At 37.6% G+C, this 72089-nt stretch overlaps 1 protein-coding gene across 1 annotated transcript; it reads right to left on the minus strand.

Moving 5' to 3' along the window:
• Positions 1–53550: 53550 nt before the first annotated feature.
• On the minus strand, positions 53551–54333 carry LOC127131138 (uncharacterized). Its single transcript, XM_051060075.1, has one exon. The coding sequence runs from the start codon at positions 54331–54333 to the stop codon at positions 53551–53553; it is 783 nt and encodes a 260-aa protein (XP_050916032.1).
• Positions 54334–72089: the final 17756 nt, after the last annotated feature.

Raw genomic sequence — 72089 nt, forward strand, 5'->3', positions numbered from 1 at the left:
AATATCTTTCTTTCCCCCGCAGGAGTCTATCCTTGATATGTTCATCTTAACCGATGACGGGTTTTCTTCTCTTTATGGTATTCTATCCAGTAACTGATAGATGTGATCCCTATTTTATCCCCTTTTCAGAGTCTATCCTTGATATGTTCATCTTAACCAGTGACGGATATTCTCATCCTTGGTCTTCTAGCCAGTAACCGGTAGTTGTAAATCTTGCTTTGTCCCCTCGCAGAGTTTATCCTTAATATGTTCATCCTAACCGGTGGCGGATTTTCTCTCCGACGGATTTCTATCCAGATTTCGATAGATGTAATTCCTCCCTTTTTGTTCAGTTGGTATATCCTTGATATGTTCATCCTAACCGATGACGGGTATCCTTCTTGACATTTCCCAGGCAAGTCCATCCTTGATATATTCATCTTAATCGATGACGAATTTTCTTCCCTGTTGAGTTTATCCTTGATATGTTCATCCTAACCGGTGACGGATACTCTCATCTTTGGTCTTCTGCCCAGTAACTGGTAGTTGTAAATCCTATTTTCTGCAGTTTTCCCCAGCAAGGTTATTCTTACCCAGTAACCGGTAATGAATTTTCTTTCCCGGTGGTCCTCAACGAGTCATCCTTGATATGTTCATCTTAACCGATGACGAATGTTTCTCTCTGTCAGATCTTTATTATCTCCTTACCCAATAACAGGTAGTAGATAATAGATTTCTGCTCCTCCTGTGTTGAAGTTTATTTCTTCCCCAGTAGAGTTGAGTGCGTTTTTCCTTAGTGAAATCACTTTCCCCTACACGAGTCGAGTACCTCAGTTTTACCCTGATGTATTCGTATCCCCTACAGATGTTGTTATTTCTCCGGCTGAGTCTTTCCATTTTGTGGAATCCCTCTAGTTCCTCAGTAGTTTTCATTTGTAGCCTGGCCTACGTATAACTCCTTTTATCCCCCTAGAGTCTCTGTCCCTCCCAGCGAGGTTTCCTCACGGAATGCATTATGCTCCAGCGGATTTTCGGTCTCTCTGATTTCTTTTTCCTTTGTGGCAATATTTCCCCATAGAGCATTAGCTTTTGCATTCACATCATATGCATCATGAAGTCTCTTAGGAACCAAAATTTGTTTCTCTATGTTGTTATTTAAGCCCATTCTACTGAGTCGAGCCGAAGATTTTAACCTTCACCTCTTCAGTTAGAATGCCCTTAAATAGGGGCAGCTGTAAGACCCCAATTTTGACCCTAAGATCCCTCATGCAAATTACATTATAAGCATTAGCATTGGGATCATACCTTGGCATCCTCCTTACCCCTCTTTCATTGGGTTTGTTTTGGGAGAGATCACCAAGTATTATGTGTTTGTATCATACTTGTATTTTATCATTTTTGCTAACCAAAATACAAAAATATGTCTTTGCATTTGCCTAACCCTTTTGTAGGAAGGGCATGATCTCATTGATTCATCAAGTTCACATCTAGGGTTTAAGACCCTAATGAACAAAAAGCACAACCAAGTATTGATTCAATAATGGTTATGAGCACCATATATCAGTCCCAATGATCTCTACATGTTATATTGATCAAGTTTTCATCAAGAGTTTGAGGGTGATTTGCCTTGGAAACCCTAGTTTGACTAGGTATCTTGAGTAACTTCTCCAACAAGCTATATCACCAATTGATCAAATTCTTCAAGGGACACTTCAAATTTCATAATCTTATACATATATGATCTACCATGAGCCAATAATGTCAAGATAATTGGAATTTAGCAAGTTGGTTGATGGTGGTTGGCCAGATGAATTCATCTGATCAAAACCGGGTCTCCCTAGACCCTATCTCCTACAATTTTCACCATATGAAAATGATTCCAAGATAAAACTTTCTCTAAATGACATTACAAACAACTTTCATGTTGAGACCTAGATCTAGGTTTGCTTGGAAAATCATTTTGTTTGTTGAAACATTATAGGTCATTTTGTCTAAACCCTAATTTGAAAGTCAACTTCCCAAGGCCATAACTTGCACAATTTTTATGAGATGAAATATTTCCAAGTTGGAAAATCAAATTCAATGTGTCTACATTAACTTTGATGTTTTGAGTGGGAGCTAATTCAACTTTTTTGAGCCTGTGATATGCGGCTACATTATAGGTCACTTTTGACCTATACCATTGATCAAGTGATTTTTCCAAACTTCAAAAATGCATAACTCTATCATTTAAAATCCAAATGACATGAAATTGGTGACCATTTTGAAGGTCTTTGATAGAGCTACAACTTTTATGAAGACATTGTTTTCATTTGAAGCTCGTATAAAAAGTTAAGCAAGGTGGAATATTGAGACATATGGCTTGACACTTAGAAAATTTTTGATATGTCAAAAATTTCCAAACTTCCACCTCAAATTTCTCCAAGTTCCAAGCTCCAAATAAAAAAGTGTTGAACGTGAAAGTTGTTCCTCTTGATCTCACCTCCAAAGAGCTCAAATTCATTCATTTTGGATGAGAAATGCATAGGTTGCACATGGCTTTAACAGGGTGACATCACTTATCAAAGGTCAAACTTCAAGCATCAATGTCCAGTTGCCTTGCAATCCAAGCTTACTTTAGAGCATCTGATCTTCAATTATGGACCTCAAGCAATCATTTCATGGGCCTATGCGTGCCCATGCACACTTGCATCATCATTTTCCAAAATTGGAAAGTGAAAGAGAGTGTGCAATTATCAACCAATTCAGCTATAAATAGAGCTTCAATTGCTCAGAAATGCACACACAATCGCACCAACTTTGATCCCCCATTTGAAACACTCAATTCTCAAAGGACAAGCCTGATAAATTCTCTTGAATTTGAGCTTGAATCTCCACTGTTTTGGAATTCAATTCTCCAGGAATCCATAGCTTTTTAACCATTCAATCCTCTTCCTGCAAGCAAGTGGAGTGAGTCCAAGCACAAACAAGATCAAGATCAAGAGAATCCAGACCTCCATTGAAGGTATTTTTCAGAAATTTTAAACTCTTCGATTCTCTCAAATTCTTGCTTAATTCTATTGATTCTTTGGTTGTCTGAAGTCCTACCAATGTAGGCAAGAAGATTGAGTTGCTTTGAGGTCAAATCGAAGCAACTCAATTCATGTACCTCAAATTTCAATTTCATATCTCTCTCAATCTATTTGGAATTGGAGTGAATGGAGGTCATATTCGAGCTCAGTGCCATTTTTTCTTCAAGATCATGTCCTTGCTTTTCATTATGGTGATGGTTCATGGTGGACCAGTCCGGTGAGGTCCACCGAAGAAGATGACCGGAGCTCTGGCTCCGGCGATGACTTGGCTAGCATCTGAACCACATGATTTGTCCCTCACGTTTTAATCTTGAGCGTGGGTGTTGATTACCACATTTGCCACGCGCTGACTAAGATCCATGGTGGAATGCGCGCTTTGGACCATCTGATCTGCCACCTCAATTAATGAGGGAGATCTGATGGTCCACGTAATTTAGATTTTTTGGAAAAAAAAATTTAATTCAATTTTCTTCAATAATTCATATTAAATTCAATATTGATCCAAAAAATATGGGACTTTCACCAAAAAATTTCAAATATTTTTCTCTTTCATATTTTTAATTAAAATTATTTTTTGGATCATTATTAATATTTTTCATGAATTAATTGATTTTGCATTTGTTTTTAATTGTTTAAAAATATTTTTAAATGTCCAAAAATTATGAAATTTTTTCTCCAAGGTCCTTTAATCTTGTTTGACCTATGATAAATCTCATGGCCATTTCTTTGGTGTTTTGATGAGATATTAGGAATTGGACAAACATATTTGATTTAAATGCACTATTTTATTATTTTTAATTGAATTAATGCCAATTTAATTTTGCTGACCATTTGTATTGACTTGTTTGAGTTTGCTTATTGTTGTTGGGCCTTGTTTAAGGTTGATTTGACTTTGTCAAGTTAATATAATTGGATTTAGGGGATTGATGAAATGTACATTCCATCTCCCAAAATGAATGAATGATATTAATTTGGTAAAAGTCCTCCTTTGACCAATTTGTGATCTCATTCATCCCCTTCCCACTTCATCTTATTCCTCTTCTTAATCCATTCATTCCATTTGGCCTATGACATCTCAAAGTCCTAATTCTAGTTGATTAAAAGATTGACATGAGTATGGATGAGATTAGGCCACACCTTTTGCATATTCTTTTTTTGTGTGTGGTATGTTTTATGAGCATAGTCCATTATACTATGACTCTAACATGCATTAACACCAAAATTCTATTGCCCGACCTCAAATAGTTGTGACTTTTACCTAAGTCCAATTACGATTGCTTAACATAGCGCTAAATTTGTGACATAAAAGGAATTAGCATTCTAGTTAGTGAGATTGTAAGTCTCCCCTCTTTCATGGTATTGTGTGGAAACTTGGCCTTCTTTCCTTCCTTTGGAAGATGTTTTGGCTCAAGGATCCATGCTTGTGATAAGTGGGTTGAGTGTTCTCCAAAGAATATCTTGAAAAGCAAAAGCAAAGCAAAACTAACCTCTAACCTACTAAGTATTAACTTTCAATTTCAAGCTTTTACTTTAATGCAATTTACTTTTAGCACTTTACTTCATTTTGCCATTGTTCATATCATTCTAATTGTTTATGTGTAATACCCCAAAATTTACCCTTCATTTTTCCTGGAAGCATACACTTTACACCTCATGCATGCATTCATTTTTAGGTCATTTAGCATTTGCATTTCATCATGGCAATCGGAATCGGATCCAAGAAGCTTGAACATCATCCAGGACACTTTGTGGGCTCTATTTAGATGATCAGTCAACACAAGGGAAAGACTTGAGTTACTTCCAACAGAGGTCGATTCGTCAGTTAATCTTGATGGAGCAAAGGTTTGTTCATGAGCTGTCATGCTCGCTAGGCGAAGCCCACGTGTTTTGAAAAAAAAACGGAAAACGAAAAAAATAAAATAAAATAAAATAAAAATAAATAAATAAATAAAAGAAAAATCTTGGACTTGGACCTCTCTCATTTGAGCCCACAGGTCCACAAAAATCAGGTTATAAATTCAGAGTTTCAGTGAAACAAAAGGCCATTCTATTCCTATTACCATGCCTGGGAAAAAGATAGTGAGAGAAGAACCCTGGGGAAAAAGATAGTGAGAGAAGAGCTAACAGAGTTCAGAGCAACCTTCAGGAAACTCTGAAAGGTTCATTCTGACTCACACACTTTTAGCTCAAGCAAACCCTAACATTGGTTTGCAAATCCAACCGTGCCATTTGATTTCAACTGATCTCTCCAATCAGCTTGGAAGGATCCCTGGGTTTCCCATTCCTCTAATTGTTGTTACTTCGAATCTTTATCCGCGAGGTACTTTTACATTTTTCCCGCATTTTACTACTTTCCTAGCTGGAAGACCTCGATAGGAGGCAATATTTTTGTGTGTTTATTTTTTACAGGTTCCTTCGTCAAGGACTTCCTTTTTGCATGAGCATCCCAAACCCTAACCCTTCATTGATTTTTCTTCTCCTAAACACACGTTTACTCCTTCTACTACAGGCGAGTAAGTCTCCAAAGGTCGAGCATCCGGTAGATTGCGTAGTAACGTCGTTCGTCCAAAACCCAATCCATAACCCCGTAGTTAGCCGAACTACGACTTGCTCTGATTCTCATTCCAGATGAGATACGTAGGCATAAGACGCGATGTCTTAGCGAGCACACATCACCCCAACCCATAGGTCAGCCGAGCTACGAAGACTCTGATTCTCATATTCATATGAGATACGTATGCAGTGGATGCGACATCCGCGCGAGTCATTTTCATTTAACCCTTTTTTTAGTAAACAACACAAGATAAACTCACACCCTTTAGACAAGAACTACAAAAGTGGATCTCGTAGAGTATTACGGATGCGTAGGGGTGCTAATACCTTCCCTTCGCATAACCGACTCCCGAACCCAAGATTTGGTTGCGAGACCTTGTCTTTTCCTTTCCTCTTTTCAGGTTTACTTTGAGCGTTTCCTTTCCCTCCTTTGGGATAAATAACGCACGGTGGCGACTCTTCTGTCATTTTCTTTCGCCGGTTGTTTTTTTCGCACACTGTATTTTTCAGGTTGCGACAGCTGGCGACTCTGCTAGAGACCGAACCCAGAATCTCTGCTTTCCCTAAGCGAGTCCCTCCTAGCTTTTGTAGTTTGTTTGTTTATTGGGTGTTAATGCTTTTGTACAGTTATTTATTTACCTGCTTTACCTTATTGCATTGTGTACATATCATTGTTGTATCTGTTGGCTGGCTATGGCTACTTGGTGATCTTTGTGAGATGAGTTCTATACCCGAACTCGAGTGCACTTAGGATAGGAGAATGACATAGTCTTGTCGACTTGTGTGGAGTTATTCCTTAGCAAGTTGACTTGAAAGCCCATTCACTTGGTGGAGGTCATGTTGAGATCAATAATGTCACACAAGTAAGTTGTGGTTAGACATTACTTTTTCCAATATAGACCTTAGAAGCCGAGGACCTTAGTTTACCAAACCCATCTTGGCCTATTCTAGGACGTAGTGCGAAAGTCGTTCAAGTGTAAGATTTGATACGATTGTTACGCGATACTACACTCATAAGAGTCTCTCTTGAGAATATTTTTGGAATACGAGTAGTCGTTCCTCCGATAATATCCGAAAGATGGGATTATGACTATGGGAACCTTTTGTAGAACATGTTTGGCAGGTTTAAACCTTAGAACACTCCTTTTGGGTGGTTCTTAACTTAAACTCCATGCTCGTGACTTGCAATAAACCCTTGATTCATGGTTGATCCGATCAGGTATCCTTAATATCAATGAAACTTGGGTGTTTATAAGGTGTAAACCATAATCCACCAAAATGGGTGGTTGATATTAAGGATAACATGATCCATCCCATGACCTTTGTTTAGTGTGCTCTTAATTTCTCTCCAGACAGTGCAACCTGACAGATGTTCAAGCAGATACAGTGATCCTGATTCCCATGCCACTGCACTGCATTCACATCATTTTGAATCACATCATTTTGTATTCATAATCATTCACACATGTTTATCCATTTCTGTGGGGTTTATATCTTCTACTTGATTCTAGTCGGAATTTTCTTGGTTCTCATCAACGGCTTAGTCTTTTTTTTTACATCATTTATCTATTGAGAGATTGGAATCAAGGGGGTAGAATACCTTTGGAATTGATAAACATGTCATTGCATTTACATATTCATTAGCATGTCTTGCATAACAGGTACCGCCACAGTGCTCTCAGTTTGTTTGGTGTTCCATTATCAGGATAGCTGACCCAGGCATTCACCGGTACGGTACCCGCAGAAACCAACAGAGAGTAATGGAAAGCCTACAGGCAAAGTTCGCCGAGATGAAAATCCGCATGAATCAATTCATGGATGTGGTTCAAGGGGTGGCTCAGGGACAACAAGAGTTCAGGCAGATGATACAGAGGAATCCCCCTACTCAACCAGAGACGGTGACTGATCCTCCAGCTGGAGAGGCTAATGGACCCAATGGACCGGGGCCTATCCCAATCCTACATGTCAGCTCCGGTCAACAGCCCGTTCATGATGATCAGGACGATCAGTTCCCCCTGCTGCCGGAAGACTTTGATATGGGTCATGGTGTGGACCCCATGTTTAGAAGATTGGAAGAGAGGTTGAAGGCAGTGGAAGGACAAAATCCTCTGGGAGTAGATGTTGCTGACTTAGGGCTGGTCCCAGGTGTGAGAGTGCCACCGAAATTCAAGGTCCCGATATTTGACAAATACAATGGCAACTCTTGCCCGAAGACCCATGTGCAAGCCTATTTCCGTAAAATGGTTGCATACTCCGATGACGAAAAGTTGCTTATGTACTTTTTCCAGGACAGCCAAGCTGGGGCATCCCTGGAATGGTATATGAGGCTGGACAGAGCCCACATCCGTTGCTGGAGGGATTTAGCTGAGGCTTTCCTGAAACAGTATCAGTATAATGCAGACATCGCTCCGGACAGAACTCAACTTCAAAATCTGTCTCTTAAAAACAATGAGTGCTTCAGAGAATACGCTCAACGCTGGAGAGAAACAGCTTCCCGTGTTCAACCTCCTATGTTGGAGAAGGAAATGGCTAACATGTTCATGAACACTCTGCCAGGACCTTATTTGGAGCGCCTGGTGGGTTGCAATGCCTCCAATTTTGCTGATATAGTCTCTACCGGAGAGAGGGTGGAGAATTACCTGAGGACATACGAGACCTAGAGTGGAGGTGGATCCTCATCAGGGGTGAAGAAGCCGTTCATTCAGGGACAGAAGAGGAGAGAAGGGGATGCAAGTGCCATATCTTCTTATCAGAACAGGGATAACCGGAGGAATAACTTTCAGAACTATCATCAGCAACCGTATGTTGCGGTTGCGACCATTCCAGCTGCAGTACCACTACAACAACAACAACCACAACGTCAACCAGCTCAGTACCAATTACAACAACCGAGTAACAGACCCGCCTATCAACCGAGGCCAAGGACGATGGACTGGCGTTTCGACACTCTTCCAATGTCGTATGCTCAGTTGCTTTCTAGTCTTCAACAACTACAACTTGTGCAGTTGCGCACTCTGGCTCCTCCCGTTGGTAGGCTTCCGGTGGGTTATGACGCCAACGCTAGGTGTAACTTCCACTCTGGGGCACCTGGCCACAATATTGAGAACTGTAAAGCTTTTAAGCACCTAGTTCAGGACCTCATTGATTCAAAGGCCATTAACTTTGCACCAGCTCCTAATGTCGTCAACAATCCCATGCCCCAGCATGGTGGAGCTAACGTTAACATGGTTGAAGGAGAAATCAAATTAGTCTCCGCGGTCAACAATGAAGATGGGGATAGTGATTGCGACATCGATAACTAGGTGCGTCCAAGGATCCCGGGTGAAGTTCTCAACAATTGGTCTTCTGAGGAGATTGTCCAAGCCACTTGTCTGGAGGAGTAATTTTCTTTGTTTATTCTTGCATATCCAAGTCTTACGTTCCGCCAGGGCATAATGACTCATTGTAGGGCTCATCTATGTGACACTTGCATTTTTTATCATAAATAAAGGACGTCTTTTTGCATTCAAATATTTTGTTTCCTGTCTTTCTATTTTTGCAGTTTTTCAAAAAAAAATGGCAATGTTTTGTTTAGTTTCCACTTTATTTTTTTCACACTCATAAGCACATATCATCACTCATGCAGATGCACATCACCGAATCTTATTGATAACGGTTCTGCTATGGCTCGCTTCGACTTCGAAAATCCAATCTTTCAAGCTGAAGAAGAGGGTGATGAAGACTGTGAACTCCCTGAAGAACTTACCAGGTTATTAAAACAAGAGGAAAGGGTCATTCAACCGCATCAAGAGTCTGTTGAAGTGATTAATCTCGGCACCGAGGATGCCAAGAGAGAAATCAAGATAGGGGTTGCTTTGGAAGACAATATGAAGAAGGGGTTGATTGAATTGCTGCAAGAGTATGTTGACATCTTCGCTTGGTCTTATCAGGACATGCCAGGGCTTGACACAAAAATCGTGGTACATCGCTTGCCGCTCAAAGAAGGTTGTCCTCCGGTCAAGCAGAAGCTCAGAAGAACAAGACCAAAGATGGCTGTCAAGATAAAGGAAGAAGTGCAAAAACAGTTGGATGCAGGGTTTCTAGCAGTCACAAATTATCCGCCATGGGTTGCAAATATCGTTCCGGTACCTAAGAAGGATGAAAAGGTACGGATGTGTGTTTACTACCGGGATCGGAACAGGGCTAGTCCTAAAGATGATTTCCCCTTACCTCACATTGACGTTTTGGTGGATAACACGGCTCAGTTCTCGGTATTCTCCTTCATGGATGGCTTTTCTGGCTATAATCAAATTAAGATGGCACCAGAAGACATGGAGAAGACAACATGCATAACCCCATGGGGCACCTTCTGCTACAAGGTGATGCTGTTTGGTCTGAAAAATGCCGGAGCAACATATCAGCGAGCGATGGTGACTCTGTTCCATGATATGATTCATCATGAAATCAAGGTTTATGTTGATGATATGATTTCCAAATCTCAGACAGAAGAAGAACATTTGGTGAATTTGCAGAAACTGTTTGAGCGTTTGAGGAAATTCAAGCTGAGGCTTAATCCGAACAAGTGTACTTTTAGGGTGAGATCTGGAAAACTACTGGGTTTTGTTGTTAGCGGAAAAGGGATTGAGGTGGATCCGGCCAAAGTGAAAGCGATACAGGAAATTCCTGAGCCAAGAACAGAGAAACAATTATGTGGTTTCTTAGGGAGGTTGAACTACATTGCAAGGTTCATCTCTCACCTAACAGCCACGTGTGAGCCAATATTCAAATTGTTGAGAAAAGATCAGGCTATCAGGTGGAATGATGATTGTCAAAGGGAGTTCGAGAAGATAAAAGAGTATTTGCAGAATCCTCTTATCCTTGTGCCTCCGGTCCCAAGGAGACCGCTGATTATGTATTTGACAGTACTGGACAATTCCATGGGTTGTGTTCTCGGTCAACACGACGAGATAGGTCGGAAAGAGCATGCCATCTACTACCTGAGTAAGAAATTCACCGATTGCGAGTCGAGATACTTAATGCTTGAAAAAACATGTTGTGCACTTGCATGGGCTGCGAAGCGATTGAGACAAGACATGATGTCTCACACAACCTTACTGATCTCCAAAATGGATCCAGTCAAGTATATATTTGAGAAGCCAACTCTCACCGGAAGAGTTGCTCATTGGCAAATGGTACTGACAGAGTACGACATCCAGTATACTTCCCAGAAAGCCATCAAGGGGAGTATTCTGTCAAACTATCTTGCTCAACAGCCGGTTGAAGATTATGAGCCGATGAAGTTTGATTTTCCAGATGAAGACATCATGTTCCTCAAGATGAAAGACTGTGAAGACCCAGTTGTTGAAGAGGGACATGATCCAGACGAAAAGTGGACTTTAATGTTTGATGGGGCCGTCAATACCAGAGGAAGTGGAATTGGTGCTGTCATTACAACTCCGAAAGGTGCCCACATGCCTTTCACCGCTCGTCTGACTTTCGAGTGCACCAATAATGAAGCTGAGTATGAAGCCTGCATCTTGGGTATTAAGCAAGCCATTGATTTGAGAATCAAGACTTTGGACATCTTCGGAGATTCAACTCTGGTAATCAATCAAGTGAATGGTGATTGGAACACTCTCCAGCCTACTCTGGTCCCCTACAGAGATTACACGAGAAGACTGTTGACTTTCTTCACAACAGTAAAGCTGTACCATATACCTCGTGATGAGAACCAGATGGCAGATGCTCTTGCTACTCTATCCTCAATGATCAACGTGATTCGGTGGAACCACGCTCCCAGGATCGATGTGATGCGCCTCGATAGGGCCGCGTATGTGTTTGCTGCTGAACTGGTAGTTGATGACAAGCCCTGGTATCACGACATCAAGTGCTTTCTGAAGAATAAAGAGTACCCTGCAGGGGCGTCCAACAATGATAGAAAGACTTTGAGAAGATTGGCCGGCAGTTTCTTCTTGAACAAAGACGATGTTCTGTATAAGAGGAACTTCGATATGGTTTTGCTCAGATGCGTGGACAGACACGAAGCAGACATGTTAATGCAGGAAGTTCATGAAGGCTCCTTTGGTACTCATGCCGGCGGACATGCAATGGCTAAGAAATTGTTGAGAGAAGGTTATTACTGGATGACCATGGAATCTGATTGTTTCGAATATGCTCGGAAGTGCCATAAATGCCAGATTTATGCTGATAAGGTGCATGGGCCGCCGAATCCTTTGAATGTGATGTCTTCGTCGTGGCCTTTCGCTATGTGGGGCATCGATATGATTGGAAATATTGAGCCGACCGCTTCCAATGGGCATCGCTTCATCCTTGTTACCATCAACTATTTCACCAAGTGGGTCGAAGCAGTGTCATTTGCGAAGGTCACCAGACATGTGGTTGCCCTATTCATTAAGAAAGAAATCATTTGTCGCTATGGGATTCCCGAAAGAATCATTACTGATAATGGTTCTAATCTCAACAACAAAATGATGAAGGAGTTGTGCCAGAACTTCAACATTCAGCATCACAATTCTTCCCCTTACCGCCCTAAGATGAACGGTGCTGTTGAAGCGGCAAATAAGAACATAAAGAAGATTGTGCAGAAGATGATCGTTACATACAGAGATTGGCATGAGATGCTACCCTTCGCCTTGCATGGGTACCGTACTTCAGTACGTACATCGACCGGGGCAACCCCCTACTCCCTTGTGTATGGTATGGAAGCAGTCCTACCTGTTGAAGTGGAGATTCCTTCTCTAAGAGTCCTGTTGGATGTCAAGTTAGACGAAGCTGAATGGATTCTGACAAGGTTTAATGAGTTGAGTCTTATCAAAGAGAAGCGAATGGCAGCCATTTGTCATGGGCAGTTGTATCAAAGTCGGATGAAGAGAGCCTTTGATTAGAAAGTGCGTCCTTGATGCTTCCAGGTCGGAGATTTGGTGTTGAAAAGGATCCTTCCTCCTCAGACAGATCACAGGGGCAAGTGGACTCCTAACTATGATGGACTGTATATTGTCACCAAGGTTTTTGATGGTGGGGCCTTAATGCTTGCAACGATGGATGGTGAAAACTTCACTTCCCCAGTGAACTCAGACGCAGTTAAAAAATACTTCGCATGAAATAGACCCACTGGACAATAAAAAGAGTAGTCCAGGCAAAAATGGGCATCCCGGCGAACCAAGAAAATAAAAAAGGTTCGGGCAAAAATTAGGGATTAAAAGTGAAAAGATTGTACACCCGGTAAGTTGAAAACCTGAAAAGGCAACTTAGGCAAAAATGGGTATCCCGGTGGATTGAAAACCCGAAAAGGGCGATCCAGGCAAAAGTTAGGGATTAAGCGAATGACTGCGTTCTGAGTAGTTCTGAATCTCATCTCGTGTCAATGACTGGAAAATTTTGAAGGATAGGAAACAGTCCAATCACTCTTTCAGAAAGCTGATCATCTGGAGGATCTTGAAGACGAGCAAGTCATAGCAGAATTGGAACCCAATAGAAATCCATTTCACATTGCCATTAGATTAATGTCTGTTTTTATCTATTGTGCGATTACCTCTTTCCAGGGATTGCTTCGTGATGTAAATGCCTATTCAGAGGCCATTCAATCAATAAAATCATGTTATTCAGTATATCTCTGTTTTCATTTTCATTTTACTGTTTTGTTTGCAAAAATGACGTCCGATTTTTTGATAAACATTGCATCATGACACATAAGAGCTTTACAGGTACATGCTTAATAAACATTTAAAATTGCTGTAAATTTTAAGTGCTTTGGATCGTCTATTCAGAACAGGTACCCTCGGGGCATTTCCTCAAAATCCCCTGCAGATGATCGTGAATGTTTTCCCCAATGAAGTCGCCAATAGACGAATTCAATATCTTATCCCTGCAGAGCTGATCAGAGCGTTGGATTCTTCAATCCCAGCAGGTTCTCACCACTGTACCTCCCCCCCCCCCAAGCGGTGGTTTCAGATTATACACTCCCCAGTAAAGTTGATAGTGTCAGACTATATACCCCTAGTGGAGTTGACAGTGTCAGATTGTATCTTCCTAGTAGAAGCGGCTGCTCCTCAGAGTTCGAGGCTAGATCGATAATCCCAATGCCAGATCCATGGTTTCTTTCCTTGAAGCAGAACCTCGGTACCGTATCGGTGTTTGCTTCCCCTACTGAGTTATCTCTCGCAGATCGTGGTTGCCAGAACACCTATCGCTTTCCCCAACAGCAGGTTTTCAGTGTCGTTCTCTCCCTAGTCAGAATCTCGGTATTTCGTCATTTCTAGAACACCGTGTGACGGGTCATTTCCCCACAGAATTCTTTGCGCTGTGCATCTCCAGCAGCCTTGCCAGGGTCTAAAAGATGGTGATCATTTCCCCAGCAGATCCCCTTGCCTCGGCTTGGCATTCTACCCAGCATTTTGCATCCCTGCATGTAGGATCATATTGCATTGCATCCTCCCAAATCGCGTAGCATTTCCATTTTCATGGAGCATTACGCCATTGAAAAATTCAAACATACGCATGTAAGCATAAAACATTCTCGGTATCCCAAGTGATAAGCCAGAAGTTGTTTCCAGTACTCAGACTGAAGATTGTTCATGACTTACCTTTGTTATCCCCAGCAAGTGTCATTGGCCCATGCGCCGCCTCTATTATCGTTCCCTATTTCTGCCGATGCTGACAGGCATGAAGTTTCCGGTATTCAGACCGAAGTGGCGTTCAGGCCAGTTTTCCGATGGTCAGATCGAAGAAGTTTCTGACGTTCGGGTCGATGCAACTTGTGGCGTTCAGGCCAGTTTTCCGATGTTCAGATCGAAGAAGTTTCTGACGTTTAGGTCTATGCAACTTGTGGCGTTCAGGCCAGTTTTCCGATGTTCAGATCGAAGAAGTTTTCGACGTTCAGGTCGATGCAACTTGTGGCGCTCAGGCCAGTTTTCCGATGTTCAGATAAAAGAAGTTTCCGACGTTCAGGTCGATGCAACTTGTGGCGTTCAGGCCAGTTTTCCAATGTTCAGATCGAAGAAGTTTCCGACGTTCAGGCCGATGCAACTTATGGCATTCAGGCCAATTTTCAGATGTTCAGATCGAAGAAGTTTCCGACGTTCCGGTCGACGCAACTTGTGGCATTCAGGCCAGCCTCTCGGTGTTCAGACCGATATTAATAATCTCATATCTCCCGATGTTCAGATCGAAGTCATTTCCAGTATTCAGACTGATGAGCGGCATTCAGGCCATGGTTATTTCTGTGTTACCATTTATTTTGGTATCTAGGTTAACATTCTTTTTCGGTATTCAGACTGACTCTCACCGTACCAGACGGATTCTTCTTTCAAGACCACCTCTTTGCCGATTCTGACAGGCATTGTTACTTCACTTCACTTCAGTGCAAATTTTCGGGCTTTTATTGTATTCAATCCCTTGATGCCTCGAAAGCACGAAAGTCGCTGCTATCTTCTTTCCAGGTCTCCAGTTGATTGAATAGGGGCAGCTGTAATACCCCAAAATTTACCCTTCATTTTTCCTGGAAGCATACAATTTACACCTAATGCATGCATTCATTTTTAGGTCATTTAGCATTTGCATTTCATCATGTCAATTGGAATCGGATCCAAGAAGCTTGAACATCATCCAGGACACTTTGTGGGCTCTATTTAGATGATCAGTCAACACAAGGGAAAGACTTGAGTTACTTCCAACAGGGGTCTATTCGTCAGTCAAAACGTTAATCTTGAAGGAGCAAAGGTTTGTTCATGAGATGTCATGCTTGCTAGGCGAAGCCCACGTGTTTTGAAAAAAAAAAATAATAAATAAATAAAATAAATAAATAAATAAAAAATAATAAATAAATAAATAAATAAATAAAAGAAAAATCTTGGACTTGGACCTCTCTCATTTGAGCCCACAGGTCCACAAAAATCAGGTTATAAATTCAGAGTTTCGGTGAAACAAAAGGCCATTCTATTCCTATTACCCTGTCTGGGAAAAAGATAGTGAGAGAAGAACCCTGGGGAAAAAGATAGTGAGAGAAGAGCTAACAGAGTTCAGAGCAACCTCCAGGCAACTCTGAAAGGTTCATTCTGACTCACACACTTTCAGCTCAAGCAAACCCTAATATTGGTTTGCAAATCCAGCCGTGTCATTTGATTTCAACCGATCTCTCCAATCAGCTTGGAAGAATCCCTGGGTTTCCCATTCCTCTAATTGCTGTTACTTCGGATCTTTATCCGCGTGGTACTTTTACGTTTTTCCCACATTTTACTGCTTTCCTAGCTGGAAGACCTCGGTATGAGGAAATGTTTTTGTGTGTTTATTTTTTTACAGGTTCCTTCGTCAAGGACTGCCTTTTTGCATGAGCATCCCAAACCCTAACCTTTTATTGATTTTTCTTCTCCTAAACACACGTTTACTCCTTCTACTACAGGCGAGTAAGTCTCCAAAGGTCGAGCATCCGGTAGATTGCGTAGTAACGTCGTTCGTCCAAAACCCAATCCATAACCCCGTAGTTAGTCGAACTACGGCTTGCTCTGATTCTCATTCCAGATGAGATACGTAGGCATAAGACGCGATGACTTAGCGAGCACACATCCCCCTAACCCATAGGTCAGCCGAGCTACGAAGACTCTGATTCTCATATTCATATGAGTTACGTATGCAGTGGATGCGACATCCGCGCGAGTCATTTGCATTTAACCCTTTTTTTTAGTAAACAACACAAGATAAACTCACACCCTTTAGACAAGAACTACAAAAGTGGATCCCGTAGAGTACTACGGATGCGTAGGGGTGCTAATACCTTCCCTTCGCATAACCGACTCCCGAACCCAAGATTTGGTTGCGAGACCTTGTCTTTTCCTTTCCTCTTTTCAGGTTTACTTTGATCTTGGACAAATGGACTTAGAATCTAGGAAACCTCCTTAAGCTAAAGGACTTGGCCAATGTAAATTTGTGAAGAACCAAATGCTTGCAATTTGAAATTCATCTGATGCATCTTTGAAGACCTCTCTAGGATTCATCTGCAACATAATCATTGTGAAGCTGTTATTTTGAACCTGTGACTTATGGAATTCATCTGTTACATGGGTTATTTTTGAAGAAGATCATGGAATGGATAAGCTTGGATGAGGCCATCTTTATTTGATGCCTTGCTCTTCAAGATAATATAATTGTGCATTTATGCGTTGCTTGATTCTAAAAGTCCAAGAGAATTCTGGGTTTCTATTAACATTTTTGTCTATTGGATTGCTACCCATTTGGTCAGATCTTTTCAACTCTAAACTTTTAAATTTTGCACATAGGGTAGTCTCTTCATCTTCTCCCAATTTCTTTAATTTCAAAATCTTTCCCTCCATTTTCAAAATCTTTCCCTCCATTTTCAAAATCTTCTTTGTGTGCACTATTTTTGTTCTAAACTTTGACCACTTTTACAAAAAACAATAGAAACTTTGGCCTTATGCCATTGCATCTTCAAACTTCTTTTATTAAATCAAATTTGTAAATAAATTTAACAATACTTGACTTAAACTTTCAAAAATCTAAAAAGAACTAACTCATTCAAATCATTTTATGCTTTTATGCCTTTCAAACTCAAATTTTTGTTAAAATCAATGCATCCATTTTGAAATTTATAGCACAAACTACGAGGTTTTGATCCCTCATTTTCATGTTGGTACGTAGGTACAAGACCGAAGGTCTTGTCAAACACAAAAATATAATTAATGAATTCTCTTCTTTTCCCCCCATTCTATTTGTTTGTAAACATCACTTTGTACAAAATACATATGCACACAAAAAGGGCTCCCTAGGAGTACCTAGGACACTTTGGATGCTAACACCTTCCCTCTGTGTAACCAATCCCCTTACCTGTGATCTCTAACTTTTATTAGTTTTTATTTGAAAACTTCTTACTTTTTGGGTTTTGTTCGTACTTTTTCCCTTTTCCCTTGGAAACAATAAAAGCGTGGTGGTGACTCTTGTTAATTGATCTCTAGCTTGTCAATAGCTTGATGATCATGAATTTTCCGCTACACCGGGCCATAGAATTTTGGTGTTAATGCATGTTAGAGACATAATATAATGGACTATGCTCATGAAACATACCACACACAAAAATAATATGCAAAAGAGGTGACCTAATCTCATCCATACTCATGTTGATTTTTCAATCAGGTAGCCTTAGGGCTTTGAGATATCAAAGGCCAAATGAGATGAGTGCATAAAGAATGGGAATGAGATGAAGAGGGGGGAGGGGGGGAATAGATAAAAATTCAAATTGGTCAAAGGAGGAATTTTACCAAATTAATATCATTCATCCATTTTGGGAGATGGAATGTACATTCCATCAATCCCCTAAATCCAATGATATTAACTTGACAAAGTCAAATCAATCTTGACCAAGGCCCAACAACAAGAGTCAAACTCAAACAAGTCATCACAATTGGTCAACACAATTAATTGGCATTTATTCAAATTAAAAGACTAAAATAATACATTTAAATTAAATATGGTTTGTCAAATTCCTAAAACCTCATCAAAACACCAAAGAAATGGCCATAAGATTTATCATAGGTCAAACAAAGTCAAAGAACCTTGGAGAAAAAAATTCAGAAATTTTAAAGGCTTAAAAGTATTTTTAAATAATTAAAAATAATCACAAAATCAATTAAATCATGAAAAATATTAATAATGATCCAAAAAATAATTTTAATTCAGAATATGAAAGAGGAAATTATTTGAAATTTTTTGGTGAAACTCTCATATTTTTTGGATCAATATTAAAATTAATATGAATTAATGAAAATAAAAGGAATAAAAGAAAATCACAAAATAACAAAAAAACGTGGACCACTTGATCTCCCTCATTAATTGAGGTGGCAGATCAAGTGGTCATCAGCGCGCGTTCCACAATGGACATTAGTCAATACGTTGCAGGGATGGTATTTAGAACCAACGCATGAGATTAAAACATTTGAAAAGGATCTTATGGTTGGAGACGTGCCAACACACGGCCAGAGCTGTAACTCCAGTCTTCTTCTCCGGTGGAGTTCACCGGACTGGTCCACCTTCAACCATCACCAAAATAAAAAAGGAGGACATGATCTGAAAGAAAAAATGGCGTAGAGCACGAATCTGACCTCAATTTCAACTAAGTAGAATTGAGTGAGAATCGAAGAGATGAAGTTTTCAGAAAATTACCTTCAATGCTATGCAGTTCTTGATGTTGCTTGCTCCAAACACAATCTGATCACACTTGAGAAGCTAGCAGGAAGTGATTAGAGAGGCTGCAAGGCTTTGGATCCTGGAGTTCTTGAATCTCCAACCGTTGAGATTCAAACTCAAATTTCAAATTGATATTTCTCAGGTTTTATTTTAGAATGAGAGGGTTTCAATGGGGGGCAAAGCTGGTGTGCAAAGTGTTATTCAAATGAGCTCATAAGCCTTCTATTTATAGCCAAAGGGAATGATATTTGCACACTTCAAAAATTTGTCCAAAATTGGAAATGTTGATGGCACGAGTGCATGGGCATGCACATGCCCATGATGCAATGCAATAAGGTTCAAAATGATTCCAATTGAGGTCTGAATGAAGCTTGGATAGCAAGGCATTGTGAACTGAAATTTGTGCAATTGATTCTTTCCAATGATGCAGACATGTTAAAGTCATGCGTAGACCTAGCAAACCTCATCCAAAATGCATGAACTTAGGTTCTTTGGAAAGCTTGGATCAAGGGGAACAAATTTGATGTTCAACACCTTTTAATTTGAAGCTTGGAACATGGAGAATTTTGAGGTGGAAGTTTGGAAATTTCAACATGTTGAAATTTTTTCTAAGTGTCAAGCCATATATCTCAATATTCCACCTTACTTAACTTTTTATGTGAGCTTTAAATGAGAAAGGTGTCTTCATAAAATTTATATACCTTTAAAAGAACTTCAAAATGGTAACCAATTTCATGTCATTTGGATTTATAATGATAGAGTTATGCATTTTTGAAGTTTGGAAAACTCACTTGTTCAATGGTATAGGTCAAAAACGACCTATAATGTAACCTCATATCACATGCTCATAAAAGTTGAATTTGATTTCACTCCAAACATAAAATTTGAAGTAGACATCTTGAATTTGATTGGGAAACTTGTAAATCTTTCATCTCATAAAAATTGAGCAAGTTATGTCCTTGGGAAGTTGACTTTCAAATTAGGGTTTAGACAAAATGACCTATAATGTTTCAACATAGAAAATGATTTTCCAAGCAAAACTAGCTCTAGGTCTCAACATGAAAGTTGTTTGTGATGTCATCTAGATTAACGTTTCTCTTGGAATCATTTTCATATGGTGAAAATTGTAGGAGATAAGGTCTAGGGAGACCTAGTTTTGATTAGATGAATTCATCTGGCCAACGACCATCAACCAACTTGCTAACCTTCAATTCTCTTGACTTTATTGGTTCATGGTGGATCATATATGCATAATATGATGAACTTTGAAGTGTCCCTTGAGAAATTTGATCAATTGGTGAGATAGCTTGTTGGAGAAGTTACTCAAGATACCCAGTCAAACTAGGGTTTCCAAGGCAAATCACCTTCAAACTCTTGAAGAAAACTTGATCCATATAACATTTAGGAATCAATGAAACTCATATATGATGCTCATAAACCTTCTTGGATAAATTCAAGGTTGTGCTCTTTGTCATTAGGGTCTCAAACCCTAGATATGAACGTGATAGATCTATGGAGATCATGCCCTACCTACAAAGGAGTTAGGAAAATGCAAAGACATATTTTTGTATTTTGGTTAGTAAATGATGATATGCAAGTATGATGCAATCGCATAGTACTTGGTGACCTCTCCCAAAACAAACCCAATGAAAGAGGGGTAAGGAGGATGCCAAGGTATGATCCCAATGCTAATGCTTATGATGAAATTGCATGAGGGATCTTAGGGTCAAAATTGGGGTCTTACAGTCCTTTATTTTAATGAACTTTAATTTTTAAGTTCTACTCATTTGCCATTATTCATACCATTCTAATTGTTTATGTTAATGTCATTTTCCCTTTGTCCATTTGGACCATATTGTGTGATATATCTTGCTTGTGTATATTTTGTTTGTTTGTGTGGTCTTGGACCATTAATATACATAATAAGAACAAAAACCCTAAAAAAACTTTTGTGTGGATTGTTGACTTGATCTTGGATAAATTGGACTTAAAATTTAGGCAACCTCCCATGCTAAAGGACTTAGCCAATGCCAACTTTTGTGAAACCAAGTGATTGCAATTTGAAACTTCATTTGATACATCATTCAAGATCCCTTTGAGTTCATCTACAACATGATCATTGTGGAGCTGTAATTTTGAACCTATGACTTATGGAATTCATCTGTTACATGGGCTTATTTAAAGAAGATCATGGAGTGGCTAAAGATTGGATGTGGCTATCTTTATTTGATGCCTTGCTCTTCAAGTTAATATTGTATGCATTGTTTGTTGCTTGATTCTAATATCCAAGGGAATTTGGGGTTTCTATATGGCATTCTTTCCTATTGGATAGCTATCCACTGGTCAGGTATTTTCAAATCTTAACTTTTAATTTTGTGCATAGGATTAGTCTCTTCGTCTCCTCCCCATTTCTTTAATTTCAAAATCTCTCCCCCCTTTTTAAAAATCTTCTTTGATTGAACTAGTTTTGTTCTAAATTTTGACCATTTTGCAAAAGATAGAAACTTTGGCCTTATGCCATTGCATTTTTAAACTTCTTTTCTTAATCAAACTTGCAAATAGACTTAACTATACTTGACCTAAACTTTCAAAAGCCAAAAAAGGAACTAACTCATTCAAACCATTTTCAGGCCTTTGTGCCTTTCAAACTTAATTTTGTTAAAAGCAATGCATCCACTTTGAAATTTATATCACAAACTACGAGGTTTTTATTCCTCATTTTTATGTTTGTACGTAGGCACAAGTCCGAAGGTCTTGTCAAACACAAAAATATAATCAATGAATTATTTTCTCATCCCCTCACTCTATTTGTTTATAAACATCATATTTGTACAAAATACATATGCACACAAAAAAGGCTCCCCAAGAGTACCTAGGACACTTTGGGTGCTAACACCTTCCCTCTGTGTAACCAACCCCCTTACCTGTAATCTCTGGCATTTTATTAGTTTTGATTTGAAACCTTCTTACTTTTGGGTTGTGTTCGTACTTTTCCCTTTTCCCTTGGAAACAATAAAAGTGCGGTGGCGACTCTTGTTATTTGATGTCTAGCTTATCCATAGCTTGATGATCATGAATTTACCGCTACATCTCTAAACATAATATATGGGTCCCCATGTTCTTCCTTTATCATTTTGATCAAGAATTTATCAAGAATTTGAAGCTTGTTTGCCTTGGAAGCCATAATTCATCTGGGTATCTTGTGTGACTTCCTCAGCAATTTTTTTCTTCAACATTTGATAAAATATACCAAGGAATACTTAATTATACATCATCTTATATATATATGATCTTCCATGAGTCTAAGAGATCAAGAGAACTTCAAGTTTGCAAGTTGGTTCATGGTGGTTGACTAGAGAAAGTCAATTGGTCAAAACTGGGGTTCACTAGACCATATCTCCAATTGTTTTCATATGAACAAGATTCCAAGAGCAAAGTTACTCCTTATGAAATTCCAAACAACTTTCATGTTTAGGTCAAGAGCTAGTTTTTCTTGGAAAGTCATTTTTTATGGTGAAAGATTATAGGTCATTTTGTGTGTGCTCTAGTTAGGAGGTCAACTTCCAAGGATCATAACTTGCTCAATTTTCGTGAGATGGAGGCCATCCGAGTTTCATGATCAAATTCAAGATGTTGTCTCTAACTTTGATTCTTTTAGAAACTTCAAATTCAACTTTAAATGGCATGTGCCAAGAGGAAACATTATAGGTCATTTTGGGCTATTACCATTGGACACGATATTTTCCTCAACTTCTAAAATGCATAACTCCGTCATGCCAAATCCAAATTAGGTCAAATTTATGACCAAATTGAAGAGGTTTTAAATAGCTAAAACTTTTCTCAAGAAACATTTTCCATTTGAAGGCCATAGAAAAAGTTATTCAAGGTGGAAGAAGTGAACATTTGACTTGATACTTAGAAAATGTTCAATTATGTTTGATTTCCCAAACTTCCACCTCAAAATTCATCATGATCCAGGCTTCAAATAAAAAAGTGTTCAACATTAAATTTGTTCCCCTTGATCCCACCTTTCCAAAAAGTACAAAATCACTTCATTTGGCCAAGGATTTAATGACTTGCTCATGGCTTTTCTTCAAGGTTCCATTTGGATGAATCTCATGATCACTTTTCAATTGCAAATGCATGGCTTCATGACACACTTTCAGAATCACTCATGATCAACTTTAGACCTTTTTACATCACTTCATGGGCCTATCACACGCCCATGCATCCATGCAAAGGAGAATTGCTATTTTTGGCATTTGAATGGAAGTGTGTGGAAATCAATTGCCTAGCCTATAAATACATTGCCTCATGCTCAGAATTATGGACACCTTACCCAAGCTTTGATCCTGTAACCCTAACCTTCACCATTAATGGATAAACTTGAAGGTTTTCAATTGAACATCGAGTTTCAATTTCACTTCTATTTTGAAGTTAAAACTCCAAGAATCCAAGCCATTCTTTGATCTAATTCACTTCCTGCAAGCTTCTGAAGTCAAGCCAAGGCCAATTGAAAGCAAGATCGAGCAATATTCAAGTGCCTCGAAGGTGATTTTTCAGAAACTTTCTCTCTTCGATTGTCTCTCAATTCTTCATCATTCTATTTGAGTTTTGGTTGGCTGAAGTCCTACCAATGTAGGCAACAGGATTGAGTTACTTTGAGGTCAAATCGAAGCAACTCGATTCATGATCCTCAAAATTCAAATCCCTGTATCTTTCAATATACTTGGAATTGGAGAAAAGTGAGGCCAGATTTGAGCTCTTGAGCATTTTTCCTTTGAATCCATGTCCTTGTTTTTCATTTTAGTGAAGGTTGATGGTGGACCAGTCCGGTGAGGTCCACCGGAGAAGAAGACTAGAGCCCTAGCTCCAGTGATGTGTTGGCATGTCTCCTGACCATCTGATCACGTTAATTTGTTTTAATCTGAATCATTCCTTTTAAATATCACGCGTGCGATGCATTGAATAGAGTCCATCATAGATAGCACACGCGTGATCATCAGATCTTCCACCTCAATTAATGAGGGAGATCTGATGGCCCTAGTTTTTTTTGCTATTTATTTTAATTTCTAAAATTCTTTTAATTGCTTCTATTTTATTTAATTCGTAGAAATTTCATTTTTAAAACAAAAAATATGGGACTTTCACCAAAAATCTTTAAATATTTTCCTTTTTCATATTCTGAATTGAAATTATTTTTTGGATTAATTTTGATATTTTTCATGAATTAAATGTTTTTGTGCATATTTTTAATTGTTTAATAATACTCCTGACTTTTCAAAAATAGTGAAAAAAAATTGTGTAAGGTCTTTTGACCTTGTTTGACCTAGGATAAATCCCTTGGCCATTTATTTGGTGTTTTGAAGGGATTTTAGATTTTAACCAAACTAAAATGTATTTTAATTCATTTTTAAATTGATTTTTAATTGATTAAATGTTGAAAAATATTGTTGATCCATTTTTATATCTTGTGATGTTTGACTTTCTATTTCGGCCTTGGTCAAGGTTGATTTGACTTTTGTTTGATCAAAACCATTGGATTTAGGGGATTAATGAAATGTATATTTCATCTCTCAAAATGAATGAATGGTTTTGATTTGATGAAATTCCTCCCATGATCAATTTGTGTTTATATCTTCCCCTCCCTCTTCATTTTCATCCCTATTCTTCCCCATTCCATCATTTGACCAATTAAATCTCTAATGTCAAAAGGTTAATTTGTTCATCAATGATCTTGTGTTAGATGAATCAATACAAGTGTGACTGAGATAGGTCCCTCCCTCTTGATCTTTTCTTTTAGTGTGTGGTATGTTTTAGGCGTTTGGTTCTTTATACCAAATCCCTAACATGCATTAACACCTAAATTTTTATTGCCCGACCTCAGATAGTTGTGACTTCTACATAAGTCCAATTACGATTGCTTAACATAGAGCTAAATTTGACTCTTAAGGCATATCATTCTAGTAAGTGAGATTGTAAGTCTCCCATTCTTCATGGTATTGTGTGGAGGCTTGACCTTTTTCCTTTCATGGGAGCTAGTGGAATACTTGTTGAATTATCCAAGTTTGGGCCCTTTTCATGGAAGATGTCTTGATTTAAGGACTCATACTTGTGAATGAATGTTTGAGTGTTCTACAAAGAATGACTTAATCAATTAAAAATCACCACTAACACTTGACTAACTTTTGACTAACATTTGACTAACTCTTGTTAATACTGCTTTACTTTCAAATCATTTACTATTCTGCAATTTAAATTTTAGTCATTTATCATTCATAGCCATTTACATTTCATATAACTTGCTTATGTTTATGTCATTTTCACTTTGCTCACTTGAGCCATACTTTGTGATTGTATATATTGTTTGTGTGTTTTGATTTTATTTATGGTCTTAGGACCTTAAAATACTTAATAATAACAAAAACACTAAAAAACATATATTTGACTGTTGAACTTGATCTGAACTTTTGGACTTAGGATTAGGCAACATTCCCTGTGCAAAAGGACTTGGCCAATGCCAACATTTGAGACTGAGTCTTCATCTGATGCAAGCCTTGGGATTTGTTTGAATTCATATGTGACTCTGTCTTTGGGCTTAGTTATTATTTTGATCCTGTGTCTTATGCTTTATTCTGAGTTGATCAAGGAATATTTCATCTAATACATTGGAAGATAAAGAAGACTGCTATGGGAATTGCTTGCTTGGATGTGGCTATCTTTATTTGATGCCTTGATCTCCATGATCTATGGATAATGTTCATTGCTTGTTGATTATTACTTAATTAAAGTCCAAGGGAAATGGGTTTCTATATGACATTCTTATATGTTGGATTGCATCTCATTTGTCAGATCTTTTCAACCCATAACTTATAAATTTGTGCTTAAGATAGTCTCTTCATCTCCTCCCACTTCTTAAATTTCAAAATCTCTCCCTCTTTTTAAAAACTTCTCTGCTTGTGATTTTAAACTTAGACTTTATTTTAATGATTATAAACTTTGGTCTTATGCAATTGAAATTTTCAAACTCTTTCTTAAATCAAATTTGTAAATAAACTTAATTATATTGACTTAAAATTTCAAAAAGACAAAAATAACTAACAACCCCCTTTCAAAATTTTGGCCCCTTGGTGCCTTTTCATTTAAAATTTTGTTAAAATAAATTCACCAACTTTGAAATTTTTACCACGAACTACGAGGTTTTGCTCCCTCATTTTTATGTTGGTACGTAGGCACAAGTCCGAAGGTATTGTTAAACACAAAAATATAGTCAATGAATTTTATTCTCATCCCCACACTCTATTTTTCTCAAACATCTTTTATACCAAACACATATGCACACATAAAAAAGGGATCCCTATGAGTACCTAGGACACTTTGGGTGCTAACACCTTCCCTCTGTGTAACCAACCCCCTTACTTGTAATCTCTAGCATTTTATTAGTTTTGATTTGAAAACTTCTTACCTTTGGGTTTTGTTCATACTTTTCCCTTTTTCTTTGGAAGCAATAAAAGCGCGATGGCGACTCTAGTTTCATTGATGTTAAGCTTATCCATAGCTTGATGATCATGAATTTACCACTACAGAAATTAAGTGGAGATTCTGTTGGGGAGTAGTCCTCAATGGGTTTAGCCTACTTTTTTAGGTGTATATATTTGTATATTTGTTTGTGTGGTATAATCTGTCTGTTGTGCTTGGTGATCTCAGAGTGGTGAGATAAGTTCTAACCCAAACTTGAGTGAAATTAAGATAGGAGGATGGTATAGTCATGTTCAACTTGTGTGAAGTAGTCCTTAATAAGTTGGTTTGAGAGCCATCTACTCAGTGGAGACCCTTTTGGAGTTACTGATATCACACAAGTTATTTGGGGATAGGCATTTCTTTATCTGATTTGGGGTCCGAGAAGGTGAGGACAGTAGAATATTTAACCCAACATGGTCTATTTAGGACATAGTGCAGAGACTATTCAGGTGTAGACCTGATAACAGTTGTTACGTGCTACTACACTCAGACGAGTTTCTCTTGAGAATATTATGGGTTGATGAGTCAGTCATTCTAACCTATAATATATGATAGATGGGATTAAGACTCTAGGAAGTCTTTAGAACATGATATACATGTTTTTATCCTTAGTATACTCCTTTGGAATGGTTCTTAACCTGACTCCATGCTCGTGACTCATAATAAACCCTTTGATTCTTGGTTGATCCGATCATGTCTTGTCAATATCAATGGAACTTGGGTGTTGATAAAGTGAAAACCATAATCCACCAAAATGGATGATTGATCTTGATGAGGACTCGATCCATCCCTTAACCTTTGTTTTTGTTTTCCTTGTGTGCGATCCCTTGTTTGTGATTGTTGGATTCATGCATACATACGCATCATAACATTCATCATGGAAAATGAATTTCAAGGAAATTGAGGTCTTGTTTGCAAATATTTTCAGACCATGGACTGTGGACGAAGGAACATTAAGAATTACAGTTTTAGATGTCCTGATTTGAAAGAGCTAAGGAAGTTGTCATCCTTTGTATTAGACCCCTTGGACTTTAAGAAACATCACGGGAAGCTCTAGTATGTATTATCTGCTGATATGGTTGAAGGACTTCTGAGTGTTTTGGTTCAGTACTATGATCCTCTCTATCGGTGCTTCACTTTTATTGATTACCAGCTTGTGCCTACATTAGAAGAGTATGCCCATCTCTTGGAAATACCCGTATCTGACAAGGTACCTTTTAGTGGATTGGAGGAGATTCCCCGATCTCATGTTATAGCCAAAGCTCTTCATCTGAAGAAATTTGAGATTGATGCTCATTTGGTGAAGAAATGAGGTATTCTTGGGGTGACTTCGGAGTTCCTCATTGGTAAAGCTATTGTTTTTTCTCAAGCCAGTAGAATGGATTCTTTTAAAGCCATCTTTGTATTGCTCATCTATGGTTTAGCTTTGTTCCCTAACATTGACGATTTTGTTGATGTTAATTCCATTGGATTCTTATTGATTGGGAATCTTGTTCCGACTTTGTTGGGTGACATGTATTTATCTTTGCATTTGAGGAATTCTAAAGGTGGTGGGACTATTATGTGTCGTGTTCCTCTCCTGTATAAGTGGTTTATTTCTCACTTTCCTCAGACGCCTCCTTTTTTGGAGAATAAGCAATGTCTATAGTGGTCTCAAGGACTTATGTCTCTCACTAATTATGACATTGTTTGGTATGATTCTGCATTGAGTAGTGTGGATATTATTGATATTTGTGGTGAGTTCTCTAATGTGCCTCCCATTGGTACACAAGGAGGAATCAACTGCAACCCTGCTTTGGCTCGTCGTCAACTTGGGTCCCCTTTGAGAGATAAACCTAATAACACTCAACTAGAGGGTCTATTTTATCAAGAGGGTACAGATCCACAACATTTTAAGCAAAGGGTGATACATGCTTGGCATAATATGAATAGGAAAGGAAGATCTGAGCTTGGTTCATGCAACTGTGTAGCTTTGGAAGCTTACACTATTTGGGTGAAGAAGAGAGCTTTGGAGCTGAAGATGTCGTACACTTGTGAAAGACCTATATCTATGGTTATGGCTGAGCCATCAACTCTCTATAAACAAGATATAGAGGAGTTGGAAGACGCACTCACCAATATGAAGCAAGGGAGAGATATATGGAAAGAGTGGTTCCTTACTTTGAGCCAAAAGCATGAAGAGTTGCAGCTTGATTCGAAAGACAAATATGCATTTATTGAGTTTCTTAAAGACTGAGTAGTGAAGAGACATAGAGAGCCATAGGGTCTACCTTCCTCTAGTATGCCTCAGCCTTCCGGTGCTTGGAAGAATATTGTTGATCAACTATTTCTTAATAAGGCTCAGATGAAGACATCCTTCGAGTTCGAGATTTGACGCATCCGAAGGAAGTATGCACCCTTAGCCAGATCATCTGATGCAGTTACTAGGGATCCTTAGGATGATAGTTTCCTTTGCTCTTGTATTTGTATTTTGGTTTCCGAAATTGTACTCAGTGTAATCCTTCCAAAATTTTATGAATAAAAAGATATTTTATGGTCAATCAAATTATCATTATTGTTATTATTTAAATATATATTTGCAAAGTGGACTTCATACGTTCCTTTAAATTAAATAAATAAAAAACATTGCATTTCATGCATCATTTTCATAACATGTTTTCTTCCACCAGATATCTTATCAAGTTCTTCTTATGTGCATCAGCCAAGCTGACTCACCATTACTATACTCACGCTAATCAATCGAAGATCATGGAGCATATATAGCAAGAGAACCGAGAGGTGAAGGATGAGATCGTCAGATAAATGACTCTGATGGAATCTGTGATTGCTGCCCAAAATCAGTCATCAACAACTCCTGCAACTCCTCCCCAGAAGAATGCCATTTCTGAGGTTGCTACCTCAACTGTTCCGATTGCTGCTCTCAGTCACTCCATGCCTGTTGGATTCCCTTGGGGAATGCCATCAAATTTTATGCTAGAAGGGTATGTTCCCACCTTTATTTCTCTGTCGGCATCTAGCCCAGTCGTGTCAGTGCCACCTCTGGTCGTTCACACTCTTCCTCGTGTTAAGGAAACTATCTACCATTTTCAGCCGTCTGAGGGACCAAATGTATATGAGAAGATGGATGAGATGAAAGATTAATTCCTCGAGTTGTGTAAAGAGTTGAACATTCTGAGAGGGAAAGACTTGTTTGGGAAGAGGGATGTTGAACTCTGCTTGGTCCCTAATGTTAAGATCCCGGTGAAATTCAAGGTCCTCGACTTTGAAAAGTACAAAGGGAATACTTGCCCGCTAAGCCATCTTGTGATGTACGCCAGAAAAATGTCTACTCAGACTGATAATGATCAGTTGCTGATTCACTATTTCCAAGACAATTTGACTGGAGCTGCCTTGAGGTGGTATATGGGTTTGGACACTACAAGCATCCATACTTTTAATAACTTATGTGAGGCCTTTGTCAAGCAATATAAGTACAACGTGGATATGGCACCTGATAGAGACCAATTGAGGTCTATGTCTCAGAAGGATAAAGAGACATTCAAAGAGTATGCCTAGAGATGGAGAGAACTAGCTGCCTAGATAAGTCCACCTTTGGAAGAGAAAGAGATGACTAAGATCTTCTTGAAGATAATGAGTTCGTTTTATTACGAATGTATGATTGCAAGTGCTCCCAATGACTTTACCGAAATGGTGAACATGGGGATGATGCTAGAGGAAGGAGACCGTGAAGGATGTCTGTCTAAAGAAGAAGCATCATCCAACAAGAAATATGGTGGGAGTTTATCCAAAAGGGAGGAGGGAGAAACTAATTCAGTGTCAGTAGGGAGGAAGAGGAGGCCTCATGTCAAAAAGAGTTCTCAACCCCGTCAACATCAACACCAAGTTGCTTTAGTAATTCCAGTTTTTCTAACAATTCCAACAATCGATTAGTTCCAATTCAACAAAAACAGCATCAACAACCGCAACAAGGAACCAACAACAACAACAATAATAATCACCAACAAAACTTTGAGAGGAAGAAGCTCTCCTTTGACCCTATTCCTATGACTTATGCAGAGTTATACCCGTCATTAGTCCTCAAAAACCTCATTCAGCCAAGAAATCCTCCGCAAACTCCTGAGCCACTACCATGGTGGTTCAAGCCTGACCTTCACTGTGCTTTTCACCAGGGAGCCCCTGGCCATGATACAGAGAACCGTTATCCACTAAAGTATGAAGTTCAAAAGCTTGTGAAGAGTGGTATGGTGTTCTTTGAGGAGAAAGCGCCAAACATAAAAGTCAATTCGTTGCCTGCTCATGGTAACGCTTCTGTCAACATGGTAGATGGTTGTCCTGGTGAGTTAAAGATTTATGATGTCCGCTATATCAGAAGATCCTTAGTGGCAATGCATAAAGATATTTGTCTGGTTAGTGAATATAAGCATGACCATGACGATTGTGTAATCTGTAGTGTGAACCCTCATGGATGTGTTATTGTTAAGAGGGATATTCAAAGGCTGATGATTGAAGGACTTATTCATATTTTTCATTCCTGTCATTTGGGGAATGATGTAAATGTGATTGTGCCAGTTTTCAAGACCCCTGAGCGTGTAGTCATTCAGTTTGATAGCAGCAGCAACAATAATGTCAATAGATCGGTATCACCGTTAGTTATACGGTTAGCGGGCCCTGTCCCGTATGCATCCGATAGTGTTGTGCCATATCAATACAATGCCACCATGATTGAAGATGGTCAATAGGTTCCTCTACCAGTTGTAGACTCAATGGTGAATATTGAAGATATAGCAAAGGTGACCCGTAGCGGTCGTGTGTTCGGTCCAGTATTTCCAAAAGAAGTAGAAGATGTTACAGCAAGTAAGAAGGAAGAGATTCCAGTAATGAATCTGGTTAGTGCTCCAACTTGTTAGTCTTGTGAGTCCAGTAATAATCTGAGTTTTTGTGATGAAGAGCTTCCTGAGGAAGGCATAAATCATAATTTGGCGTTGCACATTTCTATGAATTGCAAGAAGGATGCTCTGTCTAATGTGTTGGTTAACACTGGGTCATCTTTGAATGTGTTTCCAAAATCAAATTTGTCAAGACTCTCTTATCAAGGCGCCCCAATGAGATATAATGGCGTAATTATCAAAGCGTTTAATGGTTCTCGTAAAACTGTCATTGGTGAAGTGGACCTTCTAGTGAACATAGGTCTGAGTGATTTCCAAATTACTTTCCAAGTAATGGATATCCGCCCGACCTATAGCTGCTTGTTAGGAAGGCCATGGATTCATGAAGCTGGAGCAGTGACGTCAACTCTACACCAAAAGCTGAAATTTATGAAGAACGACAAGCTTGTTGTTGTTGGTGGAAAGAAGGCATTATTGGTAAGCCATATGTCATCTTTCATGTATGTTGATGCTGGGGAGGAGGTTGGAACAGCGTTCCAAGCCTTATCTATTGCTGATGAAATGAAGAAAACTAGGGAACCCATGTCTTCAAACTGGCAGCATTGACAAATGGGGTCGTGTTGTAGAGGTCGCCGAGAACACGAACAGAGCCGGATTGGGATTTCAACCAGGGTCGTTCAACGCCAAAGTCAAATTTATGCAACCAATTTTTTGCAGTTTAAGGTTCATTCATGGGAATGATCAACACTCAGCTGCCATTATTGAAGACAATGGTGATGAAGAGGAAGCTTGCACCAACTTTGTGATGCATGGCCAGACTTGCAACAATTGGGTTGTTGTTGATGTTCCTGTTGTCATTCACCATTCTAAGTAAAAAAAAATTATTATTTTAGGAAAAATCCTTCTCCTATGCCTAAGGAAGAAGTGAACATTGTTGGGCATTTTTATTATTATCTTCAATAAAATACAATTTTATTCATCCACATCTATGAATTTTTGTTTTTACTTTTTGCTTTTTCTGAAAATGGTAATCAGAAAAAACATAAATAAATAATAATCCTTCCATCTATATAATATTTTTTCGCACTCCACTTCTCTAAAATCAAAATATCAAATCATTATGCAGGTTGATTCTCAAACCCATTGAATACAATGATCCTACTCCCTCTCTAAACTTTGATTTCCCTGTGTTTAAAGCTGAGAAAGAGAATGATGATGAAGAAATATCTGATGAATTGTCTTGTTTTCTTGAGCACGAGGAAAAATTCATTCAGTCGTTTGAAGAGCAGATTGAACTGGTCAACTTGGGTTCCGAGGATGATGTGAAGGAAGTCAAGATTGGGTCTCAATTGTGTCCAGAAGCTAAAAAGGGGTTGATTGATCTTCTTCGAGAGTATTCTGATGTGCTTTCTTGGTCCTATCAAGACATTCTTGGGTTGGGTTCTAAGGTTGTGGAGCATAGATTTCCGTTGAATCCAGAATGCCCGCCGGTTAAGAAGAAGTTGAGGAGAACTAATCTTGATATGGCAGTAAAGATCAAAGAGGAAGTGCAGAAGCAGATCGATGATGGTTTTCTTGTAACCTCCGAATATCCGTAATGGGTGGCCAATATTGTGCCTGTTCCTAAAAAGGATGGAAAAGTCCGCATGTGTATTGATTATAGAGATTTGAGCAAGGCTAGTCCGAAAGATTATTTTCCTCTGCCACATATTGATAAGTTGGTAGACAATACATCTAAATTCAAAGTCTTTTCATTTATGGACGGATTTTCTGGTTATAATCAAATCAAAATGGCACCTGAAGATATGGAGAAGACCATAATTATTACACCCTGGCGAGCATTCTGTTATAAAGTGATGCCTTTCGGTTTAAAGAAGGCTGGTGTAACATACCAGAGAGCTCTTTTTCATGATATAATGCATAAAGAGATTGAGGTTTACATTGATGATATGATTTCCAAATCAAGTGATGAAGAAGAACATGTTGAGCATTTGTTGAAGCTATTCCAGCGTTTGAGGAAGTACAAACTCCACTTGAATCCCAATAAGTGTACTTTTGGTATTCGTTCTGGTAAATTGTTGGGATTTATTGTCAATGAGAAGGGTATTAAAGTTGATCCTGCCAAGGTCAAAGCAATACAAGAAATGCTTGCACCCATAACTGAGAAGCAATTCAGAGGTTTTCTCGGCCGCTTGAATTATATCTCAAGGTTTATATCGCATATGACTGCCACATGTGTGCATATTTTCAAGCTTCGTCGGAAAGACCAGTCTTCTGATTGGACCGAAGATTTCCAGAAAGCTTTTGATATTATCAAAGAATATCTGCTTGAGCCTCCGACTCTGTCTCCGCCTGTTGAAGGAATATCGTTGACCATGTATTTGACTATGCTTGATGAGTGTATCGGTTGTATTCTTGGTCAGCAAGATGAATCTGGAAATAAGGAATATGCAATTTACTACCTCAGTAAGAAATTCACCGACTGTGAGACTCGATATTCTATGCTTGAGAAGACATGTTGCGTATTGGCTTGAGCTGCTAAGCGTCTACGCCAGTATATGTTGAATCATACTACTTGGTTGATATCCAAAATGGATCCAATCAAGTACATTTTTTAGAAGCCTGCTTTAATTGGGAGAATTTCCTGTTGGCAGATGTTGTTATTTAAGTATAATGTTGAATACCGATCTCAAAAAGCTATCAAGGGTAGTGTCTTGGCTGACTGTTTGGCTCACCAACCGATTGAAGATTACCAGTCAGTGCAATATTATTTTCCTGAAGAAGAGATTTGTACTTGAAGATGAAAAATTTTGTGATTAACCATTGCTTGAAGAAGGGCCAGAACCTGGTTCCCGTTGGGGCATGGTATTTGACGAAGCTATTAATTCACATGGTAATGGCATTGGGGCAGTGATTATTATTCCTCAAGGCACTCATTTTCTATTTATAGCTAGATTGACTTTCAAATGTACAAATAATATGGTTGAGTGTGAAGCTTGCATTATGGGGCTCGAAGAGGCCATTGATCTCAGAATAAAGTATCTTGACTTCTATGGAGATTCAACTTTGGTTGTGAATCAGATCAAAGGTGAATGGGAGATAAACCAACCTGGTTTGATACCATATAGATACTATGCGAGAAGGATTTCAACTTTATTTACAAAGGTTGAGTTTCATCATATCCCTCGAGATGAAAATCGGATGGAAGATGCTCTTGCAACGTTCGCCTCAATGATTATGGTGAAATTTTGGAATGAAGTTTCCAATTTTACTGTGATGCGTCTTGACAGGCCAGCTCATGTATTTGCTGTTGAAGAAGTCAGAGATGAAAAGCCTTGGTATTATGATATCAAATGTTTCCTCCAAAGTCATATTTACCCGCCTAGGGCATCTTTGAAAGAAAAGAAGACTTTGAGAAGATTAGTTGGCGACTTCTACCTGAATGGTGATGTGCTTTATAAGAGAAACTTTGATATGGTTCTACTCAGATGCGTGGATACACACGAAGCAGACATGTTGATGAATGAAGTCCATGAAGGTTCCTTTGGTACTCATTCCAATGGACATGCTATGGCAAAGAAGATGTTGAAAGCAGGTTATTATTGGCTGACAATGGAATCTGATTGTTGCAAGTTTATGAAGAAATGCCACAAGTGTCAAATTTATGTAGATAAAATTCATGTTCCTCCGACAATGTTGAATGTCATTTCCTTGACATAGCCCTTCTCCATGTGGGGAATTGATATGATTGGCATGATTGAACTCAAAGCTTCAAAAGGACATCATTTTATTCTGGTGGCTATTGATTACTTCACAAAGTGGGTTGAAGCTGCATCGTACGCAAATGTGACCAAGCAAGTTATTGTAAGGTTTATCAAGAATCAGATTATATGTCGTTATGGTGTTCCAAGTAAGATAATTATTGATAACGAATCGAACTTGAATAATAATATGGTGGAAACTCTTTGCAAAGACTTCAAGATTGCAAATCATAATTCTTCTCCCTACAGACCCAAGAGGAATAGGGATGTTGAAGTCGCAAATAAGAACATTAAGAAGATCATCCAGAAGATGGTTTTGACATATAAAAATTAGCCTGAGATGCTCCCATTTGCTTTGCATGGGTACCTTACATCCATCCGCACTTCAACAGGGGTAACCCCTTTCTCTCTTGTTTATGGTATGGAAGTTGTGCTCCCCGTGGAGGTTGAGATCCCATCATTGCGTGTTTTGATGGAAGCCAAGTTGGCAGAAGCTGAGTGGTGCCAGACCGGATATGATCAGTTGAATTTAACTTAAGAGAATAGATTGACTGCCATGTGTCATGGTCAATTGTATCACCAGAGAATGAAGAAAACTTTTGATAAGAAGGTCAAACCTCGTGTGTTTCGAGAAGGTGACCTCGTGCTCAAGAAGATTTTATCTTTCAAACCTGATGTTAGGGGAAAATGGACTCCTAATTATGAAGGCTCATATGTTGTTAAGAGAGCCTTTTAAGGCGGTGCTTTGATTCTTACAACTTGCTAAGTTGAAAACCCGAAAGGGAAGAGTTCACACGCCTTGTGAATGCCAATGCAGTCAAGAAATACTTCGCCTAAAAAGAAAAAACAGCTTGCTAAGTTGAAAACCCGAAAGGGCGGCTTAGGAAAAAATGAGCGTCTTGGTGGATTGAAAACCCGAAAGCGAAATCCAGGAAAACATTAGAGACATAAAACAGAAATTTATCCCGGTAGATTGAGTACCCCACCTTGGGGAAATCTAGGCAAAACTTAGGGATTATGGCAAGTAACTACATACGTTTGATCCTGTAAGCAGTTTTGAGCAAGTCATTCGGCTGTAATTCATCTTTCTCAACTGAAGACAAGCATAATAGACGTCGAAGTTGGTAGGGAGAGTAGTGATCATTGTATTCAATGTATCCCTTTTCCATGTAAATTACCATTTTCAAACTTTGTAAAGATCCGTGGAGTCTCATCATTTACGGACTACCATTCTATTAAATAAAGTTGAGCTTTTATCCAATTGATTCTATTCTTATTTACTCCTGCTAAATAAAATTGAATTTTTATGATGATAATTTTAAAATAAATTAATGAATAATAATTGTTTTTCTTAAAATAATTAAAACAATCACTTTAAGAATAATCGTTTTTGGCAAGGAATGTCAACAACAATCTGAGAACAGGTAAGTCTTGAAGTGTGAAGCATTATTGGTCTTCCCCAAGCAGTTGGTTTGGTAACTATTTTTCCTCCCCAATAATTCGTCATTTATCCCCGGCTTGGTTGATGAGTTTCTCCCCGAATATTTCATCATCCCCAATAAAGCCAGTGGGTCTCATCTCCAGTTGAGCTGATGATTGATCCCTTTTGCAAATCCACATTCCCCAGCTGTGGTACTCCTGTTTGGTATCCCCCAGTATTGTGATTAGACCCTGGAGATCCAGAACCTCTATTTGGTTTCCATTAGCATTATTGTGTTGCATAACTTCGACAGTTTCCCCTTTGTGTGAATCAGATTCGATTATATTTTCCTTGAAATTGGTTTATTTCGCAATTTCCAAGAAGAATTTGATGATTATTGAGGAACGTGGGGATCCTAGTCATAACATCCCTAGAAATTTTCTTAGATCCCCATGTAGAGTTTTATCTCTTGTGTCCCCCGGTGGAGTTCATCTTCTGACATGAAAATCCCTTATTACCGACAATATTGGATTCTGAGCAATATTTGGTTTTGTCCCCTGCATGATTGTCTCCCATTTGATATGGTGTTGACCTAAAATCCCAGCAATGTTGACAATTTTGTTCCTTAGTAGATCTTTTCTCTATCCTTTACATGTTTGGTTGATTATCCTTCAGCAAGTGCTCTCTCTCCCTATAGAGTTTTCTGTGATTGATTGGAAGCATGTTCTCCGTGACTTTCTCATCCAGAGTTAATTTGTTCAAAGCTGGATGATTTATTTTCATCCCTAGCATTTTCTCCAGTTGGTGTTTCCATCTTGTTGAGATTAGCCGAGTGTTGCAGTAGTGATTCAAATCTTTGTTATTTGTATCCTTTGTATTGTATTGTCAGCATAATAATGATCATACTCATGCATTATACATGCATAAAACACAACATCAGATATTTCATTATGCATTTTATCGCATTTGATTTCTTTATTCTGATCCCCTGCTTTGGTGATATCATTTACCTATGCAGATTTGGTGCGTTTGTCCTCCTTCAATTTTAGAGTGTCATCCCCTTAAGTAGAAAGAGTTTAACCTTTCTCATTCCCCACTGAGTTATTTCCCCGTTGATGATTATTTCAGTTTCCTCCCCAGTTAATTATTTGGATGGAACCACTCCCCTTGAGTTATATCCTCATTAGGTTGAGTCTTTGTTTGACTGTTTCTTTCTAGCTATTACCTAGATAGATATTTTGGTCCCCTGAGAGTCTATTACTCAGTAACTGGTAATATTCTTCTCGATTCTTGAGTACTTTACTTTTTCCCAATACCCGGTAAAATGTAATCTACTTCCTTTGCTCTCCCCAGCGAATTCGTTTTCACGTTTCCCCAGGTAGTCTATCCTTGATATATTCACTTTAACCGGTGACGAATATTCTTCCTTTTCTAGTTTTCTACCTTGTAAAGAGGTAGTTGTAATCCCTATTCTTATTCCCCGAAGAGTCTATCCTTGATATGTTCACTTTAACCAGTGACAGATATTCTCTCCCTTTTTGGTATTCTACCAAGTAATCGGTAGTTGTAATTCCTATTTTATCTTTCCCCGCTAAGTCTATCCTTGATATGTTCATCCTAACTGGTGACTGATATTCTCTCTTTGGTATTCTATCCAGTAACTGATAGATATGATTCCTATTTCTCCCCGGCAGTTTATCCTTGATATGTTTACCCTAACCAGTAACGAATATTCTTCCCTGTTCCCTAGGCGGTCTATCCTTGATATGTTCATCCTAACCGATGACTGATATTCTTCCTTTGAGTTTATGCTTGATATGTTCACTTTAACTAGGTGACGGATACTCTCTCTTTGGTCTTCTGCCCAGTCACTGGTAGTTGTAAATCATATTTGAATTCTCTCCTAGTAGGTCATTCTTACCCAATAGTAGGTAATGAATACACCTATTTCTCCTTATTGAGTCATCCTTGATATGTTTACCCTAACCGGTAACGGATGTCCCTCTGTTAGAGTGTATTATCTTCCTACCCAATAACCGGTAATAGATAATATACTTCTGGTACTCCTGTGTTGAATTTCATTCTTCCCTAGTTGAGTTTGAGTATGTATTACATTAGTGAAATCGCCAACCCCCTGTTTGGTTTGAATACTTCATTTTTGTTCAGATTTATTCCTATCCCCTGTAGATTTCCCTTATCCCCAGACTGAGTCCTTCCACTGATTTATTTTCATGGAAATTCCCCTCGTGTCTCCAGCAGTTTTCAAGTCGTAGCCTGGCCTACGCGCAACTTTTATCCCCAGAATCCCTGTCTCCCCAGTGAGTTTTCCTTATGGAATGCAGTACGCTCCAGTGGATTTTCAGTTCCTCCGGATTCTTTTCCTTTATGGAAATTTATTCCCCACAAAGATTACTTTTAACATCCATATCATATGCATCATGAGGTCTCTTAGGGACCAAACTTTGTTTCTAGATATTGGTATTTAAGTCCATTCTACTGGGTCGATACGAAGATTTTAACCTTCACATCCTAAGTTAGAATGTCCTTAAATAAGGGCAGCTGTAAGGCCCCAATTTTGAGCCTAAGATCCATCATGATATCTCATCATTTGCATTGGCTTTGGGCTCACACCTTGGCATCCTCCTTACCCTGAAGGTAGAGAAAAACAAGAAAGGGGGGTTTGAATTGTTTTGAGAAAATAAACCTTTTTGAAATTTAGACACACGCAGAAACAAATAAATTCAACACATAATTTTATACTGGTTCGCTTGAAATTCAAAGCTACTCCACTCCACCCGGCCAAGGTGATTTCGCCTTCAAAAAGGACTTAAACCACTAATCTTGAAAGATTAAACAAACAATCGTCTAAGAGAATAAAGATCTCTTAGCCCTCTCAAGTTTACAGACTTCACAAGTCACTTGAGGAAATTTCTTAGCAATAATATGATTACAGTAATGATTGGTGCTTCTAAAATAAGCAGAAATTACACAATGTAAGAGTAAAGAATTATTTCACACGTTAGAGCAGTAACTCGTGTGAGAGAATGAATAATGAATATATTAGAAGTATTGTATTCTCATGTATTTCAGGTTTGTTCTTTGAGAAGCGTTCCATCCTTTATATAGAAGTGAGGAGAGGACCGTTGAAGGATGTTAATGTCACAATCTTGGGCAATGATGGATGATTAATGTCATTAATTTCTGTGTTCTTTCTAAAACAATTTTGGGGCGCCATAAACTTCTTCCTGAGTTAGATTCTTTCCATAAGTGGGTTCCTTCATAGCTAAGTATTTCGTATTAGATAGATCGAACTTCAGAGTCTCTATTCAAAAGGGTATCATCAGATAGATGCTTGTTGCTGATTGTCTTCAGAGCTTCCTTTCACTTGATTTCATCAGAGCGTAAGTCATCAGATTCTAGAGTCATTCTTCCACTTTAGAGTGTCTGAAATCTTTTGTTTAGCTTGCGCTTGCGTTGATCAGAGTCAGAGATTCTGCTTGTGTATCTTCTAATTGGTATCTTAGACTTTGATTCTGTATTTGATGAGTGTTTATCTGACTGTTTTGATTAGAGTTCTGCATACTTGCAAAAATTTCGTTATGGTACCATTTTTGTTTCATCCTTTGTTATCATCAAAATCTTAGAGATACATTGTAGAACTAAATTTATTCTTACAATCTCCCCCTTTTTGATGATGACAAAACAAGTCAGGGTGATGATGAAACAGTAAATAGCATCTCAGAATCAAATAAGAACAAACGACTTCCCCTGAGTTAAATCATCAGATTTCTCATAAGTTCTTACCAGACCTTCCTTGTGTAGTAGTTGGTTTGTACCTTAGTTGTTATCCTGCATAACTTTAGTTTTCATAAATCATTAAGATATTAATGTTCGCAGTGCATTAAGAGGTTTAGATATGTATTTTCATCAGAGTTGTTTTATTTCTCCCCCTTTTTTGTCAGACTAAAAAATAAGTAGAAAGTAAAGCAAGAAACAGATATTCATTAATAAGAGAGAAAGTTGGTACAGATAGGCAGCAATGAAGGCATATATCAGAAAGCATAAGAAAAACATCAGAAGAAAACAACAAAAAAGAGCCTAAGTGCCTAAGGGTTTGGAGGCAGAGGCATCCTTTGGAGCAGTTGAGTCAGCAGGTTCTGAATGTTTTTATTGATGGAGTCCTGGTGATCCAACCTAGCTCTCACAACTCGTTGTTCCTTTTGCAGTTCCTCCAAAGTTTTCAATACCAGAGGGGCGAACCAGAGTTAGATTGCTCCCCCTGAGTCACAGCATCAGCGCTGGCCTTTGCAGCTTCCTCTGCAGCAATGCGTGCTGCTTCTTCAGCTTCGGCTTTAACTTTTGCCTCAGCTTCAGCAGCAGCCGCAACTGCAGCAACTTCAGCAGAAGCCTTCTCTTCAGCTTCTCTGATTCGTTGCTCTCCTTTTAGGCGAGCTTTCTCTTCTGCTTCCTTTCTGGCCTTTTGCTCATCCTCTCTGACCAAGCGAGCTTGTATCCTTACTCCAGCGTCTCTGACAAAGTCATTGCGGACTTGTTCAGAGAGGCCTTTCAGTTTGAAGGATTCAAAGTTCATCCATCTGATCACTCGGTTCTAGTGGATCCTCACTGCAGATGGATCATCACTAATGCCAGAGTTGACAGACAGAGACTTGATCTTCTCCACTGAAGACTCTGCAAATAAAGTGATTGCTTCTTCTAAGGTGGGGAAGACAGGTTCTGGTTCAGAGTTGGGGGATGGGGATGATGGTGGTGTTTGGTTGGTGTCAGCGGGAGGTTGAGTGGGGATGATGATGTCCTCAGAGGTTGGTATGGTGGGAATATCAGAGGGTGGTGGTGTTGTATGTGCAAGAGGTGTTATGGGTTATTGTTTAGAGGGTGGAGTTGCTGGTTGTTCAGAAGGTGGTGTGTTTGTTGGTTGTTCAGAGAGTGGTGTTTGAGGTTGTTCATATGGAGGTGGATTTTGTTATTCAGGGGGTGGAGAGGCGGTTTCTGGTTCAGGTTGTGGTGGTTGCTGTGAGGCAAGAGCACGCACCTGAAGTTGGGCTAGTGTGGGGGATTGGGATCAGAGGGTTCGGTGTCTGATGAGAGAATGTAGTATGGTGGGGATGAAGGTGTAGAAGAAGACAGTGAGGTGGTTTCGTTCAGCATTTCTGCTTCAGAAACGGGTAAGGTAGTGGTTGCGAGATTGAATTTTAGAGAAGGTGGGTTAGAGGGTTTGGTGGTGGAGGGTGGTGTTTATGATTGGGTGTAGATTGGGGAGTGGTTTGGGGAAGAGAAGAAGCAAGTGGCTTTAATTTAATAGAGCGAGAAGGAGGCAAAGACTTACTTCGAGAATCAGCCCGAGGGACTGGAGGTCTTGACCCAGAAGTTTCTCCCAATTTGGCCTTCTTTGACTTTTCAGAGGGCTCTCGCATTCTCTTCATGAATTTTGGTGGATGCTCAGGCAGCCAATCCATCGAGAACTCTGATATGTCATCGCCTTAGCTTGCAAGATCCTTCAAATAATGTGCCACCACTTCTGGAGGATCAATCTTGGAAAAGAGGTAAAGACCGTTGGGAATCTTCCTCTATTCCTTGAGTGCTTCCCAGGATGTGTCTAGAGTGGGTTTAGCTCTGACTTTCTCAATCACCCCCATACTCTTTAAATTGCAAGCATTTAGAGGTCTTCCAATGTCAACAGTGACATCCTCCATCAGATTGTGATGGATTAGGTGATCCACCAGCCCACTCTCGATCAGAACATCGGAGATGAGTCTTGCCAGAGGAATGTAGGTTCTAGGCTTCATATTATTTATGGTATCCTTGATAGAATCTCTGAGATACTTGAAGATCAGCGCTGACAGGTTCAGTTTTAGTCCTTTGCGAATGCAATAGAAGATGCATTTCTGATCCGTATTGATGTAGTCACAAGAGTTGGAAGTAGGGCGGTGATGGATGGTACCCAGGATGATCTTTAGCCAGACTCAGAGGTTCTGGTGAAGTTCCTTGTTCTTGGAGTGTTTACCACCACCGTTCTGTTGGAAGATGGTTGGGGCAATTTCTGGGATAAGTACTTTTCCCTAGCATTGAGGTTGTAGATTCTTCTTCCCCCTGTCATCTCCATGTTCAGAAGGGAGGCGATGGATTTCTCAGTGATTACCATCTTAACCCCCAGAATGTATGAGACGATGTAGTGGTCATCTGCGTCTGCGAAACGCCAAAACTCCTTTACCAGATAAGTGTAAGTAGGGTTGTAGAGTCTCTGGAAGTAGGCTTCCCATCCTTGCATTCTTAGTTCCTCAGTGAGGTCTATGACATTGCGCTTCATGTTGTCAAAGTCTACTAGTGATTTGCATAACACTTCAAGCTTGTCAAAGGGCGTGGCAAGATGAATATGAGGTTCACGGTCTAGAATGTGAGGTTATTTGTAGATTGGGGTAGAAATGACACCAGTAGTAGCAGTTGTTTGTTGAGAAGAAATGGGCGTTTGATCAGTTGATTCCATCTGCTGAGAATAGTTGTAGGCGGATTGTTGTTGAGCACCCATGAAGAACTTTGATGAACTTTGTTTGAAGAATGAAGAACTTTTATGAAGATGATGAAGAACTGATGAAGATGATGCACTTGAGAGTGAAGAGGGTTTGTGTAGGGCGTGAGTGTAAAAGTGTGAGATTGTGATAAGTGAAAAATATAAATACACACAGAGATGCATGCAAAACGACAGCGTTAGAGGCAGTTGAGAAGTTATGAAATTAATGATGCACATTAACCAAGTTGACATGCTTTGTGGAGACATGATTATAACCCATGATGGATGTCTAATCCCAAGTCAGCACACTGCTCGAGGAGATCTCAAGGGCCTGTCTCTTGATTTCTGCTAGACAGTTGTCTAGAAGATCTAAAGTCATACGCATCATGCCCCACATGTTGATCTTTCTGATCTTCAGGAATACCAAGGGATTGGATCCTGAGGATTTCTAATTCAGATGACTCCTAACTGGTAGAAGTATCCGAGTCAGATCTAGATACCAAATGTTTATTTCAGAGCCTTATTTTTGCTATTTCAGAGAAGCACATTTGGTTTATTCTGGGAAAATTTCGATTTTTAAATGTTTCAAAATAAATGAGAATCTGTCTTCAGCGAGGGGTTTGGTAAAAATATCAGCCCATTGATGGTCTGTATCAATAAATTGTAAGGACATTACCCCTTTCTGAACATAGTCTCTAATGAAATGATGTTTTATTTCTATGTGCTTAGCTCTGGAATGTAAGATAGGGTTCTTACTTAAACATATGGCAGCAATATTATCACAGAAGATAGGAACATTACTCTCAAAGATCTGAAGGTGTTCTAGTTGATTTTTCATCCAGAGCATTTGAGTAGTGCAAAGTGAAGCTGATATATATTCTGCTTCTGCAGTAGACAGAGCGATGGTTGACTGTCTTTTGCTGGCCCATGATATGAGATTGTTTCCAAAGAACTGACACTTCCCAGATGTACTTTTACGTTCCATTTTGTCTCCTGCATAATCTGCATCACAATAACCAGAGAGCCTATACTCTATTGTTTTCTCATACATCAGGCCAAGGTTAGGGATTCCTTTCAGATACCTTAGGATTCTTTTAACAGTTGTTAAATGAGATTCCCTAGGATCTGATTGGAATCTGGCACAAAGACATAGACTAAAAAGAATGTCAGGGTGTGTAGCTATCAGATAGAGAAGAGAGCTTATCATACCACGATAGAGCTTCTGACAAACCTTCTGGCTAACTTCTTCTTTCTCCATAATGCAGGTTGGATGCATGGGTGTCTTGGAAGGTTTGCATTCTGCCATTTCGAATTTCTTCAAAATGTCTTTTATGTATTTACTTTGATATACATAAGTAGCTTCTGAAGCTTGATTGATTCGAATTCCCAGAAAGAACTTTAGTTCTTGCATTAAGCTCATTTCAAATTCTGCCTGCATCAGCTTAGAGAATTCTGGACACACAGAGGGGTTAGTTGAACCAAAAATAATGTCATCAACATATATCTGGCATATCATGAGATCATTTCTAACGTTTTTACAGAAGAGTGTAGAGTCAACCTTTCCTCTAAAAAAGTCATGTTCCAGGAGAAAGTTGCTTAGTCTTTCATACCAAGCTCTAGGAGCTTGTTTTAGACCATACAATGATTTTATCAGTTTAAAAACATGTTATGGACATTTAGAATTTTCAAAACCTGGAGGTTGATGAACATACACTTCTTCTAATATATAACCATTAAGAAATGCGCTCTTGACATCCATCTGATATAGTTTGATGGAATGATTTACAACGAAGGAAACAAGTAAAAGAATGGATTCTAACCTAGCGACTGGAGCAAATGTTTCATTGTAGTCAATGCCTTCTTGTTGACTTTAACCTTGTGCCACCAGTCGTGCTTTGTTTCTGACTACTTCTCCTTTTTCATTTAGTTTGTTTATGAATACCCATATTGTTCCAATAATATTCGTTCCTTTAGGCTTTGGGACAAGATCCCAAACGCCATTCTTTGAGAATTGATTCATTTCTTCTTTCATTTCCAGAACCCAATCATTGTCTTGAAGTGCCTCATCATAGGAAGTAGGCTCAATCAGAGATACTAATCCCAGAGGAGTTTCTTCAGATACTTTAAATGTTGACCTGGTTCTGACAGGTTCATCCTTGTTTCCCAGAATCAAATCTTCAGAGATGTTAGGGAGATTTCTTGATCTTTTCTGGATAGTTGAGATTTCAGTTGTATCTGGGCTTTGTTTCTTAGTTTCTTCTGAAGCTTTAGTCTTTTCGTCAGAGCCTACAAGAGTTATCTCCAAATCTGCAAGTTTCTCAACTAGCTTTGACTTTTCAGGGTTAAGCTTATCATCAAATCTAACATGTAATGATTCTTCCACAAATTTGGTTTTTGTGTTGTATACTCTGTAGCCTTTAGAACATTCTGAGTATCCTAACATAATACCTTTTTGTTCTTTTGAATTAAACATGTTCAAATGTTCTTTAGTATTAAGAATCAAACATGAGCATCCAAAAGGATGGAAGTAAGAAATGTTGGGTTTTCTTCCCTTATACAGTTCATATGGAGTCTTCTCCAGAATAGGTCTTATAGAGATTCTATTATGAATATAACACGATGTATTTACTGCTTCAGCCCAAAAGTGCTTAGCCACATTTGTTTCGTTGATCATGGTTCTGGCCATTTCTTGGAGTGTCCTATTCTTCCTCTCTACAACTCCATTTTGTTGTGGAGTTCTAGGGCAGGAGAAATCATGGGATATTCCATTAGAGTCAAACAGTTCTTCAAAGAACTTATTTTCGAATTCGCCACCATGATCACTTTTGACTCTGAAAATTTTAGAGTCAAGTTCGTTTTGCACTTTAGAACAGAAGCTAGTGAATACAGAGTGAGACTCACTCTTGTGCTTTAGGAATTTTACCCATGTCCAGTGACTAAAATCATCAACAATGACCAGTCCATACTTCTTTCCATTGACTGACCTTGTCTAAACATGCCCAAAAAGGTCAATGTGAAGAAGTTCTAGAGGCTTAGAGGTGGAACCAACATTTTTCTTTTTAAAATATGTTTTAGAAAATTTTCCTTTCTGACATGCCTCACACAGAGCATCTGAAGAAAACTTCAGCTTAGGTAGACCTCTGGCTAACTCGAGTTTATTTAGCTGAGAGAGTTTTCTCATGCTAATGTGACCCAAGCGTCTATGCCATACCCATTTCTCTTTGTGAACATACATCAAACATTTTACATTTTGATCTTTTAGATCTGAAAGATTTATTATGTAAATGTTGTTTTTCCTCTTGCCAGTGAATAAAATTGTTCCATTATTCTGATTAATTGCTTTACATGTTTTTTGATTGAAGATTATATCATAACCGTTATCACTTAATTGTCTTATTGATAACATGTTATGCATTAATCCTTCTACGTAGATAACATCAGATAGAGAGGGAAGAGATCCATTACCAATAGTTCCGGAGCCTCTGATTCTACCTTTCTGATTTCCTCTGAAACCTGTGAAGCCAACATCTTTAAGTTCCAGGCTTTGGAACATATGATGTCTTCCCGTCATGTGTCGCGAGCATCCAAAGTCCAGGTACCATGACTTCTGCTGCATAAGATATCTGTAACATAAACAATCTTATCCTATGGTACCCAGAATCTTTTGGGTCCTCTGTGATTAGTTTTCCCAGAGTTTCTTAGAACTTTGGGTTTTCTAGCATTAGTAAAACATTTTGTTTATGCATACGTGTAGTGATAAGAGAAAGAAGATGTAGGTTTGTCATCTGTAGAAGATTTATCTTCACTAGGATCATACCCTATTCCTCTTTTATTGTTCTGACTGACTCCATAAATCATGGATGCCATTCTGCTTCTTTCTATCCCATTTTTCAGAAAATTTTGAAAAGATTTTTCATATTTATATATCATTGTGTTAGAAGTTTGTGGGGCTTGAGATAAAGCTTCTTCAAGTTTCAAAAATTGTTTATTTGTGGAGTCTCTTTCTTTTATCAAAGTTAGATTTTTAACTTTTAATTCTGAAACTGTTATTTCAAGCTTATCACATTCTTCGATGGTTCCTTCAAGAACCCTTTTTAATGCTCTAAATTTTTGTTTAAGTTTCTGATATGAGTTCAAAGATTTAGAAAGGCATTATTCAAGGTCAGAGCGAGAAAGATCAGAAAATACCTCTTCAGGATCAGACTTTCCATCTGATGTGTTTTCGGAAGTGGTGGCCATGAATGCAACATTTGCCTGTTCTTCAGAGTCTGATTCAGAAGAATCAGATCCACTGTCGTCCCAGATGGCCATGAGTCCCTTCTTGGATTTAAAGGAGCTTTTCTTGAAACTTTGTCTTCTGGAGCTTTCTTTCTTCAGCTTTGGGCATTCGTTTCTGTAATGACTTGTTTCCTTACATTCATAGCATGTTACCTCTTTGTTTGATTTGCCTCTGAAAGTTGATTCTGAGAGATCTCCCTTGGGTCTTGGTCTTCTGAAGTTATTATTCCTTTTTCTCCATAGTTGTTTTACTCTTCTGGTTAAAAGGGATAACTCTTCTTCATCATCATAGTCTTCTTTTTCAGAGTTGTCATTGTCTTCCTCTTCAGCTTGGAAAGCTTTATTCCTTTCTAGTTTGTGTCTCTCAGATCTGGACTTTAGTGCTACAAATTTGTTCTTTCTTTGAGGCTCATCTTCTTCAAGCTCTATCTCGTGACTTCTACGGAGCTAACTAGTTCTTCAAGGCTGATGTTGTTCAGATCCTTTGACAGTTTTAATGCGGTGACCATGGGTCTCCACTTCTTTGGTAAGCTTCTGACAATCTTTTTGACGTGATCTGTAGTTGTGTAGCCTTTGTCTAGAACCTTGAGTCCTGCAATTAAAGTTTGAAATCTAGAAAACATTACCTCTATAGCTTCATCATCCTCCATCTTGAAAGCTTCGTACTTCTGAATTAGAGCCAAAGCCTTTGTCTCTTTGACTTGTGAATTTCCTTCGTGAGTCATCCTCAGGGAGTCAAATATTTCTTTAGTTGTTTCCCTGTTGGTGATCTTTTCATATTCATTGTAGGAAATGGCATTCAGCAGTATTGTTCTGGCTTTGTGATGGTTTTTGAAGTCGCGCTTCTGATCATCTGTCATCTTGTTTCTGGCAATGGCAACGCCAGCGTCAGATACGGGAGGTATGTAGACAATAGTAACTATGTCCCACAGATCAGCATCGTAGCCCAGAAAGAAACTTTTGATTCTATCTTTCCAGTAATCAATTTTTTCTCCATCAAAGATTGGAGGTTTAGCATTGTAACTATCTCTTTTATTGGTGTTGGCCATATTGTTTTTCTCACGTTAGATCTCTCTACACTATTAAGTGTTTGATTAGAAAATCAATAACAGAGTCGTAGCTCTGATACCAATTGAAGGTAGAGAAAAACAAGAAAGGGGGGTTTGAATTGTTTTGAGAAAATAAACCTTTTGGAATTTAGACACACGCAGAAACAAATAAATTCAACATAAAATTTTATATTGGTTCGCTTGAAATTCAAAGCTACTCCAGTCCACCCGGCCAAGGTGATTTCTCCTTCAAAAAGGACTTAATCCATTAATCTTGAAAGATTACACGAACAATCGTTTAAGAGAATAAAGATCTATTAGCCCTCTCAAGTTTACAGACTTCACAAGTCACTTGAGGAAATTTCTTAGCAATAATATGATTACAGTAATGATTGGTGCTTCTAAAATAAGACGAAATTACACAATGTAAGAGTAAAGAATTATTTCACACGTTAGAGCAGCAGCTCGTGTGAGAGAATGAATAATGAATATAGTGGAAGTATTGTATTCTCGTGTGTTTCAGCTTTGTTCTTTGAGAAGCGTTCCATCCTTTATATAGAAGTGATGAGAGGACCGTTGAAGGATGTTAATGTCAGAATCTTGGGCAATGATGGATGATTAATTTCATTAATTTCTGTGTTCTTTCCAAAACAATTTTGGGGCGCCATAAACTTCTTCCTGAATTAGATTCTTTCCATAAGTGGGTTCCTTCATAGCTAAGTACTCTGAATTAGATAGATCGAACTTCAGAGTCTCTATTCAAAAAGGTATCATCAGATAAATGCTTGTTGTTGATTGTCTTCAGAGCTTCCTTTCACTTGATTTCATCAGAGCGTAAGTCTTCAGATTCTAGAGTCATTCTTCCACTTCAGAGTGTCTGATGTCTTTTGTTTAGCTTGCACTTGCGTTGATCAGAGTCAGAGCTTCTGCTTGTGTATCTTCTAATTGGTATCTTAGACTTTGATTATGTATCTGATAAGTGTCTATCTGACTGTTTTGATTAGAGTCCTGCATACTTAGAAAATTTTTGTTAGGGTACCTATTTTGTTTCGTCCTTTGTTATCATGAAAATCTTAGAGATACATTGTAGAACTAAATTTGTTCTTACATACCCCTCATTCATTGGGTTTGTATTAGGAGATATCACCAGGCACATTTGATTTTATCATACTTTATTTTCATTATTTACTAACCAAAATACCAAAAATATGTCTATGTATAGCTTTGTTTCTTTTGTAGGTAATGTGTACATCCACCAATGCCTCATCAAGCTCGTATCTAGGGTTTGAGACCCTAATTGCAAGGGGATCAATAAAGAGATGATTCACATTGGCTATAAACATCATATATGGGTCCCCATGTTCTTAATTTATCATTTTGATCAAGAATTTATCAAGAATTTGAAGCTTGGTTGCCTTTAGAAGCCCTAATTCATCTGGGTATCTTGTATGACTTTCTCAGCAAGTTTCTTCAACATTTGATCAAATATATCAAGGTATACTTCTTTATAAATCATCTTATACATATATTATGCTCCATGAGTCCAAGAGATCAAGAGAACTTCAAGTTTTCAAGTTGGTTAATGGTGGTTGACCAGAGAAAGTCAACTGGTCAAAACTAGGGTTCACTAGACCCTATCTCTTACAATTGTTTTCATATGAAACTACTTCCAAGAGAAACGTTACTCCTTATAACATTCCAAACAACTTTCATGTTTAGGTCAATATCTAGTTTTGCTTGGAAAGTCATTTTAAATGGTGAAAGATTATAGGTAATTTTGTCATGCCCTAGTTAGGAGGTCAACTTCCAAGTATCGAAACTTGCTCAATTTTCATGAGATGAAGTCAATCCAAGTTTCATGATCAAATTCAAGATTTCTTATCTAACTTTTATTCTTTGAGAACATTTAAATTCAACTTGCAAGGGCATGTGCCAAGAGGAAACATTATAGGTCGTTTTGGGCCATTACGATTGAACAAGAGATTTTCCTCAACTTCTAAAATGCATAACTCTTTCATGCCAAATCCAAGTAAGGTAAAATTTATGACCCAATTTAAGAGGTTTGAAATATCTACAACTTTTATGAAGGAACGTTTTCCATTTGAAGCTCATAGAAAACGTTATTCAAGGTGGAAGAAGTGAACATTTGACTTGGTACATAGAAAAATTTCAATTATGTTTGATTTCCCAAACTTCCACCTCAAAATTCATCATGATCCAAGCTTCAAATGTAAAAGTGTTCAACATTAAAGATGTTCCTCATGATCTCACCTTTCCAAAATGTCGAAAATCACTTCATTTGGTCAAGGATTGAATGACTTACGCATGGCTTTTATTCAAGGTTCCATTTGGATGAATCTCATGATCACTTTTCAATTGCAAATGCATGGCTTCATGACACACTTTCAGCATCCCTCATGATCAACTTTGGACCTTTTAACATCACTTCATGGGCCTATCACACGCACATGCATCCATGCAAGTGAGAATTTCTATTTTTGTCATTTGAATGGAAGTGTGTCAAAATCAATTACCTAACCTATAAATACATTGCCTCATGCTCAGAATTATGGACACCTTGCCCAAGCTTTGATCCTGCAACCCTACCTTTCATCAGTAGAGGATAAACATGAAGGTTCTCAATTGAAAATCGAGTTTCAATTTCACTTCTATTTTGAAGTTGAAACTCCAAGAATCCAAGTCATTCTTTGATCCAATTCATTTCCTGCAAGATTCTGAAGTCAAGCCAAGGTCAATTGGAAGCAAGATCAAGCAAGATTCAAGCTCCTCAAAGGTGATTTTTTAGAACTTTTTCTCTTTGATTCTATCTCAATTCTTCCTCATTCTTTTTGATTTTTGGTTGGCTGAAGTCCTACCAATGTAGGCAACAAGATTGAGTTGCTTTGGGTCAAATCGAAGCAACTCAGTTCATGATCCTCAAAATTCAAATCCATGTATCTTTCAATATACTTGGAATTTGAGAAAATTGAGGATATATTCGAGCTCCTGAGCATTTTTCCGTTGAATCCATGTCCTTGTTTTTCATTTTAGTGAAGGTTGATGGTGGACCAGTCCGGTGAGGTCCACCGGAGAAGAAGACCGGAGCCCTAGCTCTGGTGATGTGTTGGCATGCCTCGTGACCATCTGATCAGGTTAATATGTTTTAATTTGAGTCATTCCTTTTAAATATCATGTGTGCGTTGCATTGACTAGAGTCCACCATAGATAGCAAACGTGTGGCCATCAGATCTGCCACCTCAATTAATGAGGGAGATCTGATGGCCCTTGTTTTTTTTCTTTTTATTTTAGTTTCTGAATTTCTTTTAATTGCTTCTATTTTATTTAATTCATAGAAATTTTATTTTTAATCCAAAAAATATGGGACTTTCACCAAAAATCTATAAATATTTTCCTCTTTCATATTCTGAATTAAAATTATTTTTTGGATTAATTTTGATATTTTTCACGAATTAAATGTTTTTGTGTATATTTTTAATTATTTAAAAATACTTCTGGCTTTTCAAAAATAGTGAAATTTTTTTGTCTAAGGTCCTTTGACCTTGTTTGACCTAGGATAAATCCATTGCCAATTTATTTGGTGTTTTGAAGGGATTTTAGGTTTTGACCAAATTAAAATGTATTTTAATACATTTTTAAATTGATTTTTTAATTGATTAAATGTTTAAAAATAATGTTGAGCCATTTTTATAGTCTTGTGATGTTTGACTTTCTATTTTGGCCTTGGTCAAGGTTGATTTAACTTTTGTTGGATCAAAATCATTGGATTTAGGGGATTGATGAAATGTACATTTCATCTCCCAAAATAAATGAACGGTTTTGATTTGATGAACTCCTCCCATGATCATTTTGTGTTTATATCTTCCCCTCCCTCTTCATCTTCATCCCTATTCTTCCCCTCCCTCTTCATCTTCATCCCTATTCTTCACTTTCAAGTCACCATGTTCAACTTAATGGAGCATCCTTCTCAAGAGGATTTTTTATTTAACTTCTTTTTGAAATATGTTAACATCATGGCCAAGATTACAATGAGCCAATAAAGGTTGCATTTGGATGTTTGAGAAAAAATTTATGTCATGTTGATGTTGGCATGAAAAACTGATCCTATAACTTAGAAAAATTTGTGTTTCATGGCTGAAAATGACCTATAATGTCAATGAATTCCATGGCCTTACAAGCATATTTTAACCTTGTTTCTTGAAAAAAAACTTTTAGAGGGTACCACCAATGGAATTATGCAAAAATAATCATCTTGATATGTTGAAAATTGAGGAAGTTGTGATCTTTGAAAGTTGACAAAAAGTCACTTGAAAATAGGTCAAATTTCACTAAGTCCACAAATGACCTATAATGTCTCCAAGAAAAAATGGATCTTATCATGTAAAGAGAAGTTGTATAGGATGTTGAGAATAGTCATATGCAAAAAGGGGAATTCAAAAATGTTGAGAATTGAAGGAGTTGTGATCTTTGGAACCTTGACTTCAAAATGTCGACTTTTAGGTCAAACTTCTTTGAACAAGCTTGTGTATTTGGACTTTCCTTGGATTTCAAAGCACACGGGTTATCATATTAACTCAAGATACGGTGTCCTTGATGGTCTCTTGATCAAATTGCTCAAAGCTTGAAGTTACTTGTTGAAGATGGCATGGAAATAAACACATGAAACTTTGACTTTTCTTGAGAAGTTAGCCCCCAAACTTTGAGGTGATCTTGACTTGAAGAGCCCTACCTTGCACAATAAACCTAAGAGAAACAAGACATATTTTTGGTATTTGATTAGTGGTTAGATATGCAATGAATCAAATAAACACAAAGGTAAAACAAAGAGGTGCTTGGTGATCCTTGCAAGAGGCAAACCCAAAAATGGTTATGGGATGATCCAAGATGTGACCTTGCTTGTGTGCAAAAATGAAAATGAGATGTGGGATCTCAGGGTTAAAAATTAGGGTATGACAAAAGGTCAAGGTGATGATAAAACATTCAACAATGTTGGAGGCACGTGCACCTTTCAACATAGATTTAACATTTGTGACATTTTCTAGCATAGTTGATACAATCAGGCTTTTTGGTCAACCAGTAATAACCAGCCCTCAATATCTTCCTAGACATGGCATGTCCCTTGGCGTGAGTTCTAAACGATCCTTCGTGAATCTCTTTGATCAACATGTCTGCTTCGTGTCTGTCCACACATCTGAGCAGAACCATGACATAGTTTCTTTTATACAACACCTTGTTGCTAAGGTAGAATTTGGATGCCAACCTCCTCAGAGTATTCTTATATAAGTATGTTGTATTCACTAGGTATTCTTGATTCTGCAAGTAGTTCTTGATATCATAGAACCATGGTTTCTCGTCAGTTTCTTCTTCAACCAATAGACAATAGGTTGGCGCAATTTTCCACTAAATTGTGATGAGTGTGCCTCATTGAGAAATCTGAATTGGAACATAGAGGCGAACATAGCCAAGGCATCTTCTATCTTATTTTCTACTCTCGGAACATGATGGAAGGTGATTTCATCAAAGTATTTTATCAATTCCATAATATGGGCACGATATAGAATTAACTTCTCATCACGGGTTTCCCATTCACCTTTGACTTGGTAGATAACCAAGGTTGAGTCTCTATACACTTCAAGGATCTTGATTCGGGTGTTAATTGCAGCTTCAATACCCAAGATACATGCTTCATACTCTGCAATGTTGTCGGTACATTTAAAACACAATCTTGTCATGAAAGGAGTATACCCACCATTGGGATTCATCAACACAACTCCCACACCATGCCCCATGCAATTGGAGGAACCATCAAACATCATCTTCCAGCGGGAACCTGGCTTGGGACCTTCATTTGGGCTTGGAGTTTCACAATCCTTCACCAATATAATGTCTTCATTTGGGAAATTAAACTTCAATGGCTCATAGTCTTCAACAGGCTGATTAGAGAGGTAGTCATATAAAACACTTCCTTTGATGGATTTTTGGGTTACATACTGGATGTCATTTTCAAATAACAACATGTGCCAATAGGGAAGTCTTCCAGTCAGAGCAGGCTTCTCAAAGATATACTTTATTGGATCCATTTTGGTGATTAACAAAGTAGTGTGACGAATTATATACTGCCTGAGACGTCTGGAAGCCCATGCTAAAACATAATAAGTTTTATCTAAAAGTGAATATCTATTTTACCAATTAGTAAAACTCTTGCTCAAGTAGTAAATGGCATGTTCTTTCTTTCCAGTTTCATCATGTTGACCTAGTACGCAACCCATGGATCCTTCAAGCACAATCAAATACATTAAGAGAGGCTTCCCTGAAATGGGTGGAATCAAGATAGGAGGTTATTGCAGATAACCTTTAATCTTCTCAAAAGCTTGCTGACAATTAGAATTCCATTTAATTGCTTGATCCTTTTAGCGAAATTTGAATATAGGCTCACATGTAGTAGTCATGTTGGAAATAAACCTAGAAATGTAGTTCCATCTTCCAAGAAAACCTCTAACATTCTTTATATTTTGTGGATATGGCATTTCTTGTATCGCTCTGACCTTGTCTGGATATACTTCAATTCCTCCTTGACTAACAATGAAACCAAGTAACTTGCTCGATCGGACCCCAAATGTACACTTAGCTGGATTCAGACGCAATTTGAATTTTCTGAGGTGCTCAAATAGTTTCAACAAATGGTCCAAATGATCATCCTCACTCTGTGATTTGGCAATCATATTATCCACATAGACCTTAATCTCCTTATGCATCATGTCATGAAAGAGGGTGACCATTGCCCTTTGATAGGTTGCCCCTGCGTCCTTGAGACCAAAAAGCATAACTTTGTAGCAGTAAGTTCTCCATGGTGTGATGAATGTAGTCTTTTCCATGTCATCGGGATCCATCTTAATCTGATTATAACCTGAAAACCCATCCATGAAGGAAAAAAACATCAAACCTAGCAGTGCTATCAACCAAGGTGTCAATATGCAGGAGAGGGAAGTCGTCCTTCGGACTAACTTTGTTAAAATCCCTATAGTCCACACACATTCTGACCTTGCAATCCTTTTTAGGTACTGGCACAATGTTAGCTACCCATTAAAGGTACTTTGCAACTACGAGGAAGCCAACATCAAACTGTCTTTTGACCTCTTCTCAAATCTTCAAAGCCATGTCTGGTCTTGTTCTTCAGAGTTTCTGTTTTATTGGCGAACAATCTGGTCGGTGTGGTAATTTATGAACAATAATGTTTGTGTATAAACCGATCATATCTTGATACGACCATACAAAGACATCCACATATTCTTGTAGAAGCTTGACCAATCTTTCTTTGATGTCTGCCCCAAGTATTATACCAATCTTGACCTCTTTCTTCGCTTCCTCGGTGCCAAGGTTGATTGTCTCTACCTGCTCTTGATGTGGTTGGAGATTTGTGTACTCGTACTCAACCAATCTTTACAGTATGTCGGGAATATCACAATCTTCCTCACCCTCTTCTTCAGCTTGGTAGATGGGTGAATCAAAGTTAGAAGTGAAAGTAGAGTCATTGGATTCAACATGGTTTTCTTTTATTCTTCATGTTTGAATGATTCGCTTTTATTAAAAGTGAAAAAACAAAAGAATGCAAGAGGAAATGCTTTTTATTTTAGTGGTTTTGAAAGATTTCCATTTTCCTTTAAAATTGAATGATAAAGAGCAGTAAATGAACAAACTGGAATTTAACAAAACGCCTTCATTGATATAATCTTGAAAATGCAAAGGTGGCCCTACAAAATACTCCAATAGATTTAGGCATAGATATGGAATTTTGAAAATAACAAATTGCTTTGACAAAGGAAACATCTATGGGAATTCAATCGCCTTCCAATTATTCAAAGCCACATCACACCAGTACACCAAGTTGCTCAAATCTTCATCTTCGAGATCTTCATCAATAGCATTGACTTGATATCTAGCATTGATAAACACTTTTTGGATAGTCTTCAGGCTTCCTTTGATGGAGGTTGATGCTACTTTCTTGGCATTAGTCGGTCTGTAACCCAACGCATAACGGTTTAGCTTTATTTTAACGTCAATAAAATCTTCCCAACCTTCGGTACTTCCTTCCTCAATAGTTTATCTTGCTTTCTTCCATGATGCAAAAGATGGAATACCCTTCCCATTTGGTTCTTCGACTTCATTAAGGACATTGTTCGCTAACTCAAGAGCTTGGAAAGAAGTTTCCAATGCCTCCTCATCATTCTGAATGTAACTGAGCGAAGAGAGGTGGCTTACCATAAGATCTTCCTCACCGGACACAATCACCAACTTATCATCAATAAAAAAATTCATTTTTTGGTGCAAGGTGGAAGTTACTTCTCCAGCAGCATGAATCCATGGCCTTCTAAGTTAACAACTATAATTTGGATTGATGTCCATAACCTGAAAAGCAATTTCAAACACATGTGGACCAATTAAGATTGGCAACTCCACTTCCCCTATGACGGTCCTCCTCAATCCATCAGATGCCTTGACAATTGATGCTCTTAGCCTTATCTCAGCCCCTTGATATGCCAACTTTGTGTGCTTCCTCTTAGGTAAAACATTCAGAGAGGAGCCAATGTCCATAAGGACTCTTGCTAGGGTATCTTCTTGGCATTTCACTGATATGTGCAAAACACGGTTATGGTCTTGGCCATCCTTCGACAAATCTTCTTTACTGAAGCTGAGATTGTTGCATGTTGTAATGTTGACAATGATCTCATCAACTTGATCAATAGTGATGTCGTGAGTGACATGAGCCTGAGCTAACAATTTCTACAAGTCACTCCTATGAGTTGGATAACTCATGAGAAGAGACAAAATGGATATCTTTGAAGGAGTTTGATGCAGCTGATCAATAATCTTGTAATCACTCTTCTTGATAATCCTTATAAATTCAGTGTCTTTATCAATTGGGATCACCCATTTGCCTTTGTCGGTAACACTGGTGGTGGTTTCTTTCGGTGGAAAATGGCGGAGCCAAGTTGAACTGAGGGATATAAATGTGACCACTGTGGGTAATTCTGCTTCCCCCTACTATATTAGTGCTTGCAATCTTTAGACCTTCTTTCTGACTTACATTCTCATATCTTTGGTTAATCACAATCGTATCATACTTCCAAGGAACTACTTTAGTATTCTCAAAAGGAATAGAACTAGGCCTTTGTACAACCACTGGCTTAGGCATATTCAAGACTAGTTCAACTGATTCTGGAATGTTAAAAATTGGTTGAACAACAGTAGAATCGGAATGTTGAATATTGGCTCTAGCATGTTGAAGATACGTGTTGTACTACTTGACTCAGGTAGATTGAAGATGGGTTCAATCACTACTACCTCATCCTTTTTCATACGACTTCTTACTTGCAACATACCTTGGTTATCAATTCTTGAATATGTTTTCGAACCATTTCACATCCTTTAGGACCAACATTACATTCTTCACAAATCTTGTAGCAATTCTTCAACAAACCTGCCTCCACTAACTTTGCATGAGAATCTCTTAGTGGAGTCTTGATTTTGGCTGCATCAAGAATCATACTTTCATCAAGCTCATCATCAATAGCATTCACAGACCCATGTGCGGGAAAAAGGATTATTTTTGACATTTAGATCGATATCCCCAAATGACGAATATTTTTCTTAATCAATTCCCTCACAATATGCTTTAAGGCATAATATCCTTCCAAATCATGCCCTGGGGAGCCTTCATGGAACGAACAATATGCATTGGGATTGTAATATGGTGGGAGAGGATCTGGTGGAGGTCCCAAAGGTCTTGGAACAACTAACTCAATAATGACAGATATAATTCAGTGTAAGACATAGGAATTTGAGGAATCAGAGGTTTTCCACCTTGTTTTCTATTTTGAAATAGAGCCTTTTGGCGTGGAGCTGGAGTCCTTTGTTTATAAGTTGGAGCCTTTGGCGCTTGTTGATAACTTACAGCGTTGGGTTTTGTTTGAAAGATTAGAATTACTTGAGTCGACTGATACACTGGGACTTGTTGACTGAAAGTTGGTGTAATAGATGCTACATATAGTTATTCAGCAAACTGTGGTTGTTGAACATATTGTTGTCGAGCAAAAGATTGTTGCTTTTTCCAAGACTGATTCTTTCTTCTACTACCCATCACTGCATTTGTTTCTCCTTCCTTTTTCTTATGGAAACTGCTAGAGAATTTCTTGGTTTTGTCGTTGTTGTTGTTGGAATTACTAGTTGCATTAATCATCTTTCCATTTTTTAAGCCAAGTTTCACTTTGATACCCATGGCCACTGTTGTACCCAAAAATTTACCCTCTTCTACTCAACCCTAATTGGATTATGTCTCATTACCATATATACCCATGCATATCATTGGTTTTATGGTTATGGGATCAAGGTATCTTGTTCTATTGGTTTATTTCAAGCAATAAAGAAGAAGGACTAGTATTCAAGTCAATGGTGAGGAGATGTCCTCAATCTCATGGTTAACTCAATCCACAAGGGTTTCGTATGCCTCAAGAAGTTTCAACATGTTCATTATATCCTCAGATGATTGAGATTGGTAAGGGATCTGAAGGTGATCATCATTCTCCTATCTTTCGGCTATAAACTAGGGTTTTGGTCAAAGTTAGTTTGTGACTGAAATTTTGAGCAAAACTTGTTTACATGGTCCTATATGTGTCTCAAAGAATTCATGTGTGAAGTATTGATCATTGGATTTAATCAGAAGAGGCTCAATTAATCAAAAGATAGGATGAATTGATTGTGTAGAACAAAAGTCAACTATCCAACCAAAAAGTCAACTATGACTTTTTAGGGTCAAACTTGTGTCTCATGAGTCAAATATGGCCAATGGTTTAGATTTGTCCAAGTGGAATCACAAGAATAAAGAAAATTAAGAGATTTGTCAAAATTGCCTAATTTGGGAATTAGGAGTTTATGAGAACTTACTATTTTTGGCACATTTTGTATGCATGGTCAGCTGTTTTCATGGCCATTTTTCCCTATGTTCAAGCTTTCAAATCAAGTTGGCCTTATCATGAAAGTTTCTTTCCTTTCTTAAATATTTAAGAAGATACTAATTTTGTAGCATTTGGAGCATCATGGTTCAAGTTATGAACATTTGAAGGTGGATGTTTCAAGTTCATCAAATGCTCAAACACTTCGAATTTTTTCTAAGTGTTTCAAGTCAGAAATTCGCAAGCAAGTTCATGGAAGTTTTAAAGTGTGTTAGAGGATTCATTTCAAAATATCATCAACATGGAATATGTTCTTTGATCTCTCCTCTTTTTATTGATACCAAGTTTGTGAAGTTTGGGTGACATGCATCAAGATGTAGTAATGCAAAGATTACTGCATGGACATGCATTGACCTTGGGATAAAGGCATTCATCGACCTACTCTGCACATAGGAAAAAGTGTCAAACATGCTGACTCTACTCCCTCTCACGTGCCATCTTGTTCGTTCTTTCTTCGCTCCATTTTCCTTGTCCAAAACGCACCAAGATGCCCCTTGAATCAGTATGAAATGCACCAACTTACCTCACTCTCATTTTCACTCAATTTTCCAATCTTTCCCCTTAACACATTTTTAACCTTGGCTAACACGTCACCTCACTCTACACACTCTATTTAACACTCTATTTCCCTCATTTAATAGACACACGCCCTTGAAGAGAGAAAAACCAAATCTGATCATTCCAAGCATTCAAGCAATTTTCTCATTCGAAGCTCTCTTCTCCTCATTTCTCTTGATTCATTCCTATTATTTGAAGATCATAGAATATTTTTGGTGGGATTTCTGAAGCTGTAAGCAAGTACAAGAGACAATGGACCTTCTCCACTAGGTAAGCTTCTCTTATCTTCATCTCCTTCATTCTAGATTTGAAAATGTCATGAGTAGGTCATATACATTGCATCTGGTAGGCTTAAGATGATAGTGTTGCTTGTTTGCTTGAATACTTGATGATTGAAGTTGTTGAAATTTTGGAAACAATTGTGATTGCTTGACTTTCGTGCTAATTTTCTCCATGTTTAATCCATCATTTTGAATTCGTTTGGCATGCTTGTGTTATACTCTATGAGATCTACATTTTTGCTTTTTATTTTATTTGATTTCATGGATTCTAGAGGGAGTTATGTAAGTTTGAAGTTGCTGTGTAGAAATGCATGGAGCTAGGGTTTTTGGTCGTGCATGAGTTGGTGTGAGGTTGAAAATGATGGTGTGTCCTTTTCTGTTTGGATGGGCTTGATTTTGTATTTTTTTACTTAAGTGGGGCGTGACCGGTTGATGCCATGTTCACATGATTTTTGTTATTTTTAAAATGTTTATTTAAGTGGCATTTTATTAAATTAGATTTTAATTGGAAGTGGATCATGGGCCTGACGCGCTTGCTTTCCCCACCCCCGGTTTTTGGGCCCATTGTGTGTTTAACTATTCTCCAGTTTATGCTTATTTTGTTGATGCACCCCCTTTTGCCACTTAAGTCCATTTTAATTCTTATCGTTTTATTTTACGTTTTGATTTTATTTTAATACTTAATATACTCCAAAAACTCCCCAAAAACTCTTGAATGTATTTTAGGATGTTATTTAACTTCCTATAATTTTTATTTTCTTTTTATAATTGTTTTGATGTTTTATTTTAATTTTACCATGAGATGTGTTTTGTTTGATCTAGTTTGTGAATTAGGGTTTGATCTTTGATGTTTCCCTTTGAGTTTTGACCCCCTTTTCTGCATACACTTAGGCACATGTATATAGGACCTTTGAGTGTTAATTTTATGACTTGTTCATTTATTTTGGTTCATGTTTGAATTTATTTTTGATGCCTAACTTGTATGATCAATAGTGGTTTATGGTGCTTGTTGTTTATACCATTTTGAACTTGTTCTTAAGCCAATATTTTGGGCGTTTTTAGACGCATATATGCTTAGGGTTTGAGTGTGTATTTGAGGTCCTTTGGTATTAAATTGATGCGTGTCTATTGTGTTTTAATGAGCCTCGGTTGCATGCTTACTTGTTAAGGTACTTGTGGATAATTGTTGATTGTTTGAGTTGTTTCTTGACCACTCTCTTAGGAACATTTTAGGACACTTGTAAGTGGATGACTTCATGATTCTTTGATATTTTTTAACCCCTTTTTGAAGCCTTCTAAATATTTCTCTTGTGTGGTACAATGCATACCTAATTGATTGACTTTTGCTTGCATTGTTGGCTTGTTTAGAGGATGCACTTGTACAACCATTTAGGGTTTGTTTTTCCCTCTTTTTCTTGATTGGGATACCATGAGGTAGATCCTATTTAATATATTTTATAGGTCATTACATGTCCTTTTGATTGTGTTTACAATTGAGTGCCACTCCTAATGTTTGTTTGTCTATCTTGTGATCTTTCCTTGAGTGTGTCTTATGTTATTGCTTCTTAATGCTTGGGTGATTTATATGATTGGTGTAACATGCTATTTGATTATTTCTTGTGTGTTTTTGGTACCTCATCTCCATGTTCCACACTGACTTTTATTTAACATGATGTTATGTTCCATTTAGAGACATGTTTATGGTTCATTATGTTCATCTTTTGTTCCCATCTTTGAGTATGGATTGATATGATACCTTTGTGATGATTATAGGTATTTCATGTGTTAATATTTCATGTCTAAGCTACTTACCTCTCTTGTTTAATTTCCTAATTCTATGCCTTATGCTCATCCTTCCTTGTTAGAATAGTTGACCTCTCTTGTTGACTTGGATGAATGATTGTTTACTTTGATGTTTTTTCTCTTGAAATCGATTCTTATTTGAATCATTGTATGTCATAAAGAGATGTTTAAGTTGAATATATTGTTCATGTTTCTCTCTTTTTGTTCACCATGTCCCTCCTATCTTGTTTTTTCTTGTTAGCACCTAGATTAGAGGACTAGTTTCCAATTAGAGTTGTTTGTGACCCTATATTTGTGCAAATTTGTGATATATTTTTCCTAAGCATAATTGATTGATGATGATGATTTTATTGTTCCTTAGTTTCTGACTTGAATATCTTCTCATCTTTTTCACTTCAATTCACCTTCTTATGCCATGCTAAGTTAAGCACTCAACACTTATACCCTTGTATGCTAGCTTCCTTAAGTGCTTACTTCCTTTTGGGCCTTCTAATGCAAAAAACTATTGTTCATGACCTTTAGGATTTTGTTTAACATGTCTAAATGTTTACTTTGGTGATAAGTTGCTTCCCCATGAACGTTTGATGATATACTCCTTGCTTGAGTTTTATTTGCAATTTGCTTGAGCCTTGTCTCCCATTACCACGACTAGTTAAGTTTTGATGTGTAACATGAAATGTTTGTTATAAGTTGAGATATCTTAAATCATGTTTAGAATTAGGTGTTTACCTCTTGTCTTTTATTTGCTTGCTTGCTTTGGCATTATTTGAAGTTGTGACTTCTAATTGCTTATTTGTTCTTCTATTTGCCTAGTTAGGTGATTTTCTCTTCTTCTTGACCTATATTGCCTTGTTTAAGGTAAGAATAGGATGATAACATGTTAGGACCAGTCACTTTAAGTTATTTTATTGTGTTCTCATAACATATTTATTTGGTTGGTTAACCTTTGCTTGTGTGCTTTGCTTCCTTACTTGTTCAAGTAGGATAGTTCTTAGGTTAGGAGATGTTCATCTCTTGTATGCCTTGACTCTATCCTTCTATGGTTTAATGTATGATTGTTCAATTATCATCCTTCCTTCTACCTTGTTGCTTTTTTAGGTGTTCATCTAATGGCATGCTCTTTCATCTTTGATGCTTGCTTGTTTAAGTAAATATGCTTTAGGTACTTGTTTAAGTGCCTATGTGTGAGTAAGTGTTTACTTATCATTTGATGAGTGATTGTTTAATTTCCATCTCTTCTCTTATTTTTCCTTGATGACATGAATGCTACTTGTTTAATTTCTCTTTGTGTTATCTATGGTCATGGTTTGTTACTTGCACATGTGTTTACCTAATTGCATGTTCTTTCTTCTTTGATACTAGCTTGGTTAAGTAGGCATGCTTTAGGTACCTTGTTTAAGTGCCTCATTATTGAGTAAGTGGTTACTTCTCCTGTGATGCCTTTTTGCTTTTGTTACCTTGTTTAAGTGTTTGATTGCTTGCTTTCTTTCCTCTGCTTCTTTCTCCTTTCCTCGTGGGATTGCATGCTCCCCAAAGGTTTCTTTAGTTCTTTCTTGGTCAAGATTGAACTAAGTAGACCTTAGGATTGATATCCATGCATGACAACATTAGGTAGAAGTTCTCTTGATCCTAACTTTAGGTCCATATCGCATGACAACAAGTAGGATTGAGATTTCCCTTTTGTTAGTCTTTTCCTCTTTTGCATCCATTCTAAAACTAAAACTTTTTCTTGATCAAAAATTCAAAAATATTCCAACACTATTGGAACTCTTTTGTAATAAAGAGAGAAGTACACATATACCTTCACCTTCTGAGGGACCATCTGATGTATTCTTTCAACAAAAACACTCAACCAACCAAAACTCCTTTGGCCAGTTGGCTTTTCTTTTGAAATTTTACAATAAGGGTTTTTACCCATAAAAAATACCAAAAAAAACATTTTTTTTAGAAGAACTACGATGCTTTGATTCTTTTGGGATACGTAAGCATTAGGTTGCAAATCCTAAGCCAACGCAAAAATAAAAATCTTTTTCTCTATTAATAATTCATTCATTCCCTTCGTAACCTCGCTTTAGACTTGACACCCCCTTTGATTATAACAACAGGAGTGGATCCTGTAGAGTACTACATATGTGAGGGGTGTTAATACTTTTCCCTTGCGTAATCGAATCCCTTACCCATCTCTTAGTCGCGAGACCATTAGTTTCATCCTTTTCTAGGTTTAATCAGTGTTTCCTTTCCCTCCCTTGGGATAAATAATATTAGTGGTAACTCTGTTTTGTATGCACGTTTTTTCGAGATACGACAACTGGCGACTCTGCTGGGGACTCTAAGCAAGTCAGTCCTAGCTCTTGTTTGCTTTCTTTCCATTAGGTGTTTCTTTGTATATTGCTTTGTTTCTATTACTCTCTTTAGGTGTTTGCATGCATTTGCATCTGGATTATTGGTTTTATTACTTTGTACTACTGTTGTGTTGTTGTTTCTTTGGTGGGTGGGTGTTACGTTGAGATAAAAAGCCCACTACCCAGGCCAGTGTACACATAGAATTAAAATGGATACTCATGTCAACTCTCGTGGCCCCTGACACGTATGAGGAGGCATGAGATACCACACCCAGATGAGGTTTTCTTGAGAATGCCTTTGAAAAATAAAAGATTATATCACTCAAATATTTATAAGTTTTTTTTTTACTTTTTTCTTTTGATTATACAAGGTGGTAAGAAAAACAAATAAATTGACAAAATGTAAATGATATATGAATAAATAATAATGGACATAAACATAAATTACTTGAAATAAAATGAACAATAAAATAAATAGTGAGCAAATAAATAGAAAAGAAATAATGTGTTATAATATAAATGTTAGAAGTTAGTAGTTAATGGAATCACAATAAGCAAATGGATTAGCGAGTTAGTATACACAAATATGGTTTCATCTATGCATCAAATGACTCAAGTATGGTTGAAATAGAGGCAACCTATCAATGCCTCAAAGTATCATGAATGATCTATTGATCATTCATTAATAGCTTTTGAAACATTGAAGGTTTTATCAACTCTAAACAACCATAGTTATGACCTAATATATTTCATCAACCAAACAAATAAAACAATTAGTCAACAATAAATAGAAAATGATAAAAATAAAAAAAGTTTGATTTAAAATGGTGAATAAAAAGGTAGTAAGAGCAAAAATACCAAGAAAAATGTGTAAACCAACCTTAATCATTTGTCACAAACTTAACTCTAAACTCTTTCAAAAAACAACCCATGAACACCCAACCATTTCCAACACAAAAACAAAATCAAAAATGCTAAAACGTTTGAGTTACAATCATTACCAAAATATGGGGAAAAAAACTAAGTTGTTGTGGTGTTGAGCTTGAATATGAAGCAAGAGGTTTGGGGTAGAGGTGTTTATAGTTGAAACTCAATGAAGGGGATGAGTAATGAATGTGAGAGAATGGAAGATTCTGAGGAAAAAATGATATGGGGAAAAAAGTTGGTGGGGGGTGATTTTTAGAGGGAATGATTTTTTGTTTGGTTTAGGTTTAAGGAGAGGGTTTCATTGATGTTTGGACAGAACTTTTGGGGCTGCAAGCATGGTACAAAAGAGGGGAGAATAGTGTCCTATTTATAGGGGGAAAATGGGTAGGTGGGTGAAAAAGAATGGATAATTTGGAGTAAAAAAAAGTTATTGTTGTTGTTCTGCACAGGGTAACTGGTTACCAGAGTTAGGGTAACCGGTTATATAGGCCAAAAATGGATTGGGGAGCCTTTGTTACACTTGTGTAACCGGTTACCAGGATTTGAGTAATTGGTTACACATGCCAAAAATTGCTTGGATGCTTGTTTTTCAAGGGGTGTAACCGATTACTAGCAATTGGGTAACCGGTTATATAGACCAAAAAAAGCTTGGATACCTATTTTAAAAGGGGTGTAACTGGTTACCAGCAATTGGGTAACCGGTTACACAGACCAAAAAATGATTTTTTTTTCTTTATTACACATTTTTCTTTGCAACCTTAACCAGAAAACCCCAGTTTCTTCTCAGGTGTGAACAACATGCCTTAAGTCCGTGTAACGTGTCTTTGGTTATGAATGTTTAATGAAACTATGGTGATGAAACAATGAATGCATGCATGTGTATTAGGGTCATGGATCAAATAAAGTTTGTATGGGCTAGGGTAAATTTTGGGGTATGACACCGGTCAATAACAATGTTTGTGCCAGACAAGTTAGAGAATTAACATAAAGTTAATCTCAAGCAACATGTTACACAATGATCAAAAAGAAAAGAAGAGATGAAAGTAGAAAGAGTGAAAATAATAATCAATGCAATCACATAAGGATCATTCTATCCACAAGGCAAAGGACTCAAAATATGGCGCATCGAGGGTTAACCTATCATTGATGTAAAGTATTGAACATGATTCATGATCATCTATTAACAGGTTTGGATCAAAGAAGATTGAATCAACCTCAAGTCTGTATATCAATGATTTGAGATGTGGAAGAAATCATCAACCAAGCAATCAACTCATTCAAAACATCGAATGAATATTAAAAATAAAATTAAAATGAAGTAAAATGAGTAATAAAAGAAAATAAAAGACAAAATGTCAAAGAGGGGTCAAAACATCAAATAAAAAGTCCAAGAAAAATGTGAGAGGTCAACAAAAATAAGAATGACTTGACCTCAAATGTTGGGATCAAAAATGTTTTTTAAAATTATTAAAATAAAAATGTTAAAAGAAAATTAAATGAAAAATAAGAGAAAATATGAATTAAATTCAAAAAGAGTTTGAAAATAAGTGGAAAATTTATATGTGATAGAAAATATTTTTATGAAATTATGAAAAAAAGTTAGACTAAAAAATAACAATGTAGCTATTTAAAATTAATTTTAGAAGAAAAGGGAATTAAAAAGAAAATAAAAACAAGTGAAAAAAGAAAGAAGCACTAGATATGACTACAAAAGTCTAGTCAGCTGATCACGTGGCCAAGATTCAAAGTCAAAATGTGTTCACCATGGAAATCACTGCAACGGATCACAACGGACAAAACAATTTGAAACAAACACGCGCTACAACATGATTGGTTAGATATTTGAAATTTAGAGCGAAATGTTTGAAATACGAAGGAAGAGTGGTCGTCTTAAACCTCCGTTCATATTTTTGCAAAGTCATGAACTCGTAGTTTTAACATGAATCAAGCATGGATTCAATTGTGAAACATCTCATCATTCATGTCTCCCTGTATCAGAGCAATGGATTTTCTCTGAGCAGGAAGAATTTGCTCAAGAACTCGAAGAACCCTAGTTCTTCAAAGTAAAATTAAATGACGAAAATTGAAAATAAATTCCAAGTAAGTTAGGGCATTTGATAAGTGGAACAAGGCGAAGTGTATGGTAATTTGTTTTCTTGAAATGGTAATGCGTATCTACCTTCTCGTTTGGAGCTTCGGAAGTAAATAATGGTGGATCCGGAAGAAAGGTTGTAGAAGGATTCATACCACGACATTGCTTCAAACAACTTCAGATGATGCCGATGAAGGATTATGGTCAAAGAAATGGAAGCAAAAGAACTTGAATCAAAAAAGAGAGCGACTGGTTAATTGAGGTATCATGCTTCAATGGTTTTAGAGTTTCTTTGGCTTTCAAAGTTTGCAATGAAGGAAAAAGTATCCTCTATTTATAGGGAATCTGGTGGTATCTAAATACATGTGAATTGGGTCTGAATTCGTTTGAATCAACTTGGAAATTTTCAGATCCAAACCGTGTGAAAATTTGGTTCCAAACTCATGATTTTGGAGCTTTGCAAGTCGTTTCATGTTGTCATTGGATGTGTTTGGTCATGGGAAATAAGTTTTCACACGTGAGAAGTGGTCCCAAGTTGATTTGTGCATGATTCAACATTATAGGTCACGGTGCAAAACAAAGTTCAGGTCACCATGTTCATGCTTAGGCCAAATCCAATCCACTCGTGCATTTTCTGATTTTCCTTGAACCAAATGATCACTTCATGGAGTAGAACAAAATGCAAAAAGAATCAAGTCAAAAGGAGTTTTGAGGTGAAAGTTACATGCTTTTGATGTTGGGTTCGTGACCTGGTTTTTAGACTGGGCAATTGTTCAAGAACTTTGCAGCATGTTTGGTCATTTTGAGGTCCAATGCTCATGACACCGTAACTTTTGATTCCCTTGTGCATTTTGAACCAAACTTGATCAAAATGATCTTTGACATAAGCTTAATAAAATACAAAAGGAATGGGATGAAAAGAGTTTTTGAAGGTCTTCTCGAGCTTTAACATGATCTTTACTCTTTTGCGTATCGTTTAGGAAAGTAATCATGACATTATCACACATATTTTTCTAAATATTCATTGCATCAAGATTATGCCGCAAAAGATTATCCTTCCAATACAAAAGTTCAAAAAATATATTTTTCTTTTTCCAATGTTAATGATTACCTTATGTAGGATCACACTATGTACTATCACCTTATATAGGTTGTCCCTCATGTTTTCTTTTTACCGGTTTTATTTCACTTGCTTTTTACCAAAGATGACTTCCATGTCTTTAACCTGTTCAAAAACTTGATGTCTAGATAATGTTATCAGTGGACTCTTCATATCTTGTTCACCATCAAAATGGATCATGTTCAATCTAAACTTATGTATCCTATCAAGGAAACGATGATGACCTATAAAACACCATTTATGACTAGCTTAAGGAGGAGAAAAATAATTACATAGATACATGATGGGCAAGCAAGTCATGCGTATGTGTTCCACCCATAAAGTACACTAAATCCTGGAAAGTCACTAATCATCCAAATCAAATTTGTATATAATATGCAAATCTCTTTTTTAAAAGAATCGTATGGATCCACACCAATTGTCGACAACTCCTTTAGCTCTTTGACTAATGGTTGTAAATAGACATCAATATTTTTTTACTGGTGTTGATTTACCAGGATTACCATTGACTTTATAAACAACGTATGCTTCATGAAAACCCATGGAGGAGTGTTATATGGAATGAGAACAACTGGAAAAATACTATTATTTGTAGTTATCACACCAAATGTGTTAAAATTATCACTAGCCAATGCAAGACACAAATTTTGTGAATCTGATGCAAACCAAGTATGTGTCAAGTAAAATTTCTTCCAAGCTTCTGAATCTCTAGGATGCCTCAATATTCCATCATTGTAAGTATCTATTTATATACAACTAAGTGACTTGACTACTAAGTAACAAACCCTAACCCTAACTAACTTAGGCTTGGGCTACAACTTGGATTTTATCACAAAATACCCCCCTTCTAATCCAAGTTATCAAACACAAACTAATTATAGTCGATCTGAACTATTCCTAATTTCTTTCTCAAAGCTAGGAAGTTGTTGATCTTCAATCCTTTGGTGAAAATTTCAGCCAACTAGTTTACCTTCTCCCTTAGGAACTGAACCTATACTCAATGTGCTTACTTCTCACATGCAGAACTGGATTCTTTACAAGATTAATGGTTGAGTTGTTGTTGATCTACATCACCAGAGGTTTCTTCACTTCGACCTCCATCTCTTTCAGCATATATCTGATCCAAATTTCTTGACAAGAAGCATAGGATCCTACTATATATTCATCCTCACGTAATGATAATTCCACCATAGGTTGATTTCTCAAGTACCATGATATTGGGGCACCAAATAATTGAAAGAAATGACCAGTTTTGCTTCTTTGATCTACCTTATCTCTACACCAATCAGCATTTCAATAGCAAGTAATGTCAACTTCTTTGCTTTTAGAATCTCATGGAAATAGAATTTCATAGTTTGTCGATCCTTTTAAGTATCTCAGTATTCTTCTTACATCCTTCATGTGTGACGCCCTTGGTTCACTCATGTATTTGTTCACTAATCCAATTAAGAAACCTATATTAGGTCAACTGCTTCACACATATCTTAGAGATCCAATAATTTGTTTGAACAAAGTTGCATTGACTTTGTCTTCCTTTCCATGCCTCTCCAACTTCAAATTCGGTTAGACAGGCAAAGATGCAAGAGTCTAGTCATCCATCGTGAATCTCTTGATTATCTCTTTCAGATACTTTCTTTGATGTAGCCCCATACCTTGCATCGACATTTGAAATTCCATGCCTAAGAAGTATGACAACTTTCCCATATCCAAAATTTCAAAATTCCTTTTTCATCATCTCTTTGAACTTCGACAAGTTCTCCATGCCATTTCCAAATACTAACAAGTCATCGACATATAAGCAGATGTCATTATATCTTGTGCCATAACCTGAACATAGACATCATACTCAGATTTTCATTTGATGAATCCCAATTCGACCAAGTATGAGTTAATCTTCTTGTTCCATGCCCAAGTGCCTGGTTGAAGCCATAAAGCACTTTGTGCATCCTGTATACTTTCCTCGCTTCATACTGTATCATAAACCTAAGGGGTTGTGTGACCAGTACCTCTTTATCTAGGAGACCATTCAAAAATGTTGATTTCACATCTAAGTTAAATGTCGACCAACCTTGCTTGCATGCCAAGGCTACCACCAATCGGGCAGTTTCCAATCTTGCTACTGATGCATATACTTCAGAGTAGTAGAGTCCTTCTCTCTAAAGAAATCCCTGAGATATTAATCTTGCCTTGTATCTTACAATTGACCCATCAGGATTGTGCTTCAGCTTGAACACCCACTTTACTTTGATAGCTTTTGTATGCGTTTGCAATTCAACTAACTCCCATGTGTTGTTTCTTTCGAATTCTTGTAAATCTTCGACCATGGAAGACTTCCAATTCATATTCTTTAAAGCCTCGCTATAGTTGATCGGTTCAACACTTGTAAGTAAATACAAATGAACTAATTCTCCATATGGTGTGACTTTGTCATCACCAGTCACTTCGTAGTCTTAAAGTCTTGTTGAATGAACTCTAGTACATTGAGGTATCTGGCTTGTGCTACATATATCCTCTTCGAATTTCACTGTGTCGGGAATGTCCACAACTTCTTTGATTTGAATATTGAGAATTGCTTCAACTCCGAATTTATTGGTTTCTTTGTCAACGCCATAACTCATCAATAGCTTATTAATTGGATCTCTAGAATTCCAATTCCAGGCAAAATTTTCATCAATAATAATATCTTGACTCATCACGATCTTCTCATTGATTGGATTGAATAACCTGTATGCTCCATTTTTGTGATATCCTACCAGAATCACACATTCACTCTTTTCACCAAGCTTCCTTCTTTTCGCATCAGGATTATGCTTGTAACAAATAGAGCCGAACACCTTCAGATGATTTACTGATGGTCGTTTTCCATTCCACACTTCTTCAGAAACCTTGTTCTTCAGCTTCTTGGTAGGGCACCTGTTCAGAATATAAACAGTAGCGGAAATAACTTCACTCCATAAGGATTTTGGCAAAGGCATGTAAGGAGTAGTCATCTCATGATCAATACCATGTTCTACACAGAATTCTTCAAACATATTTGATGTATATTTTCCACCACCATTTGTTCGTAGAACCTTGATCTTCTTTTCACAATGGTTTTCAATAAGTATTTTAAATCTCTTAAAGATTGCAAACACTTCATCCTTTCGCTTGATCACATAGATCAAATGCTTTCGACTATACTCATCGAAAAATAAGAAAAAATACTTGTTTCCAGCAATGGTATGATCCTTAAACGGGCCACATACATATGAATGTACTACTTCTAGTATGCAAAAGGATCTAATTGGCATAGTTGAAATGAAAGACTATATGGATTATTTTCCAACTAAGAAACCTCACATATTTTTTTGGGTATCTCAAGATTCGGTATACCAATTACCATATCTTGAGTAATCAGTTGCTTGAGTTATTGAAAGTTCAAATGTCCAAACCTCAAATGCCACAACCAAGTGTGCTTGTGGTCGACAATAATTTTAGACATTATACTTCAGCCGAACTGATCATGGTCTTTAATGTCCTATTCTTCGACAAAGGAGATTTCCAGACCGAATTATTCCGAGTGTCGAACAGTTCCAAGGCTTCATCTTTCATAATCACTAAGAAACCTTTTTCGACCAATTGTCCAACACTTACCAGATTGCACTTTATTTCAGGTACATAGAGTACATCTTTGATAATAGCTTTTCCTCCATTTCTCATTTGAA

This window comes from Lathyrus oleraceus, chromosome 3 (assembly GCF_024323335.1).
Source record: "Lathyrus oleraceus cultivar Zhongwan6 chromosome 3, CAAS_Psat_ZW6_1.0, whole genome shotgun sequence".
Classification (NCBI taxonomy): domain Eukaryota; kingdom Viridiplantae; phylum Streptophyta; class Magnoliopsida; order Fabales; family Fabaceae; genus Lathyrus; species Lathyrus oleraceus.

Coding starts and splice junctions, on each gene's coding strand:
- LOC127131138 (XM_051060075.1), bottom strand. CDS start 54,333: ATGGATCCAATAAAGTATATCTTTGAGAAGCCTGCTCTGACTGGAAGA.